This window comes from Dipteris shenzhenensis, chromosome 17 (genome assembly GCF_047967505.1).
Source record: "Dipteris shenzhenensis isolate YYH24624 ecotype China chromosome 17, Dip_SZ_1.0, whole genome shotgun sequence".
In the NCBI taxonomy this organism is placed as follows: Eukaryota; Viridiplantae; Streptophyta; class Polypodiopsida; order Gleicheniales; family Dipteridaceae; genus Dipteris; species Dipteris shenzhenensis.
The window spans coordinates 53,008,705-53,080,793 of record NC_141612.1 but is presented as its reverse complement, the minus strand read 5'-3'; the positions used below and the strand labels follow the sequence as shown (position 1 = coordinate 53,080,793).

Below are 72,089 nucleotides of genomic sequence, written 5' to 3'. Positions count from 1 at the left end.
TCTACTCCCACTATGTCACATGAATAGTTATTTCCAAGATGCACACAACTTGTCTTTCCACTATTACAAGTGGAGAACCATTCCCTATGGGGATTAACATGGAATGAAGCACCAAAATCCAAAATCCAATCCTGAGAATATGCATCATCTAAAGTGGTAAGAAAGTATGTAGGTAGACGAGAATGTCATTGTCACTATTATCAGTGATGACTGCATTGATCTCCTTGATCTTCATTTTTCCTTTTCCTCCCTGGGACTCTCTTCCTCCTTATTTGCACCCCAATTTGCATTATTTTTCTTATCCTTTTGCTCTCTTTTTAGCTTGTAGCAATCCTTTTTCATGTGGCTATTCTTGCCATAGTGGTAACACTCAATATTTCGTGCCCTGGATTTGCTACAAGACTTCCCACTTTCTTGGGAATTCCCCCTGAATTGTGATGCAACCCTTTGCACATTTAAGGTTGCATCCTGCTTGTTGCCATCCATAGACTTCCATCTAATCTTCTTGGCCAACAAGCTACCCATAACATCATCAGACTTCAATACTCCACCAGGTGCAAAGTTACTGACATCTATATAGAAGGTATCCCATGATGATGGCAATAAACACAAGAGAAATATTGACTTAGTCTCCGCATCAAAATTCATCTTTTGAGCTTGAAGCTGGCTAAAAATAATATTGAATTCATTCAAGTGAGAAGCAATGGAGACCCCTTCCTTCATCTGCCACTCAAACAACCTCTTCATGAGGTTAACTTTATTAGAGGCAGTTTCCTTTTCGTACGTGGCACATAATTTCTTCCACAAATCTTCCGTAGTCTGCTCATTTACTACTATGAAATAAACCGACTCTGCAAGATGAAGTCTAGCAGTAGACTTTGCTAATGCATCCAACTCATTCCAATCATCCTCAGACATATCTGCAAGCTTAGCTCCAATCCCTACCAAGGTTTACTCTGCTTCTTTTGAATAAGCACATCCCTTATCTGTTCTTTCCACAAAGAAAAGTTTGTCCCATCAAAATTTTTAATGCTGAAAAACTCCTTTTCAAACATGGAAGAGGATTCCATGATGCAAATGAAACAAAATCCCAAACGCTAGTACCTGCAAGAGAGAAATTATACCAAATAGCAAGTGCACCCAAATATGTCTGCCTTAGCGAAGGATAGTGTCACCAAAACTCAAGGCTCAAAGCATCAAAATGCATCTGACTCATGTGCATATACTATGCATCCATATAGGCAAATCTTGCCCAAAAGAAAATTCCAATTGCAATGGCAAAACAATGGCAATCCCAATGCCAATAAGTGCCAAAATGCCTCAAACATAAATGTTGTCCATGAGCATATGCATCAACAAAATCTCATCCAAGAGATCATAGCACAACCTGTGCATCCACTGCAATATGTCAAAGTTGTCCCTCAGCATAAAATAACATCTATATGCTAAACATCCATCAATAAAGCATCCCACAAGGTAATTTGGGCCTATAAGTGCATCCAACAAGGATCACAATGCATCCAAATGGCCTAGAAAGCATCCATTATAACCTAATGCAAACCACGAATGAGTACACATGGCTCAATTTGCAACCAAAGTGATTTGCATAAGGAGTATCCAAAATCATGGTCCCATGGCAATGATCACTAGTGAAAATAGAACCTGAGATGCCTCAAAACATGGGTGTCACTGCATAATCAGACTCAACAAGACAATCTACAAATATCTCTCTTCTGCTGGAGCTCTAAAATCCCAACTGATGAATGGGAAACGGGGAGTCAATCCTTGCAATTAACCTATAATCCAAAAACTCAAAGGTTTGAACCTTTGAATGGAATTTTGACAGAGAAACAAACGATTCGGTGCCTTAGAGAGATGGAACTTCTCCAAATCTCTACAAAATTGTGCAAGAGCTGATAGGTAGGGATTTTTGGGTCTCTGAATTGCAATGGAACAGACGGTTTTAAAAACCGTGGTCCCAATCATCGGGTCCAACACATGGACCATAAAACATTTTTGCAAACACACCTATTTGTAAACACCATCAGAGTGTGAATGATGAGCAATGCAGAAGTTTAGGACCTCCTAAGTCCACCAAAACTAACAGATCTGCGAATGGTTATTTCAAACTTGAGTTCCAACACACTGGTAGAAAAACGTTGAAGCAAAGACAGTGAGTTAGAAATCCAACAAAATGATGTCAAATTCAAGAATAAAGTTGTTTTCAAACTCTCAAAGTGCAATGGAAACCAAAACAGGCAATGGTTTCCTCTATAGTAGAGGTCATTCCAGGCTCTTAGTCGTCGAAAGCAATAGGGAATCATCAACAAAAAACGTCTTTTTTGCTCCAAAACCACTTAGAGAACTTTCCAAAGGTTTCTGCAAGGTCTCTACACACCACGATGTAGGTAAAGTCACCCAAAAGAGCCTCTCCTTCCTCCCATAGAGTTGCACCAACAGAATTTGGGTGCCAAGTTCACACTTGGGCTCAGCTAGAACACCCGCACTCTGATACTAGTTGAGAGATCTCAACAATGGAAGCAGAATGGAAGAAGGTGAGAGAGAGGGAGAGCTAGAAAACAGAGCCACACAAGTTTTATGTGGGTGCAGAACACCCTAATCTTCTATGTCATCCATATATATAGGTGTTTGCGTATTGTACATAACTGGGGTTAAGGTATAGTGGCCTTTAACCCCCACAAATTATACATAAATCCTAAAAAGAGTAGTTTCTTCCAAGATCAAATAGAGTATTTGGGTCATATAGTATCCGCCGATGGGGTTTGAGTAGATCCAAAGGAGATCGAATGTATAGTCACATGGCCTAAACCCTGATACATACACAAATTAAGATCATTCTTGGGATCGTGTAGCTTCTATAGGAATTTTGTCAAGAATTTTGCGTTCGTTGCACATCCATTGATGTACCTTCTTAGAAAAGCTAAGCATTTCTTATGGACCGAGCATCAAGATAAATCCTTTGTAGCTTTGAAAGAAGCTCTTATGCAAGCTCCTGTGTTGCACTACCAGATTTCTCTTAATGCTTCCTTGTAGTTGAAACCGATGCTAGTGGATATGGAATTGGAGTCATGCTTATGCAAGATGGACATCCTATAGCATATGAGAGTCGAAAATTAAAACCAGCGAATGCAATTATAGTACATATATGATAAAGAATTAATTACTATTGTGCATGCATTACGAATATGGAAACATTATTTGATGGAACCTAAGTTTATTATCACAACCGATCAACAAAGTATCGAGCATTTGTTAACTCAGCCACTAATATCCGATAGGCACATCAAGTGGAATACTATAGCGAATCAAAATGATATGATATGGACGATAGTAGATCGCTTTAGTAAGCGAGCCTATTTTATCCCACGCAAGAAAACTAACAACTCATCAAGTTGCACATATTTTTATCAAGCATATCTTTGTCCATCATGACTTGCCAAAGATCATAGTGTCTGATCGAGATTCAAAGTTTTGTAGTAAATTTTTGGACTACATTATTTCATAATCTAGGCACTAAGTTAGATTTCTCCTCAACTTTTCATCCAGTATCCAATGGATAGACTAAAGTCACAAATAGTACTATTTTGGACATGTTAAGAGCTTATGTGGGAACTCAACCAAAGACTTGGGACAAATATCAACACCTCTTATAGTTTGCTTACAATAATACTGCTCATTTTGCAATTGGAAGAGCACTCTTTAAGATCATCTATGGGAAGGTTTTACCTATACCTATCACATGATTGACCCATAGAGTTGAAACAACAGATGCATTTACCCCCATAACTATCAAAATATTCTCAAAGGAATTCAAGAAGCTATTGCAATCGCTCAAGAGAAGACACAAAACAAGCTGATAAGAAACAGAAACACGTGCTTTTTAAAGAATGTGATTATGTACTTCTACAGATTGAGAAAAGAAGATTGAAGAGAATTGAGAAATGGACAATAATAAAAAATGTCCCCATGATTTTATGGACCTTTAGTGATTCAAAAAATCAGTGATCTAGCATATAGGCTTGAATTACTAGATAACTGGAAAATACATAATGCTTTTCATATCAGTCTTTTAAAGCCCTTTAAAGGACCTCTACCTATACATCCTATTTATGAAGAGGTTCCATTGATTGTTGTTGAAGAAGAAAAATTAGATCTTGAATGCATTATTGATCATCAACAAATCTTGACCCGAAAAGGAAATGTCTATACCAAATATTTGCTCAAATTTAAGAATCATCCGAGAGATGATGCTCAATGGATACTTGAGCGGTTCTTTTTGAACTTTTCCAGACCTCATCAGTTCCTATAATCAAACATGCAACTAAGGTCAGTTGCCAAGTAAGAGGGATGTTACGAAAATTATATTTTTGATATATCTTGCGTTGGATATTATTTTAATCAAGTGTGACTATGGCAAAGTACTCCATAGGAGTGCACCGGATGCAGTGGGGGCCCTAGTGGATGCGTTGTGTGGTTAGTTGGGGATGCCTAACTAGCCTATGTTTTGCAATGCTACATGGTCGATACTATGGGTGATTCCATGTTAATACTGATGTTGGGGTTTCCTAACTAGCCTATGTTTTGCAATGCTACATAAGAGTCCACAAACATTTGTGTACTCTCATCTAGTAAGAGCTATTAAGTTCCAAATGCAACGACCTGTGCCACAATGAAAGAAGGGCAAGAGTGTCTCCAAATTGGATTTAGACACGTATGAGCACATCTTGGGGTGTCTTGGAGCGGTGGACAAGGGCGACTAAGATAGTACTAAGAAAATGTAGTCTCACTGCAAGAAAACAATATTTCACTTATCTTGGAAAAAGGAAAATGTATTTGAGACTACACTTCAATTAGTAAATCCCAAACTAACCATCACGCTTGTTTTTGTAATTGTTTTTATAAATCCCAAACGATAAATCCCACGCTTGTTTTTAGTATATCTCAAACAACCACCACATAGGTTTTATTAAATCCCATAACGAATCCACAAATCCTAAATGAATGAATTGTATGCCATTCATCTTGTAATAATAGAAGCAAACCACCGCATTGGTGACAATCAATATCCTAGTGTGCAATCAACCACTGCACTGGCAACCACTTATCTTGCACTACCGCTGTGCTATCCTAAAATTCGTTGCAAAGTGCTATACTAAGGCAATCCCCTTTCAGCTGGTTATCTTTAACTGTCATATTTCAACCACCAGGCTACTTAAGACATTAGAGTAGTCCTATTTCATCGCTTCATCCACCTTGTGTATTAAGCAATTGTGTATCAAATTGAGATCCATCCAAGTTTACTTTGGTCAACTAAAATAAGATCGGTTAGTAGTTTACTCGAGTAGACCTGAGATGATTCGTATATGCTCACAAAGTATTATGCTCACATATTATTGACATTAAGAATAAACTAACTGTCTTTCCAGAGACATTTAAGTATTAACATGGAAGCATGTCAACACAAAATCATGTATTATGAGCACCATATATCATGGATGATGGTAGTCCGAGAAATTCCAAAAGTCCGAGAAATGCCTGCAAGATTTTACTCTCTCAAAAATACGATGACATTTTGTGGCTCATGGAAATTCCAAACTCTCACTACAAGGCACATGCCGTTTTTCGATAAAAATACCGACATTTTTTACACTACAAAGTTTTTTTTTAATGGGCGCAAAGGTCATTATTTATGTTGCTATATAAGCGTCCCTATATAAGACTCTGGTAAAGGTCAGTATATAGCAACACTAGTAAAGCATCAGTATATATCGATCCTTAACAGAACTTTAAAAAAACATTAGTGGGACAAAACAGGGCCACAACAAGCCCTATTTTGCCCCATTAATGTTTTTTTTTTTTGCATTAAAAAAAAGAATGTTTACAAGCACATAGGCGAGATAAAACTCTCAAACTTTGTTTGTTATAACAAAATTTTCCTTGTGAAAGGGGTGATACAAAATGGCTCAAATGAGCTGAGAGGCAAAAGCATATACATGCCGAAGTATATACAACCTTGTTTGTTAAAAAAATTCCCTTTCAAAAAGGGTGATACAAAATCACTCAAATGAGACGACAGACAAAAGCATATACGTGATGAAGTATATACAAACTACTATTACTACTACTCATCCGAATCATCGAAGTCGTCATCATCATCGTTGTGGTTGCCCTGGCCTGATCCCTGGCCCTCATGAGCTTTGCTTGATCCCTAGCCCTCGTCAAAGCCATCTAAGCCAATCCTAATCCACCGCTCACCTCTCCTGATGGGTTCGAGTTTGCACCCTAAGAGTGAAACCATATTAATTGGAAATAAGATTGGAACTTAAAGAATAAGACAATTTAAAAAGTGAGATTACAAGTAGGAGTAGACTTATACTGAGCGAGCAGCCACCTCATCCCAATCGACTACCGCTCCCTACGCCTCCATCTCAATAAACCACAACTTCACTCCTATGCGGAATGCACGTCTCGTCTCTTCGTTTGTGGGAAGGTGACCCATCGTAGCTTGTTGTGGACCCAAATTACGAGAATTATATAAATTGCATGCAATATGTAATAAAATAAATAGAATAATAAATTAAATGAGAAGAAGTAGACTTACCACCCATGCCTCGAACATGGCCGTTCCACCACTATCGAGGTGCGAAGTATCTACGGTGTCCAACCATCTCCTCATAGCCCTTCTCTAACTGTCAAAATTTTGGGGGTGGTCCCTGTACTCCTTCTTCAAAAACTTCCAGTCATCTTTATCTGCCTAGCTAGGTTTAGCCTTCTTCTTTGCGATGGTAGTTCACAAGATTGACCTATGATGCTTCAAGATAGCACACATGCGCTCTCGCGTGTAATTGTCATTGAACTCCCAATTGGAGGTTAGGGTATTGTCTTTTTAACGCACAGCCCAAAACCACCAGAAAGACTTGCATTGGAAAGCATACATTGCAACCTTTCTTGAATGGTGTGGTTCATCTTGATTGCAACTAGATTCTGTTCTAGAGTATGAGGAGATGTGAGCTCCCTCTTGACCCCACGTGTATCACAGAAATGCTGAAAGTCATGAGAGATATACTCTCCACCATTATCAGTCCGTAGGCATTTAAGAATTCTACCTAACTGATTTTCAGCCAAAGCCAAACGTTTCTGAAATACATGGAACACATCACTCTTTTGAGCTATAGCATAAGTCCACACTTTCCTAGTTGCATCATCAATGAATATCACATTGTATTTAGCCCCACCTAATGACTGTGTAGGCATGGGACCACATATGTATGAATGCACCAAATTAAGCCTTTCAAGCTCTTTATTTCCCCTTCTTTTATGGGCCGATTTAGTTTGCTTCCCATAGAGACAATGCTCACAAAATTCAAAGTCAAAAACTCAAATGATGTACATAACCCAAATGGCATAAGAGTTTCATTCCATTTTGGCTCATGTGCCCCAACTTGCAATGCCACAAAGAAGTACTTGGCTACTCGGTTATTGCAACAACATGATCAGACACCCCTGATACCAATTGGCACCCCTTGCTAAAACCATAGAGCCCTTCTGAAGTTTCTAACTCTGAAAGCCAAAAGTGGTTTGAAAACCAGCATCATCTAGTTGACCTACTAAAATAAGACTCTTGATCAGCTTAGGCACAGGGTTCACATTTTTCAGAACAAATGTAGACCCATTTGCAAAAGAAAACTTTATCTCATCTACTCCCACTATGTCACATGAATAGTTATTTCCAAGATGCACACAACTTGTCTTTCCACTATCACAAGTGGAGAACCATTCCCTATGGGGATTAACATGGAATGAAGCACCAAAATCCAAAATCCAATCCTGAGAATATGCATCATCTAAAGTGGTAAGAAAGTATGTAGGTAGACGAGAATGTCATTGTCACTATTATCAGTGATGACTGCATTGATCTCCTTGATCTTCATTTTTCCTTTTTCCTCCCTGGGACTCTCTTCCTCCTTATTTGCACCCCAATTTGCATTATTTTTCTTATCCTTTTGCTCTCTTTTTAGCTTGTAGCAATCCTTTTTCATGTGGCTATTCTTGCCATAGTGGTAACACTCAATATTTCGTGCCCTGGATTTGCTACAAGACTTCCCACTTTCTTGGGAATTCCCCCTGAACTGTGATGCAACCCTTTGCACATTTAAGGTTGCATCCTGCTTGTTGCCATCCATAGACTTCCATCTAATCTTCTTGGCCAACAAGCTACCCATAACATCATCAGACTTCAATACTCCACCAGGTGCAAAGTTACTGACATCTATATAGAAGGTATCCCATGATGATGGCAATAAACACAAGAGAAATATTGACTTAGTCTCCGCATCAAAATTCATCTTTTGAGCTTGAAGCTGGCTAAAAATAATATTGAATTCATTCAAGTGAGAAGCAATGGAGACCCCTTCCTTCATCTGCCACTCAAACAACCTCTTCATGAGGTTAACTTTATTAGAGGCAGTTTCCTTTTCGTACGTGGCACATAATTTCTTCCACAAATCTTCCGTAGTCTGCTCATTTACTACTATGAAATAAACCGACTCTGCAAGATGAAGTCTAGCAGTAGACTTTGCTAATGCATCCAACTCATTCCAATCATCCTCAGACATATCTGCAAGCTTAGCTCCAATCCCTACCAAGGTTTACTCTGCTTCTTTTGAATAAGCACATCCCTTATCTGTTCTTTCCACAAAGAAAAGTTTGTCCCATCAAAATTTTTAATGCTGAAAACTCCTTTTCAAACATGGAAGAGGATTCCATGATGCAAATGAAACAAAATCCCAAACGCTAGTACCTGCAAGAGAGAAATTATACCAAATAGCAAGTGCACCCAAATATGTCTGCCTTAGCGAAGGATAGTGTCACCAAAACTCAAGGCTCAAAGCATCAAAATGCATCTGACTCATGTGCATATACTATGCATCCATATGAGCAAATCTTGCCCAAAAGAAAATTCCAACTGCAATGGCAAAACAATGGCAATCCCAATGCCAATAAGTGCCAAAATGCCTCAAACATAAATGTTGTCCATGAGCATATGCATCAACAAAATCTCATCCAAGAGATCATAGCACAACCTGTGCATCCACTGCAATATGTCAAAGTTGTCCCTCAGCATAAAATAACATCTATATGCTAAACATCCATCAATAAAGCATCCCACAAGGTAATTTGGGCCTATAAGTGCATCCAACAAGGATCACAATGCATCCAAATGGCCTAGAAAGCATCCATTATAACCTAATGCAAACCACGAATGAGTACACATGGCTCAATTTGCAACCAAAGTGATTTGCATAAGGAGTATCCAAAATCATGGTCCCATGGCAATGATCACTAGTGAAAATAGAACCTGAGATGCCTCAAAACATGGGTGTCACTGCATAATCAGACTCAACAAGACAATCTACAAATATCTCTCTTCTGCTGGAGCTCTAAAATCCCAACTGATGAATGGGAAACGGGGAGTCAATCCTTGCAATTAACCTATAATCCAAAAACTCAAAGGTTTGAACCTTTGAATGGAATTTTGACAAAGAAACAAACGATTCGGTGCCTTAGAGAGATGGAACTTCTCCAAATCTCTACAAAATTGTGCAAGAGCTGATAGGTAGGGATTTTTGGGTCTCTGAATTGCAATGGAACAGACGGTTTTAAAAACCGTGGTCCCAATCATCGGGTCCAACACATGGACCATAAAACATTTTTGCAAACACACCTATTTGTAAACACCATCAGAGTGTGAATGATGAGCAATGCAGAAGTTTAGGACCTCCTAAGTCCACCAAAACTAACAGATCTGCGAATGGTTATTTCAAACTTGAGTTCCAACACACTGGTAGAAAAACGTTGAAGAAAGACAGTGAGTTAGAAATCCAACAAAATGATGTCAAATTCAAGAATAAAGTTGTTTTCAAACTCTCAAAGTGCAATGGAAACCAAAACAGGCAATGGTTTCCTCTATAGTAGAGGTCATTCTAGGCTCTTAGTCGTCGAAAGCAATAGGGAATCATCAACAAAAAACGTCTTTTTTGCTCCAAAACCACTTAGAGAACTTTCCAAAGGTTTCTGCAAGGTCTCTACACACCACGATGTAGGTAAAGTCACCCAAAAGAGCCTCTCCTTCCTCCCATAGAGTTGCACCAACAGAATTTGGGTGCCAGGTTCACACTTGGGCTCAGCTAGAACACCCGCACTCTGATACTAGTTGAGAGATCTCAACAATGGAAGCAGAATGGAAGAAGGTGAGAGAGAGGGAGAGCTAGAAAACAGAGCCACACAAGTTTTATGTGGGTGCAGAACACCCTAATCTTCTATGTCATCCATATATATAGGTGTTTGCGTATTGTACATAACTGGGGTTAAGGTATAGTGGCCTTTAACCCCCACAAATTATACATAAATCCTAAAAAGAGTAGTTTCTTCCAAGATCAAATAGAGTATTTGGGTCATATAGTATCCGCCGATGGGGTTTGAGTAGATCCAAAGGAGATCGAATGTATAGTCACATGGCCTAAACCCTGATACATACACAAATTAAGATCATTCTTGGGATCGTGTAGCTTCTATAGGAATTTTGTCAAGAATTTTGCGTTCGTTGCACATCCATTGATGTACCTTCTTAGAAAAGCTAAGCATTTCTTATGGACCGAGCATCAAGATAAATCCTTTGTAGCTTTGAAAGAAGCTCTTATGCAAGCTCCTGTGTTGCACTACCAGATTTCTCTTAATGCTTCCTTGTAGTTGAAACCGATGCTAGTGGATATGGAATTGGAGTCATGCTTATGCAAGATGGACATCCTATAGCATATGAGAGTCGAAAATTAAAACCAGCGAATGCAATTATAGTACATATATGATAAAGAATTAATTACTATTGTGCATGCATTACGAATATGGAAACATTATTTGATGGAACCTAAGTTTATTATCACAACCGATCAACAAAGTATCGAGCATTTGTTAACTCAGCCACTAATATCCGATAGGCACATCAAGTGGAATACTATAGCGAATCAAAATGATATGATATGGACGATAGTAGATCGCTTTAGTAAGCGAGCCTATTTTATCCCACGCAAGAAAACTAACAACTCATCAAGTTGCACATATTTTTATCAAGCATATCTTTGTCCATCATGACTTGCCAAAGATCATAGTGTCTGATCGAGATTCAAAGTTTTGTAGTAAATTTTTGGACTACATTATTTCATAATCTAGGCACTAAGTTAGATTTCTCCTCAACTTTTCATCCAGTATCCAATGGATAGACTAAAGTCACAAATAGTACTATTTTGGACATGTTAAGAGCTTATGTGGGAACTCAACCAAAGACTTGGGACAAATATCAACACCTCTTATAGTTTGCTTACAATAATACTGCTCATTTTGCAATTGGAAGAGCACTCTTTAAGATCATCTATGGGAAGGTTTTACCTATACCTATCACATGATTGACCCATAGAGTTGAAACAACAGATGCATTTACCCCCATAACTATCAAAATATTCTCAAAGGAATTCAAGAAGCTATTGCAATCGCTCAAGAGAAGACACAAAACAAGCTGATAAGAAACAGAAACACGTGCTTTTTAAAGAATGTGATTATGTACTTCTACAGATTGAGAAAAGAAGATTGAAGAGAATTGAGAAATGGACAATAATAAAAAATGTCCCCATGATTTTATGGACCTTTAGTGATTCAAAAAATCAGTGATCTAGCATATAGGCTTGAATTACTAGATAACTGGAAAATACATAATGCTTTTCATATCAGTCTTTTAAAGCCCTTTAAAGGACCTCTACCTATACATCCTATTTATGAAGAGGTTCCATTGATTGTTGTTGAAGAAGAAAAATTAGATCTTGAATGCATTATTGATCATCAACAAATCTTGACCCGAAAAGGAAATGTCTATACCAAATATTTGCTCAAATTTAAGAATCATCCGAGAGATGATGCTCAATGGATACTTGAGCGGTTCTTTTTGAACTTTTCCAGACCTCATCAATTCCTATAATCAAACATGCAACTAAGGTCAGTTGCCAAGTAAGAGGGATGTTACGAAAATTATATTTTTGATATATCTTGCGTTGGATATTATTTTAATCAAGTGTGACTATGGCAAAGTACTCCATAGGAGTGCACTGGATGCAGTGGGGGCCCTAGTGGATGCGTTGTGTGGTTAGTTGGGGATGCCTAACTAGCCTATGTTTTGCAATGCTACATGGTCGATACTATGGGTGATTCCATGTTAATACTGATGTCGCTAGTGTTATTGGTATTTTGCTTGATGGATAGGTTGATTCGGTGATTTGTTCAATCATTTGTTAATAACTAATGTAATTGGTGGCTTGAGTACAGGTGATGGAACTCAAAGCAAGGATTAGAGTTAGTGCGAGGGTACTGATCGAGGTGTCACACGGAGCATCTTTTATGGCCATGGGCCAATTTTGTATTCCTTAAATATTGCAAAGTTTGAGTAATATATTTTGGAGAGGACACAAATCAATTTTTGGCCCAAAGAGGCTATGTAAAGCAAATCCCTTATTTTGGAAGAGAGGGATAATTTTGGCTGCTTGTGCTTTTATGAAATATTATAAATACTCTAGATGAGGAAGCATGAGCCACTCATCTAGGGGAGGGAGATTGTACCCAGTCTGCTTGTCGCTATCAATTTGTGATTGTGTTCTTCGTCTCCAATTAAGTTAAGTGGTGAATTTATGTGGAAGGTTTCCCTTTTGGTTTCAGCCTTGAAAGATATTTACATACACACATGCACATGCATGCACACACACACGCACACATGCACACACGCATGCACATAACCTTTTCTAGGTAATTATCCAGGTAGTTTTCATAAATACATTGCATAGTCTTTCAACTAGTTATCAAAGCTTTTAACATCCTATTTTCAAATCTAACCAAGGGGGTCTATTACATAGTATGTATCTATGCATAATCGTCAAGAAGCACAAATATTTTAATAGATGCTAACTTTTAACGTTTGTGTGACTTCCATCATAGAACCTTGCATGCTTCTTTGCCATTATGTAGTGTCTTCTACCCAAGTTTGATTTCATGTAGCTTGTAGCTTGAGAGGGTCCCCTCTCAATGTCCAATATGAGGTTTATATATGTTAAACCACAAGCTTCTCTTCAAACACAGGGTATTTCTTTCAAGTTGTTCATGGTTGATGTTTATACTAAATAGAATATCTCTTGCCTCCATTTTCTCAATTATAGTCATATTAGAGAGTTTGCTATGGTGTACCAGAGGTTGGAGCTACCATCATGTAGCCCGTAGCCAGTCCTTGTGCATCAAAATAATAGGTACATGCAGGGGAGATGCTGTTAGCTTACAGGATGGTTGTAGATAAAGGAGGAGGTCACTTGACTCGGATCCATGTATTGTATAGTCATGTTCCAAGTAGGTACTAATAGAGCATATTGGATAGCTTATGACGACTAAGTATTCTCGTAGCTAAAGTCAAGAGAAATTTGAGTGCTGAAGTCAAGAGAAATTTGAGTGTTATGACCAGAATAGGCTAGTGTAGTAAGCAATATCTCTTGGGTAGTAGTACAATAGAGAATCGTAGAGTGTAGAGAAGCTACATGATGTGACTATGATAGAGGGAGACTGCATATGGGAGTCCCTCATATCTCTGCCATACTCCTGAACAAAACGTTTCTGTGATTCATGCAAGTAATCAGCAGATGGCAGCTCCGTGGGAAACCAAGCATAGAGTATCTTAAGTTATTGGGTTTGTTGGAGAAGGAGACAAAGGAATAAGGGCTATTGGAGACTAAAGGAGATACCAAGGTTGTAGTAGTGTTGGGCCTTGGCAAAGCGAACGTGAGGAATGGGGTATAGAAAAAGTCATATAGGTTGCGATACAAGAAAATAGAACAGATGTAAACAAGTATTCATGTGAATAAAAGTATTCATACAATTAAAACAACTTATTCATATGAAAAAAACTATTATAGAAAAATCTCTACCTTTATTTTCAATCTGTATTTGGATGAATACTTCTCTATGTCTATTTGCTTCCTTACCTCACCTACCTACTAATGCACCTAGCATATCTCACAAGCCTACCCATAGGTAAAGTTATCTCCCTTGTTCGAGACTGGCACTCATCTCTCTTACGAGAGTTGTGTGTTGCAATCTCTACTTTAATATTAATGTTTGGATTTGGGACTAGCACTCATCTCTCTTGGGAGAGTTGTGTTCTATTACTGTAGTCTCCACTTTGATAGCAATGTTTGTTTTTAATCTAAGGTTGGCACTCATCTCTCTTGCAAGAGTTGTGGGCTTTCAATATTAATGTTTGTATTTGGGACTAGCACTAGACTCTCTTAGGAGAGTTGTGTCGTATAGTCTGTGCTTTGCTATTAATGTTTGTTTCTTATCTAAGACTAACACTCATCTCTCTTGCTCGAGTTGTGTGTTGCAATCTCAATTTTGATATTCATGTTTGTTAGACACTTAGACTGGCACTCATCTCTCTAATCAATCTTGATAGTTGTATGCAGTCTAATCAATCTTGAGAGTTGTATGCAGTCTAAGTTTAGAGATGTTTTTCATACATGCTTAGTGTGGTACTCATGTCTCTCTTAACAGTTGTGTGCTGCAGTCTAAGTTTAGAGATGTTTTTGTCTTCACTCATCTCTCTCTTGAGAGTTGTGTGATGCAACCTAAGCTTAATATCATGCAATGTGCTCATAGGCACTGTAGTCTAGCACTCAATTGTCCCTTGATAGTTGTGTGCTGCAGTCAAAGCCTAGAATTAGATGTACATAAATACTTACTCAACATTGCACATTCACAACGTCTCGTAATTAGATTTGTTGTGATTGCATTTTATTTTTAAATAAGTCAAAATGTAGTTTGGGCAATTGTAAAATTCCTTGCTTTGTTATTTGTCATTACTAGCACTGAATCGATTTTGAATTCTATGTTGCAACTTCATTGTTGCATGATGGCTCACGTGGGAGAGAAGAATAATCTTAAGCATCCTAATCTCCCTCAAGCCTAAAAGGTGCTAAAGAATGAGAACATGCACTTCTTGATGAATGTCTCAGGACATCATTGAGACTGCTTTCAACAATGGTGAAAGTGGCATGCAAAACTCACATAGACCATGGCTGAGGGTGGAGTGAGGACCTTGCATGAACGATTTCTAGATGTTTTTTTAACACATTCTAAAGATCAATTCATGCACCACTTTGGGATTTCCCTCTCCTTGACACTCGCCCACAACTGCACCCTTAGCTACCTCGCCTTCACTAGTAGCAAAGCCACCAGAACACCATGATGAGCCTGCTAAAACGAGAATGCCAAAGTGATCAGCACTCGCACTTCTCCAACGACAAGACGTTCAATTAAATCTTGGAGCAACAACAGCTGTGGACACTGACACATCTAGAAATGTTAAGCACTTGCGACATTTGCATCAGCTCAAGCATGTGGCTTCCACCAATACTTTTTCCTACAAATCCTTGGGTGTCTTGGAGTGCTTCAACACCTTGCAAGAGTAAATATTATAGGGCCCTTCCTCACAATGTGGCCTTTATTTTGTGGAGGATTGTTTGTTATTTCTTCTGACTTCTATTATGGCTACAATGTTAATGTCCTATTTTTCACAACTTGGCCGACTCTCCTATGATGAACTCTTTGGGATGATGGCTTGGTTTAATCAAGACTTGAGTGGATTCTACATTGTCACTTGAATAGGGGCTTTTACAATATGTAAGGAAGACGACGTCCTCGAGCAGGGCTTCCCCCATTTTCCACCCTCTTTTGCTTCAAATTAGTATTTCCTATTTTGTGGGTTGTGCCAAGGTTGTGCCCCCTGACTTATTGGTGGTGTTTCCCCTCGAACCATGAGATTAAGTTCAAGGTTTACCTTAGATTTCCCTCAAAGATGAATCCAATAACATTGGCCTAGGAGGAGTCATTCTTAAAGAGAATGCTAGAAAATTAGGTGCTCATTTGGCTTTGAAACAAAAAGCTAGGCAACCATGGTATTCAAAAACTTTTTTAAAACTCTATGGCGATCGCCAAAAGTAGCTAAACTTTGGCGGGCTATCTTTAGATTAGCAAGCCCAAATTAGGTCTTGTGTCATATCAAATTCAATGGCAAGACCTGATTTATATACTTATCATGTTTTGTGCACCATGAGACCAAAACAAAAAACATTGCTAAGGGTTGCCATCTTTTTGGAGTCACATCCTTTGATAGTGTGCCTTTGTCTAAAACATGAAAGTGATATTAGTGTCTTTGTTTTTAGTCTAGAATTCTCCTAAACTTGTGAGGTCTTTTGGTTTTCCTCCCTTACATGGATTCTTGTCAAATGGCTCCATGGAAGAAGGCTTCTTAAAGCTTCCTAATGAGCTTCTTTTAACCCTAAGCTTCATTGAGGCTCTTAAGCCATAAAGGTCATCTTATAGCTAGAGATGTGGTTATGTTGAGAGCTCCTATATTTCTAGAATCACACCCTTTGTTAGTATGTATTTGTTTAAGACAATGAAAGTGGTATAGACTTCTTTTATTTTTACCTAGAATTCTCCTCAACTTTTAGCTATTCTTAGGAGGCCTTTTGATGTTACCTCATGTTGGTGTATTCTTGTCAAATGGTTCTATTTAAGGAGGCTTTTAAAACTTTCACAATGAGCTTTCTTTTCAACACTCTTTTAAGGTAAGCTTTACCCTTGAGACAAGGTAAAGAGGGCACCTTATTACTAGATATGATTACCTCACCCTTCCAAATATTTGTTGATCAATGTGTCGTAAATTTGACTTCAATGCAAGTTTGATGGAAGTTCTTGCTATATTGGGAAATTAAGCCCCTTATTTTTATCTTAAGTGATGCTACTAATTTTCCATCTTCTCCTATTGTACCCTGGGTGAATCTGTTAGGTTTGCATCACTTACACTAGGCATTTTCATGTACTTCTAGAAGGATTAATCCCTCTTTGGATCCTACTTTGGTTGGAGACCCTCCAGTCAAAATATCTCTTGGTAAATTTGATAGCTGCACTCTATAAGCTCTCTCTATCAAAACTTGGATAAATTGAGAACACACACACACACACACACACATATCTATGCATACATACATACATATGATATGAAATTAAAGCGAATGATTTGATAAGGAGAAAAAATTGGGCAAAAAAGCGTTGACATGTCATGTTTTTCCATAAAATGACACGTCATCCATATTTATTCATATGAATACTTATCCATACAAAGAAAGTATTGATATGAATAACATGTATTAGTACAAATACCTTCTTATGTTCTATTTAAGCTCGTAGTATGCCATTTTATGTTTATCTCATGCTTGGTTCTCTAGCCAAGTAGAAGAGTTCAAAGAAGGAAGACCTTTAGGGTTGCAAAAAACAATCTAGAAGGTCTAAGCTAAGATGGATTTGTGTTTGTATATGTGAGTTTGAGGGTATCTTTGTTGAAAGCCTAAGATCTCTTGTGTGAATTGTGATTGTGGGTTTGTTTGTTTGTTGAGAGCCTTAGATCTCTTGTGTGAATTGTGATTATGGGATTGTTTATCTTATTGATCTGTTTGTTCCTTTGGATTTTTTAATTGCTAGATGCTTAGAGTTTCATCTTTTAAAATAAAACTCATAAGTTCTCTTATATGAATTAATTGGTTGTTTGTTTAAATTAATTGAAAATTTCAACATTCTTACAAAGAATACTTAATATTCTGTGAATGAATGTTTTAGAATTTATTTTCACTTTTGTTACACTTTCTTATGAATGAATATGTAATGTTCTTTGAATAGAATGTGAACGAATGAATATTTGATACTCTTTTGATAAAATGCAATGAATGATTTACAATTTACATTCACTCATTCTTACACTTTCTTTTGAATAAATACTTAGTATTCTATTGTAAGAATGTGAACAAATGATTTGCAAATTACATTCACTCATTCTTACACTTTATTTTAAAAGAATACTTTATATTCTTTTCGAGAATGTGAATCAATGATTTGCATTTACATTCACTCATTTTACACTTTCTTTTGAATGAATATTGAATATTCTTTCAATAGAATGTGAATTATTGATTTGTAATTCACATTCACTCATTCTTACACATTCTTTTCAAAGAATACTTTATATTCGTTTAGGAGAATCTGATGAATGATTTGCACTTAGATTCACTCATTCTTACACTTTCTTTTGAAAGTATACTTTATATTCTTTTAGAGAATATGAATGAATGATTTGCAACTACATTCGCTCATTCACACTTTCTTTTAAATGAATATTGAATATTCTTTAAATGATTGTCAACAAATGATTTATGATGTACATTCACTCATTCTTACACTTTCTTTTGAAAGAATACTTTACATTCTTTCAAGAGAATGTGAATGAATTATTGGCAGTTACATGCACTCATTCTTACACTTTGTTTTGAATGAATATTGTATATTCTTTCAATAGAATGGAATGGATGATTTAAAATTTGCATTCACTCATTCTTACACATTCTTTCAAATGGATACTTTATACTCTTTTAGGAGAATGTGAATGAATGAAATGCAGTTTGCATTTACTCATTCTTGTCCTTTCTTTTGAATGAATATTTTATATTCCTTCAAGAGGAGTTCAAGAGGATGTAGATGTGAATGAATGGATAAAAAATAAATATTTGCTAATTGTTTGGCATGGTCCCTTCAACTTTTATGAATCGCTGGAGCAAAATGTGTGTCAGAGCCTTGTGTTGTAGATCATATATCTTGGGCTATGAGCACTTATTTCTAGCATTTCTAGTTCAAAGAAACAAGGTGTTTCTTACGAACTCACCCTAGACAAAGCCTGGCCACTCGTCGAAGAGATAGTGGCTCGCCTTGCATGGTATCATCATCCATCGGACCTGTGGTGAGCACACCCAATCCCTCCCTTCCAAGCATCTCTCATTGCTCGTTCAAAATTTCTTAAGCCTTGGCATGATTCAATTGCTTAGCCAAATTGGCGTCTTGAGACCCTAACTGTGTGAAGGCACGTTCTCATATTAACCCTAAAATTAGCCCTTAAAAATGACAATTAATGCATCAAGAATGTGAAAAAGTGTTTAAAACCATGATAATTGCATTAAACCATATTCAATCATAGCAACATGATACTTATAACATTAAACCATATCAACATGACACTTGTTGCATTAAATTGTAGCAACATGACACTTATTTGCACAAAGTACTTAATTCTAAATTACACAAACAATACTTAAGTGCTCATCATGGACTACTGACTCAATGGTATACAAAAATGATCATGTTATGAGTAGGGTCTATCAGACATTTGCTGGCCTAAGCCCTTGGTTGGAACTGTGAGTTGCAAACCACATCTTGCCTGCAATATAAAAAATAGTACAAAACTCTATCATTGGTGGATGGGTTTTTGGTTTTGTGTGCTTTCCTTGGAGTGCAAGTCATTGTAGCTGCCAATCAAAGCTTGTGTAGGACTAGTATAAGTTGATGGTACACAAATGTCTATAATCTTAACAATGTGGTGGGATATTGCATCTTGTGTGGTACAAAAAGGTGGGGGGTTAGTGCAAAGGCACTCCAGAGCTGCATGGCAAAATCTTTGACAAAAATTCATAACAGTCATGGCACTATTACTCTTCAATGCGGGATAATGCTTGCTAGTTCTCATTGGTGTCATCATCCCCTAATCACAAATGCCGAGATACACATCTTTTGGATGAGTTAGAGAAATGTAGCATAATGTTTTGCGCATGCAAATCAACATGTAGGAAATTATAGCAATGCATGTAATGAATAATGCATATAATTGCACTTAGAAGATAAAAAACATGCTGATGACGAACACACTGAGCTCTAATAGGCATTTCTACATCATCTCTTTGTTCCATCGAAGAGGGTCTCTTCCGATCATGTTCGAGATGAGTCATCCATCTATCCAAATGATTTCCATTGCCAAATGGGAATATTATCAAAATGGATTACTATCAAAAAATACTAGACCTATAGCTTAGGGTGGCCGATGCGATTCAGAGGAGCAGTGAGGAGTTGCAAGCTCACGTCCTTAGGCGGAGGAGGACCCTTCAGGAGCATGAGTGGGCTTTAAGAAGAGACCTCGCCTCTATTGAGAGACTCAAGGAGTAGGATCTAGTTTCTTAGTGGCTTACTGACAAATTCAAGAGCGCTTGTCTCGAGCTTTAGGACACAGAGTTGCGACGGGCTGAGTTATCCTGTCACTCCTCCCGGGCTCGATGGGTACAACAAGGGGACAAGATGACGAAGCAGTTCTTTCAGACCATTGGACTCGCAGGGCATCATGCACATTGACCCGCAGGAGATTCTGGACATGGCCACTAGATTTTACAGCCAGCTCTTTTAGACGGAGAGGATGACCGCAGCTGGTCTTGTGGCCTGAGAGCTAGTTTGGGATCACGTTCCGATAGTAGTCTCACGGGACTTATGCAACAGGCTTGAGGAGCCTCTCATAGATGAGGAGCTCTGGGAAGCCCTTAAGGCTCTCCCAGGCACGTCTTACAGGGTTGAGGCTCCCAATCAGACAGGACGAGGAGCTACTTGACTCGAAGTTTGCAGATGACACAGCCTTGTATGTTGAGGGCACTACAGCGAGTTTGGAGAGAGTCAAAGGCGCCCTAGCTATTTACTGTGAGGCCTCGGGGGCACGGATCAATTGGATGAAATCCATAGGCTTCTTCATAGGCTTTGAGGAGACTTAGGAGATTCGTGAGTGGGGGAGTGACTTTGGCTTCAGATAGATACTGCGGGGCTAGACACAGCGAGATACCTCGGATGCCAAGTGGGTATTGACATCACAACAGAGCAACAGATTGCCCCGGTCTTGGAGAGTGTTCGGCGTAAGCTTCTCTATTAGAGCTTGGCCAAACTCTGCCTAGCAGGTCGTGCCTTAGTGGCAAACCAAGTCCTTACCACGGCCTAGTATATCGCCTCTTGCTGGTGCTTTCACAGAGGTTGCATTGGGCAACTCCGTCGGTTAGTATGGAACTTCCTTTGGGCAGGCTCAGATGGCACGAGGAACACTAGGGCCCGAGTAGCTTGGCAGACGCTGATCATGCTGCAAGTACTAGAAGGCTTGGGTGTCATTGATTCGGAGATGCAGAGCAGGGCCCTTCTGAGCAAGTTAGTGGTTCATGGCCTCACCCCAGGTGCAGAGCCTTGGAAGCTCCTCTTACAGCGAGGGCTTATGAGAAACACCCCACGAACTAGGGGACAGTGTTAGCCTTCACATAGATGGATCTTCTCAGAGGCCTCCCTTATGGGGAGGGCTCCCCCCTGATGAGGAGTCTTCACAGGGTATGGCAGAGATTGGCAGGGGGTCTCATGCTCCGCCCAGATGTAGAGAGGAGTTTGAGAGCTAGCCCCTTATGTGGAACCCAGAGATCACGGATCAGGAGGGACATATGCTCGGACAGCGGACTCACATTGGTTGGGCACAGTGGGACAATGGTCCAGCAGGGTCCTTTGGCCATTGGAGTAGACTACCTATGGAGATAGAGGCGAGGCTTCATGCCCTAGTGCATCTGTGAGGGGCAGGGCAGTGAATGGGCAAGATTGACTTAGCCATTCTGGAGTCTTGGTGGGAAGGACTTCACGTTTAGAGAGATAGGAGATGGTTGGGGCAGTTTTCCTGTACTCGCATTCCCTTGAGGATGTTGATGCAGCGTGGCAGCACCCACCTCGGCTTCTTCCGTGTAGGACCTGGAGGCCTACTTCAACCACTCACTGAGAGTGACCCCGAGATGGGTGGGAGTCTTGATGGGATACACTGGCAGATGATCAGAGTGGTATGTTTGGGGAAGGAGTGGCACATTGACCCTCCCAGTATCTCAAAGTAGGATGCCTCTAGATGGTGCCTTTGGCTTTGGGAGGGTAGCCCCTGAGGGAGGTCCAGTGGGATCTAGGAGAGTGGTTCTAACCCTCCAGGGGCGGCCTAACTGAGTAGGTGGATAAGGTGCCCTTCTTTTCCTACACCACACGGATTGGCAGGACGCTTCAGATGGACTCGTTGAGGTAGACTCCTTCGAGGGAGAGACATTGGGTGACCCAGAAAGTGCCCTAGGATGTGCACTCCAAGTTTTGGACGCGGTTGTGGTGCAGCTTGCGGCTGAGGAAGATCTCTTACTTCTTCTGGCTGGCCACCCACAGAGGCTTGCCCATCGGACCGTGGTTGGAGCAGATGCGAGTGGACGGGCAGTGCCATTGTTGCTCCGATGGTGTCCTGGAGACTATCTCGCATTGCCTGTGGAGCCATCGTAGCACAGCGAGGATCTGGATGAGAGCCCTAAGGATCATGACACGTATGTAGAGTCTTCATAGAGACTACACCTGGGAGATGGTGGCTTGGTTGACAGAGGGAGGACACACATTTCAAATTGATGAGATCTCCCAGCCTACCGGATACAAGGTCAAAGCATCCAAAGGATTGCACTCCACGAGGCAGTCCCCCTGACAGTCTAGCTCCTCCTTCTCCTAAGGAGGACAGTGTTTGGGAGGTGGTAGCCACAGCATCACGGCTTGGAATATTTAGGTGGCTCGCTGCAGTCTAGTGATGGGTGAGCACTCGGTTCCACCCGCGGCTACCCTAGTTTTGCCATATGGCAGGATATCATTTACACTCTACGGTCCACCTGGGAGCATGGGACTCCAGGCTCCAGGGTGACTATCGAGAGGCGTGCTTGTTTCTGCAAGGCTCGACCTGCAGGTGTTTTCTACATCTTCACTCCGCGAGGGATTCGCTGGCTGTATAGTCTCCCCACTTGGCTATTAGGCCCAATTCCAGAGATCCCCTAGGCAGTGAGCTGGGTTTCTCTGGAACAGGCCAGTACCTTCGAGGCTGTTGTCTTGTATGAAATCTTTCAAGCATTAATAGAAGGTTCCTTTCTTTGGAAAGAAAAAAAGAACATGGAGAATTATGATCATATAAAGTGTAGGGCCCTGGCCAAGGAATTTTTTTACTTGATGCTAACTACTGCAAGAGCTTGCAGTGGCTTGTTATTTGGCTCTAAAATGATTCATGTGGGCACCTTGCTTTAATTTGAAAAGATCATTTTTGGGACCGCTTATCAAGAGATAGGAAGAACTGGGGAGTTTGAGAGTGAGGGAGAGAGAGAGAGAGAGAGAGAGAGAGAGAGATTTGACGATGGGTTGCAGAATGTAATTAGAGGTTTTTCAAGCACAAATTTAGGTTTGTCTAATTTCTCTTTTGGAATTCAAATTTTCTTTTATAGCTCCTTTTTGGACAAGGAATTTTTCATAGCATCTTTCACTCCATTTTTTCTTTTGCTGGAGGAAGTGTACCGGGCGACTCTCTCTCTCCCTCTCTCTCTCTCTCTCTCTCTCTCTCCCCATTTTGGAAGCATTTCAATTTTCAATTCTGTAGTAGAAGTGATGTATACCATTATTTGTTTGACTTGAGAAACTCTTGGTGAAATTCTTTACAAGTTTGTGTGCTATGAGCATTTTATTTGTTCTTCTAAATGATATTTTGTGCTTAGAGTTATTTTTTCTAGGCGGGTTGGTTGGTATCTAGCTTTGAAACTAAGAAGTTGATTGGAATAATCCTTGCTCTCTCAAGCATCAACACGTGCTGGACAACAGAGCAAGCTGCACAAAGCCGTGTAAGCCCTCAAGGTGTGATCAAATCATTGTGTTTCATTGAGGAACTAATTGCTTCACAAGCTGGCCAGGGTTTCTTAGCTCGTGGTGGGATGAAGGCTGTCTATTCATCAGCACCACCCATAGCAACTGGTAATGATGGGATAAATAGGCAATCCAGCCTTATAGTGTAGAGATTAGTGCAAGAAATTTTGTGTACAGAAGTGTCAGCCCTGGAGTTAAACTTTTCTGAACATTTTAGTGAGGATTTCCTTAGTCCTTACAAAGATTGAGCAGCTTATCATTTTCTTGAACTTGATTTCATGCTCTACCATTTTTAGGTTGTACATCTGTAGTAATTAGGAATCAAAATAGTTTTTAAGTGTGTACGACTTTTTGACGTTGTACTTCGACAGCATTGGATTGACAAAGTGTAGTGTAGATGAGGGAATAAATTGTTGAGAAGCAAACCAATGGGGAAAAAAGGAATAAATGAAAGAATGAATGGATGATGCAATATAACATGGATTCTATTATGAGATGGAGACGCCTTTTTGGGGGGCAGGTGTCTCCTCGTTTCTCTCTCTCTCTTGGATCTCCTCCTCGTCGTCTTCCTTTGGAATGTGAATGGAATTGATTGAATTGGATTGGACGAGGGCGATGGTGAAGAAGCAAACTCATGAGAAAGGCTCTGCCTCGTGTTGGTGAAGAAGTGGAAAAGCAATGGAGGAGGGCCGCCTTTGAAGTGATATCGGGCAATGGCCGCAGCAACTTCTCCCAAATACGAGAACCTGGTGCTCAGCAACCTCAACAGCCCTCGCTTCGACATCTCCGACTTCCTCAACACTCCCACCGATGCCAGCCCCCGCGATGATCACCACCACCCCCTCCCCCCCTACACTTTGCCCACCACTCCCACCTTCAGCCTCCTCTCCTCCCTCCCGGATTTCGCTTCCTCCACCACCCGCGCAGTAGTCGATGATGATTGCGCCCTCGAGCCCGCTTTCGGTCCCTTGTTGTTTGATTCCAAGGGAGCTCAAGGCCAAGACTCCTGCCTCGACACTGCATTGCCTGGGGATTTGATCTCTTTCGACGATATCGACGCAGCCATTGCCAGGGATTCGCTCTCCTTCTTCAATGATTCTTTGGATTATGATGCAGTGCCCAATCCCCCTTCCACAATTGTCCCATACTTGCCTCCAGGAAATGGGTTGCCTCTGCTCACCATTCCTCCCTCTTGCCTCTACACTCAGCCGGGAACATATATGGGTTCCGAGCCAGGAGGACTTCTCGAAGTAGAAGAACGTGTGGCAGCCAGTTTAGAACACGGGGCCTCCACTTCCGGTGCACCCAATCCGCTGCCATACGCAAACAACCAAATAGATTGGGGCAAAGCCAACGAGTGGGCAGGAGCACAACCCAATCTGCTGCAACAGAGCGCTTTGCAATGCGATAACTGTCAACTCCTGCGCCGCATTATACATTCTAACGGTGCTTTACTCTTAGTCTTATGTCGCTTGATATGCTTCTAGTAGAGCCACTATCTTTGGTTGGAGCACGATATCGTGAATTGCGGTGCTCATCATTGTTCTGGATCGAACAGGTGTACAAGACACTAAGCTGGAGATTCATGGCTGCGATGGTCAAAGCTACCATGCCGTGTTGCAGACGCGGTTTTGCATAGATGATGGATTTCCATCAGCGCTCGATCAACAAATGGTCGAGTATGTTTCTGACGACCAAGTTTGTCGGTTTACGGATCACTGCACTTCGCATTGTTGAGGACATCCCTCGGTCTCACTGTTAGTAATCAGCGTGCAAGAGACTTCAAGCTTTAAAATATATAGGAGAAATTCCGAGAAATTCAGTGAAACAACATCACTCATCCGTTGAGCATGGTGACTGGTTCGAGCGATGTTTTTAAACTCTCGTAGCAGACAAATTAGTTACAATATTGATGTGCGTGCTTTAATCCTGGCTTTTATTGTTCTATCTTTTCCGTCTTTATTACTGATTTTAACAGCCTGTTTTTCCATATGATAGCTTTCCAGTGGGGAACACAGAATACGTCAAGCAATTCTTGTTGCAGTACAGCATGCTACGCAGCAAGGAGGGCTTTATACTTCGGCATGATTCTCTCCAGGTTCCCATGAATTTGGCAGCTTCGATGAGCATAGCACCTGAGCGAATGATTGGTGCAGCTACACACATTCACTCTGGTCAGGATCCACCTTCGAATTATGTCCTTACATGTTTTCTAAGTTTAAGCCTTGAACCCAAATATTCCTCCACTCAAAAGTAAGTGACTAGCAAGACCTCATCTTCTTTGTCAAGCTTTTGTCCCGCTGCCCATCTTGCTGCACTGCACTCCTTAAAATTCTATGGAACCCTCTTAATAATATTGCACTCTACCTGGAGCGAAGATTGATTTCACATCATCCACTTTGATTTATTTGCGCCAACATACTCAGATTAGAGGCCTTTAAGCTGAATAAATTTTCTTGCATTCTCAAGCTTCATGGCCATGCATGAACTAAGAGCTATGACTTTTGCAATGACTTTCCATCTGAATTCAATCAGGCAGAAGGAAGTCCCCGGACACATGAAGGAAGTTTCTATGTGCACCTCAGTTTTTTTTTCCTTGTGGCTTTTTTAAAAAGGGAGAGGGAAGGAGGGACAGCGAGGAATGCTAGATGTATTAAGCGTATATTGCATCATCACTATGGTCTTACAATTGTGCTTCTAGGTGCTATAACTGAAGAGAGTCCTGATACCTTCATGTGTCTTTACCCTTGATTATTGTATATATGGTTGTTCAGGTTCAGATTTCTCCAGTGGTGCTTTTTGTGGGAAACCTGGTCCAGGACAGTACAAGATGAACCTCAGCAACTGTGCTGATAGTACTGAAACACATGCTGATACGTCCGTTTTGCCAGTCAAGCCTCCTAAAAGCAATGCTGCAGCACAGGTTTTTACCAAAACTGTGTTTTGAGGTTACTCGAACTAGTAAATTTCCAATCATAAACTGATTAGCGCAAGACATCATATCTACCCATTCACACGTGTGTGATGATTATGGGCCCGTGAGTTCTATCCAGTGTTGAGAATTATTGTTTTGAGTGTGTTGGAAGTCCTACATTGCTTCTATATGGTCACTAATTATTGCGTGCATTGAACCTGGAAAGTCTGCATTCTATGCAGAGAGAGAGAACTGGAAAATTGAAAATGTCGGATCTGGCACAGTTCTTTCATCTACCTATAAATGCTGCAGCTAAGGAACTTGGAATTTGCCCTACTGTTCTGAAGAAAATATGTCGGAGGAATGGAATGCGTCGCTGGCCTCATCGCAAGGTTACACACATTGCCGTAGCAAAAAACCTTGTAGGAACTACGTCACAGCATAGGTGTCAAATGGCTTATGTGCCATCCTGCCTGCGTTGTTTTGTAATGTGATGAGAAATCCTACCCGCTTAGCTGTTTTAGTACAATGGGACCGACATTATGATGTGACCATCTTGTATCATGCTGTCAGTTACTTGTTGATAGCTCACCTTGTTTTTACAGATAAAGAGCATAGAGCGCATCATCGCAACATTGGAGCAAACCATTGCAGAAGGATCAGGTCAAGGAGATGAAAGTATCCGCATGGAAATTGCAATGCTTAGGAATGAGCGTGCACAGCTTTGTGCAGGCCTTCTCGGTGAGACATGATCAGCTCATTTTCATACAGCTCAGCTTGTATTCTACTGTGTACATTAGTAAGTACATAAAAATTTTCAAGTTCGCTTGTAGATTGAGATGTCTTCTACAAGTATATATTTTTTGGTGGAGAGGGGACCCATTCTTTGCTTCTTAAATTCAAAGGAAGCATGTATATGAACAGAGATTTAGAGAAGTCATTCTTTGTCCAGAAGGGTTTTCCCTTCTGGATTTGGGCAAGGGTCAAGGAAGCCTTTCACAAAAGAGAGCGGGAGTCTCTATTTTTAAACAAATATTGCACATAATACAGGAAAATTCTTTGTAGCTCTGTCTAAATTATCTGCTGTTAACAAGTTGGATATTGGCACCTTTGGAATATAAGCTGATGAATTCTCTCACTTATATCATATTGATTATTTTAGGTATGTATGTGTGTATTTTGAGGTGGAAACTGCTTTAAATATTGTTTTTAGAGGATGAGTTTGAACATGTTCGTGGATTTGCCTAGATATATGTTTATGTTGTATTATTGCACATGCAATAATCACTCTGCGAAGTTATCATCTGAGTTGCGGCCTCCTGATCTTGAGATCAAATCCTTTCTATTTGTAGCAAAATTTTGCATTATTGTTATGTCCATAATTGAACTAAGTAGGGCCTGACTATCCAGGGCTAAGCTAAGATCTAGGATTGGATCTGGATATAGGCCTCCGGCAGTCTAACCCAGGGTTTGAACTAACCTTGGGTTACTGGAGCTAGCACGGATGAGTTTTAGATCCCATAGACAAAGATTATCTAAGTAAAGTAAGCTATTCTTGGAAAAGCTAGGCTTTACTGGAAAAGTAGAGGCCCTTATGGAAAGTAAAGCCACTTTATGCATGATGCTTAAAGTTAGGGCTAGCTGCTAAAGATAGCTAGGCTAATGCTTATAAATACAAGCCTAGGGAGATGTAATAGTAGAATCGTGGAGTTGGATGTCTCACATAGATGTAGACCTATTGGCCTGGAAGTTGTAGCTAGGGAAAGGGTCACATGTCGTATGCGACACACGATCTTACCTCGATGCTGGCAAGCGGTCTAGACCACAGGCTTGCTGGTGGCTCGAAGTACTCAGCCTAAGGTTGGGAGGTAAGTTGCTAGCTCAATCCTAATGGTTTTCTATCCTGGGCTTTGCTTAGTGATAATTCTAGCTCAAGGCTATACTCTTCTGATATCAGAACTGACTTGACCGGTTCATTTGGTACCAGAGCCAAGGTTTTAAGCTTGAGAGAGAATCTGGTAAGCAAAATCTGCATGAGTAAAGCATGATGCTTCGCTGTGCTTGTTTGTCTTGATTTGACAGAACGAAAATCCTGATATTAGGAGGACTTGCCTTTGGGTAAGTTAGTGGATATATTGTAAAGAACAACAAAATCTGAATTTACATACATACATACATACATACATGCATACATATGTATGTATGTATGTATGTATGTGTGTGTGTGTGTGTGTGTGTGTGTGTGTGTGTGTGTGTAAAAGTTCGTGCTCATTGAAAGAGGAGCTTCCTCCCAAGTGTTGCATTTTGAAGCATGATAAGAAAATATAGAGTGTGTTGTGTATGTGCACGAACCCCTCTCTGCTTCAGGTCGTGGACTCTATGGAATTAGGAGTCCATCGTGGATTGCCATTTGGTAACTCAGTAGCCAATGCGATTTGTTCCTGTTGACTGTGAGCAGGCTGTACGCAGAAGTCTAGGCTCATTTGTCAGCCTGGATTGGTGGTAGTAGAAAACAATTTTGCAGACTACCACAAAGGGCTGGTTGAACCACCGAGAAGATCCTTGGTCCATAAAGCCAGCCATTTACTTGTAGGCTGTACGGCAGGTCTTGGCAGGCTGTTTGGCAGATTTGCATGTGGTTGTACAACCCATCTGGAAGATCGTATGGCAGTGCAATAGGCAGCCTTGTGGATTGTATGACAGTCCAGGATGCAATCAAATCGAATCTGTGTCAATTTGAAGGGCTTTAGTGCCCTGTTCAGGGCTGAATTGCCAGCTTGGATTGGCTGTGGAGATGTGAATTTGCAGAAATCTGCTTGTGGTCTGGTCGACCAGTCTTTGGAGTGTCTGTCAGGTAACATCATCAAAGGTGAGGCATAAGCAAGGAAGATTGCTGTTGTCCTGGTCTGTTTCGGCAGCGAGAAGCTTTTGGACAGAAGCTTGAGGAAGTACCTGGAATCGCATGCTCCTGCATGCCTAGCATGTGAACTCATGTCTGGGAAACTTCACCTGCAGGTGCATGCTATTGAGTTGTTGCATGCTGGTGCATCACGTGTTTTTGTCTTGTTTAGCAAGCATTTACACAAATTGGGCTTGATGTTATGCATGCATGCTTGCCTTTGGGTTGTGCGCTAAAGTTTATTTTAGTAACATGCATAAGTATTCTAAGTTTGCATGCCCCATTTGCATGGGCGTGCATGGGCTGGAAAGCCATGCATGTGGAAATGTTGGTGTGCATATAACTTTTCAGTCCATGTACTACCTTTCTCAAAGTACACATGAGCGCATGCGTGGTGCATGTACTAGTTACTTTGCTAAAAGTACTTAAAGTATACTTTAACTGAAAAGTATGCTTAACTTTACACTTAGTGGGCTTTGATTCCTAACCCTTTCACTTTGGTCCTTCGTGAAAAGCAAAGGTGGCCGATGCAGGGGTCGATTTGTGGCTTGCATGAGGTACTTTTGTGCATGCACACAAGTTCAAAGGATGGCCCGCATGTATGCTGAGTGCATGGACGACTGAAGGATCAAGCAGGATTCCTTCCCCAGCTCTTCGCCAGGAATCTTTGGTGCACTCTTGTGGATAGCTCCCTTGTGTCTTTGCTTGCTCCTTTCCTTGACACCACCTTTGCCTATCTCCACACCAGAGTGTCCTAGCTTGCCTAGTGAGGCAGCCAAACTCATTATAGATCCCTGCTGCAGTTCAGGCAGATTCACAAGACGTTTATAAGCAGTGAATAGCAGCATATGCTGCCAGGCAATCCATCCTTTAGACCGGTGCAAGTTGTTGCTATCAGCAGTTTTCTTCCCATTTCTAGCCCTGGAAGAGTGCTATAAGGGCATGTTCAACTCATTCATTTTGAGTAATGGAAGCTTGTGCAAGCAGTATTACTCGGACTTTGGATCGCACTCCTTGATTGAAATTGATGATGAGATCATCCAGAGAGGAAGCTTTGGGATCCTCATATTATTATAAGGGAGGTTGCTCATCTTCAAGAGGAGTTGAGAGCTTCGTTAGCTCATCTTCAAGAGGAGTTGAGAGCTTCGTTAGCTCATCTTCAAGAGGAGGTTGCTCATCTGGTACATTCTAAACCAACAGCAGGCAACAATTGGTTGGAGCGCAAGGATGGTTCTGAAAAGGAGTTAATTTTTTGGTTAAACAAGGAGAATCCTTTAGATGATGTAATTCTGGAAGGATGATCTACCACATCTAGAGCTGGATGGGCAGTTTTAGGAGCTTATGATAATGAGTATTTAATAAAGTTAACATGGACTCAAATTTGAATCCATGAGTGGGTAGATTTCATGAGTCCGTTTGAGGTTGTCATCATTTATTTATGGGGGGGTTGAAGGAGGATTTCCACCTATTTATGCATACTTGTGCATATTGTACTTGTTCATGAGATTGCTTCAATAAAAGCATTTTTTGATTTCATATTGTCCAAAAGCTTGTGCTATTGTTTAAATATGGGTAATCAATGTTTTATGATTCATGTTACTTCCTTGGAATCTCTTTTGAGAAATGATATTTATTTACTAGACGAACACGATACAGTTTAAGCTCATATATTGCTGAATTGGCAATAGTGCAAGAACTTTTCAAGTGGTTGGCTTTTGGTTCTAAGTGGGAAATACTTTAGCCATGGAAATTGGCGATCCTCTTCAGGATGATGAAGTTGGGTGAGCATTATGGGTTGGATCTCCTTACTCAGTAAATCTAGTTTGTGGAAACTAACCATCAGAAAACTTTGCGTTGGTCACCAAGGTGACTAAATCATATTAAGTTGTTACCCTCGAGTGATAGGATTACTAGGATCTCAACGAAAATCGAGAGATTCATGTGCGCTATGGGAATGAATAAAAAGAAGTGATTTGCATAGATTATGCCTGGCTTGGACTCACATGTCATGATTGACACGCTTGAGAATCTCTTCAGTATCGTGCAGATATACATAAAAGATTGAAGGTTGAACTTGTGAACAAGGATACTCATGTCAGAAATAGGCATACAGTGAGTCTCATATCCGGATGGACATTCAGCAGTCAAGTTGTAACCTTGACTGAGTTTTCATCACTTCCCTCTCTCTCTAAAGGCTATGGTATATGGTAATGTTAGAGGTCAGGGCAGTCCTATTAATATTTTTCTTTTCCAATGAATCTTCTATTAATATTTTAAAGGAGGGAGAGGAGAAAATCATGACTGATGATTTTTTGGAATCTAGTTGTAAACGGATTCTTAGATCCAGAATGGACATAGCTTGAATCTGCTATTTGTTTTTTCCAATGAATCTTCTTGTAATATTTTAAAGGAGGGAGAGAAGAGAAAATCAAGTCCGATGATTTTTTGGAATCTAGTTGTAAAAATAGATTCTGAGGTGCAGAATAGACATGGCTTGAATCATGCAATGAGTGTCAGGCAGCTTCCCAATATATTGGTGTGGGACACTACAGACATTGTTAGTGGATGCATCACAATTCTCAAGAGTCGAATTATGAATCTATACCAAGGGGCCAAATTTTGATTACGATGAGTATTCAAGTTGAATGTTACCTAGAGTTAGCTTTATGAATGATGTCTTACCAGTGTGTGGAGAATTTAGCTTAACCGAAGATGTTTAGTAAACCCAGATATCTTGAGTTTGTTTGACTAAAAACTATTTTGGTTCATTCTCTGAAAAAAATAATGATCTGTTATGGTTACAATATGCATGGGAATCAACATATTCAATAAAAATGTTGAATAATGACTATTTAGCCCTTAGATGAGAATTGAGTAAGGGGGCCATAATCAATTTTAGTTTACCTGAAGGACTCTATACTGATACATCTCAATATATCTTGAAGGAAATTTGAATAAGCTATTCTAGGATAATCTAAGCTTTATTGGAAAAGTAGGGGTCCTTGTGGAAAGTAAAGCTAGTTTATGCACGAAGCCTAAAGTTAGGGCTAGTTGCTAAAGACAGCTAGGCGAGGCTTATAAGATCTAATGGTGGTCTAGACCTTAGGCTCGAGGTATTGAGCCTACAGCTGGGAGATGAAATGCTAGTTGAACCCTAATGGGTTTTTATTCCATGATTTGCTTAATGATGATTCTAGACCTTGGGCTCGAGGTATTGAGCCTACAACTGGGAGATGAAATGCTAGTTGAACCCCCTAATGGGTAGAAGAGGTTAGAGAAATGCTCAGAACATTGGTTGAATGCTCAGAGAGAAATAATGCTAAAGAATATGTTGGTATTGATTGACAACGAGTCAACAAAGGTAAGATAAGTGAGAGTGTAAGGGTCTCACTTTTGAATGCGAATATGTTTTATGATATGTGACTTTTATGTTCTTGAAGTGTTGGATAAGTGAGTTTGTATTTTGAGCGATTTATGTGTTTTAGTTGAATTGAGTAACACCATTATGATATTGTATGTAAGATAAGGATAAGTGAGATCTTTCTTTATCGATCTCCTTCAAATTATTCTATCACTAGGCTCCTCCTAGGTTCTCATTTTCCCTAGCTATTACGCTATTGCCCTTAATTTTATTGTATTTTTCCTAAATATTAATGGGTGAAACTTTGATATCATGCTTTAAATTTTTTAATATTTCAACTAATAATCTATAGATCAATCTTGTCAATCTTTACATTAAGGTTTTGATTTTTTTTGTAAAAACACAAGAAATTCTCTCTAAGCTTATAGTCAACCAGTGAAAGACCATGTAGGCAACTCCTTACAAAAAAAGAGTAAGATTTATTTTTTACCTAAAATTGTGGGAATAAATTCATTGAAATTTGCATATCTTTATGTTCTTTTATTTACATAATGCATCTGAATTTTAGTATTTATATTTATCTCACAACTTTTAATGCTTGTATTCTTAAAAGTTTGTCAAGTGAAGACATGGCTAAACAGGGACAGAAGAAGAATGTTAGATAAAGTATTTACCTTCTTGACTCTCAATGTTGGAGGGCTAATGGACCCTGGCAGAAGTGAGGTGCTAGCTTTCTAGTTGAGAGCTAACTCTTTATCACCTCTTTTTCTAGCATTGCAAGAAATCAAGGCTTGTAGGGATACTCTAGAAAATAAACTTAAAGTGATAGAAAGAAGAAGAATTTGGTACTACACTTCACATGAGGAGGGTAAAGGGGGCACAACTATTGGAATTTTATCTCATTACAAGGGACAGCATCTCACAAGTCATAGTAGATGACCACAATAGATGGGTAATGCTGCAATGTTGTATGAAGGAGATTAATTTCTCAGTTATTTCTCTGTATGCTCCTAACTCAGCTTTGGAGAGGAAGGAATTATGGGAGTCTTTGCAGTGTGCAGATGGTAAGCATTGTAATAGGGGATTTTAACACGGTGGAGAGCAAGGCAGACAGATGGATGGGAAAGGGAACACGCATTAGAGGTTCTGAATTGCCTTCTTGGGAAGAGTGCAAGGCTCGCTAGCAGTTGGTTCATGTGGGAACAAGTAGGGATTTTACTTGGTGCAATAGTCAAGTTGGGGACAATAGAAGGGAGGCTAGGTTGGACAGGTTCTATGTCTCTCAGGGTTTACTGAACAATCAACTTTCTTTGAGAATAGAAACATACTCCTCTTTAAGTTTGTCAGATCACAAACCTGTCTCATTTAGATGTGATTTTGGCTTTGGTGAGAGAAGCTCTTCTTGGTTCAAAGCTGACCCTAAACTCTTCCAGTTAAAGAGTGTGCAAACTCTAATTGGAAAGGCTTGGCATAATGCTTTCTCTAAGCACACCATAGCTTCAAATGCTTGGGCACATGCTGTCAAGGATACCCAAATCATATTAAGAACAGCTAGAAAGAAAAGAGCACAGATTAGAGCTCAAAGAATGGAGAATAGCATCGGGACCTTAGAACAAAAAGCCAGAACTGGAGATGTGGAGGCTGAAGCAGAATTGATAAGTGCTAAAAAAGATATCAGAAAAAAAGAACATATTAGGTTAAATGATTCCAAAAATTATTTCAGGGATTCATGGGCAGGCAAGATTGATAGATCTACCAAGGAAACATTCAGAATAATTAGAAGAAAAAGATTGCAAGAGGAGATCCCCCTTCTGGCTCCCACTCTATAGACATAGAGGAAAATGTTGAATTCATCCAGCAACACTTTCAAGAAATACTGTCTAGTAACAAGTCCCCTTAATGAGGATACTCAGAGAGCTAGATAGTTATGTCAAATCATAAGGGAGAAGGCTATCAAACGTTTTGATCTACCCTACTTGGAGAAACCTTTCAGTTTGGAAGAGTTGAAGAAAGCTGGTGTCAGTCATGGCAGATGGTAAGATACCTAGGGAAGATGGGTTACCTATTGAGTTCTATAAGCCTTTCTGGGATCTAGTTGGCCCATATTTATTATTGTTATGGCAAGAAAGTTCAATCAAAGGTGCTCTTCCCCTTCACATTAATGGGGGCATCATCAAACTGACCCCTAAAGAGGGCCCCAAAGATGAGCTTAAGAATTGGAGACCCTTGACAATGTTAAACTGCAGTTATAAAATTTTTGCAAAAGCTTTAGCTCTTTGGATTCAAGGCAAAATGAAAGCGTGGATTCCCTCATAGCAAAATGGGTTTATTAAGGGACATCACCTTCTTGAAGCCATTATTAATATATGAGAAGGATGTGAATATGCTAAAGAAACTAAACAGGATATATGCTTTCATAAAGTTGACTTTGAGAAGGCTTATGACAGGCTGGAATGGGATTTTATAATTCAATCCTTATAAGATATGGGTCTGGGTCCTTCTTTTGTGTCAAGTGTCAAACTTCTTCTCACTAATGCTACAACCAAGGTTAATGTCAATGGGAAGATGAGTGACCTCTTTTTTCTTCAGAGATCAATTAGACAAGGGTGCCCATTAGCTCCTCTTTTGTTTGCTATAGCAGCCGATTCCCTTGGATGGCTTCTTAGAAGTCAAATCCAAGAGGGAAGTCTTAAAGGCATTGATTTGATTAATGGTAAACAACTGGTCTTCCAGCACTTTGCTGATGACAGCACTTTAACACCTAGAAACACTGATCAGGATGTTAGGTGTGTAATGGATTATCTTGAAGTTTTTTGTCAAGCCTTAGGATCCTCTATCAACCACTCCAAAACAAGGTATGACACTCTCAGTGGGGCAAGGATCAAGGGATTCTCCAACAGTTAGGATGCCTCAAAATACAAAAAGGGACAATTTTTAGACTTTTGGGCATTCCAGTGGGATTTGAGGTTACAATGAAGTAGAGGTGGGACTGGGTAATGGATAGATTTTAGAAGAAGTTGGAAAAATGAGAAGCTTCCAAGCAAATCTGGTTGGAAGAAAACTGGTTCTTAACCACTGCCTCTAGCCCATTGGTATTTATTATCTATCATGTTGGTCTCCTTCTAAAATAGGTCTTGACAAAAATTCAGCAGAATGTGCAGATCATTCTTATGGGGAGGGAACAATAAAATATCTAAAGTAAGATGGGACTACTGTATCAAGCCCAAAGAAGAAGGGGGACTAGGGGTGATAAACATCTCTTCTGCTGCCAAAAGCTTTTTGCTTCATGGATTATCAAAGCTTCACTTCATCCAGATGAGGATTGGGCTCAGCTACTTATGAGAAACATGAGACACAGTAGACCCTGTAGGGCTCCAAATTGGAAAATTTACCCTTTTATCTTTGCTCTCTTTAACCTTGAACCCTGTAAGTCCAAGGGGAGTCCCTTGTGGAAGTCTATTTGGGGTGCATTTGAAGAAATAAAAGCTTTCCTCCAATTCTTTGGTAAAGTAACATTTATGGACATTGACTCAATCTGGGTGTCCTCAATATTCAGAACTTGCACTTTGATAGATGAGCAGTTTTCAGTGGCACCCATCTTGTTCAAGAAGGGTATCCAATCTTGGGGTCAGTTGTGGAATAAAGAACTTTTCACGTGGAAATCTTGGCATGAAATTAGAAGGGAATTTTCCCTAACCAACCAACACTAGAGATTGGTCATGGAAAGATTGGACCTATGGAAGGGAGAGGTGAATTGGAAGGGAGGTTCAGTCCTTTGCATACACAAAAGAGTTCAGTTGGGTAGGGTGCTCCTCTTTACTGCCTATACCAACACCTACTGCAGATATGGAGGATCTATTTAGAACCCTCAACAACAGAGGAAAACTGAATGATGATAGATCAAAATGGTATACCAAATTTTACAGAATTTGGGCTAGCAATGTGCCTAAGAAAATGTCTTGTCTTGCTTGGCTTAATCTTCACAAAGCAGTGTGGTCTAACTCTATAGGACTCTGAATTGGTAAGGGAGATGGCAAATATATGAGATGCCTAAACTTTGTGGAGGATGTTTTTCACCCTCATGCCAGAAGAGTATGGAATTTTATTCAAATTGAGTGTGGTGAGCATGTAAATTGGAAAGCCATCTTACTAGGGGATGCATGCAAAATAAGGCATGAGCCTTGGTTTCTAATAAGGGCCCATGCTCTATGGTTCATATGTGTCTGCAGAAATAATTTTCAATTTAATCATAAAGTTATATGTACTGATGCTCTGTTTGCTTCATGGTGGGACAATAAAAGAAAAGACTTGACTTCTTTATTAGTGCATACAACCTTGAACATCAGAGATTAAATGTATACATTTCCAGACATAAACGTCATTGTTTTATCTCAGATGAACATGCCAAGCTACCCAACTTCTTACAGAGGAAAGCATCAGCAGCTTGTTCTCCCTTGCAGATACCCTCTTCTTCTCCAGGATAATCCTCCCAACCTTTTGATGGCCCCATCCAAGTTCCTTCTGATTTGGTTGGCCATTCAGCCGAAGTTCCTTCCACGATGTTGCTGGAGGTGCACAAAGCCGTCCTACTATTGATATCTATTCTTAGAGCTTATTTACCCCACATTAGCCTTTACTGAAGCTGCCCATGTTCAGTGCTGCCCAGATGCTGCTATCCCGTCTTTCTATCCTCCTGTGGTTAGCCTCTCCATCCAATCCCCCTCTATGGCTGTGGACACTTCAGATCAGCCACGTTTTGCCTCTCTTGGATCCTAGTTTCTCTACTCAGTTATGCCCTTTCTCATTAGATTCAGGGACTTGTTGTGGTTTTACCTGTTTCAGGGGATGTTGTGTCCATTGACCCTTCTCAGGGTGTTGCTGCTGGTCTTGGTCATTCTACTGATACTACTGTTGTTGCTGTTGCTTCAGACTCCCTTTATAATGACTCCAAAGAGGAAACCTCTAGCTTCTCCTTCCACCTCTCCTCTCAGTCTTTTTTTTGGATGTTATTTTCTATGTTTTTGTTTCTATGATTCTAGGATGTAAGTGAGCCTTTTGTGATCATCACTGCTAGTATAGTTGAAATCTTATGATGTACAAAATGTTATAAAGTAATAAAGTCACTTTCTTTTTCTACCCAAAATAAATAAATATTTTCAATTACTCGCCCATTCAAAATTTCTTGTTTTCAATCTGAATTCTTACAACATTCCTCTCGTTTAATACAGGTTATCGATGTGAGGGAGCAAGGAAATCCAAGATTGATGCAAGATTGAAGGATGACTATACCTTTATTCATATGTTTGTAGTCCATGTGATAATATTGTATAAACTGCAACGAAGATCAGTTATTGTATCACCTTATTCATGTATTTGTTGGACTTCAACTTCCAAAATATGGACATTACAAAATCAATAATAAATCACCACCCCTGATATTTGCAGGGCAGATCGGGTCCTAATGGGCCGTGTGTTGCATCTCATGTCCACTATTTTACTCATTCAATTTTTTTAAAAAAATTTTGATAAAATAGTAGGATTCGGCTTCAATTTTGAGTTAGTAGTTACGTGCTCCACGATGGAAAGGCTGCCTACCACAAATCTAGTTATTCAAGCTACTTTACATTTTCTCTAAATGGTGACTTTGTCATTGTGCTACCTTGTTAAAAGCAAGACCGTAGTGGTGACTTCAACATAGATATATTTCAAAGAACACAATCAACAAATTTATAAACCATGATGGACTACTTTCACTTCAACTTAGAATTCAGAGAACCAACAACTTACGACTCTCGTTTAGACCATACATGGAGCAAGCTTGACAACCCCAACAAAAAAATAGATATCTCATTCCCTTATTGGATAGACCATACTATTACATACATTTGCACATAATGCACACTAACACTTACACCTACGATAACATTTCAAAAGGCAAGGCCTTAGTGGGATCCCACCTTGTTCTTTTTACTTTTCTCACTTGGACCAACCGCTTTGTTGAATCATCCTCAAGGCTTGTAGCAACTACACTATGCTTTCAACCTCTCCTTAGAGGTATCTTGTTGCAAGTGCACTTAGGGACCTTCCTCTTTTGCTTGGAACAATCGTATCCCTACACTTTGCTATAAGGTAGAGGTCTGATACTTGGATCAATTCCACAGGAACCTTGGATCTGAGTGTAAATCTTATGTGCTCAGAGATGTATCACGTAAACTGAATTGACACACTTATTCAGCTGCTGCTATAAAAAGTTGAGGCACAATGATTGGATCGACCTATACTTTAGAATTTGCATGATACAGCTGGATAGGAGTGGCACGAATAGCAATCATAGGTCTAGGGTTGCATTCTAATAGAGAGCCAACGTTGGCTTTGCAACAAAAACATGTCTGAAACTCTTGAAGATATTGATCAAGGCAAATTGAGCTAATAGGAGCCTTCTACGTTTAGGAGAAGCTGTGGCTAATACATGAGCAATCTTTAAAAGGGATTCTCCTCCTAGCAGCAACTTTCTATTTTGAAAGGAGCAAGAAGTATGAGGTTGCCCATTTTACAAGGGAATCTTTCACGGTGGAATAGCCTACCCCTAGTGGGGTAGTGCTAACAAAGTGTTGCGAATCAATGTGAATATTTTTGGAGTGGAAGCGTCAAAGGAGTTTTTGTACTTCATGAGGGATCATCTGAAGAAGGATGCACCATGACAACTCTATGGGCTATCACTACACAACATATCTTCAACGCTATCTGCTTGTATGTTAAAAATCCAAGGCTTATATGTTGTTGCTCAAAATCCATCACAAATTGTTGTAAGATAAGAAGATCATCAAGTTGAAAATGGTTCAAAGTGCAAAGGACTCCGAATTCCACACATTCAAAGGGGAAGAACTCCACTTCAAGTCATTTCTCAAAGATCTGAATCTCAAGCCAGAGTACGTCGAGGGTGTGGGGGACTTGTCTATGTTTATCCCTGCACAATTTCCTCAACAAGGCTGTTATTTGTGAGAATGAGCAAAGTGACAATGGCAATCCATGGAGATTATCCACAGTCATGCGGGTGGAAGAATGGATTACTCTCATCAGGATTCTTCCCATAATTGCAACAACTGTGTTTCTTTGGATTGTCTATTTGCAGTTGGTTGCATTCTCTATCAAGCAGGGCACAACATTGAACTACAAACTCGACCCCCATTACATGCTTCTCTGCCTTGCTTTTCTGTGAATGACTCCCTCATCATTTTGCCATTGTACAGGAAAATAGTAATCCCATTTGTTTTGAAAATTTAACAAACTTTTAAGCTAGTAGTGCAGGTAAAAATATGCTTTTACTCATGGATTCATATATAATAGAGCCATATTCGAATGATGATGGGATTGAGCTTTTATGGTTAGCTTCCCCATCCCTCCTGGGAAGAGACCCACTGGTGACTTGATTGACAGCACGTAAAAAACAAATGGAGGTTAGTCTTCTTGTTATCTTTGTATATATCTACAAGTGATAATGGTAAGGCACTATTCATGGTTAAAAACGGGCCCTGCATTGTTGTGTCAATTGGTTGTAATGTTCATGGCTATGATTTATGTAGTCTGGAAACATGATCTTTGACTAGAGCAAAGGTGCATGAGGGCTTGCTTACTCTTACATGTAACCATCCTTTTTATCATCTTCAAGTATCTTGAAAAAAGGATACTGCTCTTGGCACCCTGTTCCTCTTGTTTTGTTTTCAATTTTGCATGTGAAATGTCACGAGGTGAAAGGTCCATTGGAGCTTGGGATATGCCACGGTTTATATTAGGGCATAAGTCATTTTGGCTCCTTGTTTGAGTGGTCCCTGAAATATTTATCATAGTCTTGAAATATTCATTTGCATTTGCAAAACAAGCTCTAGTAGGCCGTAGCAGTCGCACATTCAGCCCACAACTCAAAATCCACTTGGCCTGCAAACAAAGAAATCGCTTAGGTAGAAGAGCTACTGGCACCCACAAATAAGATAAATACAAAAGAGAGGGAAGAAGAGCTTCTAATACCCGCCTCAACAAAGTGTAACTAAATGTTCACTTGAGGAAGAGAACTTCTTAAGACGGCCAACCACCAGAGTTCAATTGAAAACTCCATACCAAGCTAATTAAATCTTCCTTTATCCACTAATAGTGGCAACAGCTTCCCATTTTGAGGGGCATAACAAGAGCAAGCTCACATCACACTCTTTAATTGCTGTGATCACAAAGTCTCATCATTTTGTAGCATTTTGAACAGCCAAATGGAAGACCATAATCCAAAGAGCAACTAAATCAACATGAAGAATATGCACGCATTGTGCTTTGCACGATCTTGCCATTTACACTTTTTGTTTCCCAAAAGTCTGAATGAGGGCACAAGCCCTCATCACTAGACATGTCTTGTGAGAATGAAAGGCTAAGTTTCTATTGCAAAGCCTTGCAAGGCTACAATGATGAACAACAACAAAAATTAGGGACCAAATTGAATATTCATAGGGTGTTCTGCAAAAACTATGATATAAAAAAAAAGGGGTTTTTACATATATGATAGAATACCAATTCTTTCCTAATTCTTCAAACCCTTTTTTATTTCATCTCATTGCAGGGCCGATGTGAGAAGGGGTGTCATGGGTTTTATGGCACCATTAAACCCATGAGCTCTTACCCTTGTTCTAGAGTGGCATGTAACAGATCAACCCTTGACACAAGGGCGAGCTTGCATCGCCACTATGTTACAAGCATTCTCATTTTTTGATGTTTCACATTATTGAACAAAGAACAAAATGCATGTCATGGGGACGTGCAAAGTGATGTAAAGTATCTTCATAACTTAACCTATGCTTAACTCGGGGTTAACGATGGTTAAGTGTTGTAATGGTTTGGCCGTGAGGGACTAGCTAGAGGAAGTGCATACTTCTTAGAAGTTCCTAGGGGTAAAGTCTAAGTGCACCACTGGGTCCTAGGGGCAATGCAAAGGCTCTAAAAGAGGGGTCTAAAAGTTGGGCCCAAGGACAACCAACATTGTCCTTGGTATGGGGGTTAGGACTTTAATGAAGGGGCAAATGGCAAGAAGAAGGTGACAATTGTCAAATGCATGCTCTTCCCCCATCTTCCATCTCTCTCCCCTCACTCTCCCAAAGGTGCTGGACGTTTTCAATTGTTCTTCTGCAGTTTTTGAGCTATTTCCGCTGTTTCAAGCCTGTTTTCAACCATTTTAAGCCTATTTTAGGTGTTCCGAGGCTAGTATGCACTTTTATGAAGTGCCAGAAGTCATTTTTCAACTTTATGAAAATTTTTGTATGGATTGTATGGACGTTCATACAGTTATACAAAATCCGTATAGACGTGTATGCCTCCAACAAGTGCCTGGGGTTGTCTTTTGATGTGCTGGACCTTTCTCCACGTGTGACTCCAAGTCCCAATATATGTCATAATCCGGTCTTGCATCTTTTGATTTCCTCATTCATAGCTTGAGTCGTAATCTAAAGAGCCAGACTGATTTAAGAAGCACGTAGTGACGTACATGCACAGTGCGGGTGCTACTAACTCATCCGAATGTTTGTAGAAACAATTGTAACTCAACAAGCTAGATAACGATCTCAGAATGGCAAAGCTTGCATTCCCTTGTAAAGTGAACTTCATCCTTTGGGACAACTGAAAATGAACAAGATAGGTATGGATTTGAGTAGGATATGCATCCCTGATGTCCAATTATGCCTTATTGATTACTTTTATAAAGTTTGTTCTTCAAGATCCATACTCCATTCTCTCACAAGCATGACTAAATTCTCTTTCTCCTTGTTGCTTTTATTTAAAAAATTACCTTGCCTCACTTGGACATACGGTCTTTCTGGTCCTCATAAAAAAGATCATAAAGTTTAAATTTGAAAATTTAGTTTGTGACAAGTCATTTTACTTCAAATCTTGAGGAAAGTCCTTTTTTTTGGGGGTTCTAACCATCACTCATCCCTCACCTAGTCCTATCTAGGGGCAGATTGCCATGGACCAGTAGGGACATGGGGTGGCTAGTGATCAAAGATACACACACCCCACACTCACGCACATGTTCAAGTACCATGCCATGCCACCTGGTTTTATTTTGAGAAAATTCTTGAGACCTTTTTCTTTCATTCATGGAGATTCTTGAAGAGTTTCCTCATTTAAAGATCCAACTCCACTTTTTAATTAAAATTTCAGGATCTTTTTGGCCTTGCATAGTTGTTTGTAAACATGCAAGTTAACCTTTTCCAAAATTTGCAAAGCTTTTGTATTGCCCTCCCTCCCCACCATATCTCACAATCTTACATAAAATAGAAATCTAGTATGGGTAGGCAATTGATAAAGTTTTTTGCAAATCTTGATGGAGAGTCTAGATAGGCTTTGTGCACCAACTAGCTCTGGTGTAAATTATTGTTGTATTATGTATACACAACTTGAACCCTACATTTAAAACATTTTTTTTCACTTAACAAAGGAACAAATAGATTCACTCCATAGAAAACCAACTCTCCTTCCTGGTAGTGCTTGCAAAATCAAGTTAGTAATAAGGACCCAATACTCATGCTATTTGGGATCTGAAATCCAATAAATACATGAATAGGGTAATATCGTCCACATTAACAAGTAGATTTTCCCTTTAAACTTTGATATGTTATTGTAGTTTCTAAGATATGTGACTTGGAATACAATAATAGGTGTGTTGGTATTGTCCTTTGATCTTGCCTCTATCATGGCTATATCCCTCATAATTAAGAATGAGCCAAATAACTTTCAATCTCTATAGGTATGTTTAGTCTTACACATTTTGTTTTCGCAAAATCCCATAATGTAAACAATATGACCAACCACAAAGTCTAGGCAACATGGTAGGATTCCTATCAATGCCCAATGTAAAGAGCTCAAGGAGTGAGCCCTCCCTTGGAAGTCAATATTGGGTTATGGGTATTGAATTCTAGGTATAACGGTCATTGTAATGGTCAATAGGGTCATCTTAATGGGTAGTAGTATGATTGCAATAAGTGATGATGCTTTATCTTGTTGCTACGGTGCTGAACGATGCTAACCTAAACAATAGTCTCTTATGCCTTGCCTAGTCTTCAAGAGCAAAAGCACTAACTTTGAGAAAAGTGCTCAACCATTAGAGATCTCTAGCTGCTTAAAATAATAAATTCTTGAAAAGGTAGAATGGGATATGAGTTCAATTGAGCATAATGTACAAGCACACACAATTTAACAATCCATACAAAACATTCAGAAACTACGTGAACCATGAAGAATGAGCCGATGGATTTGCAGTGAGATGAAAAGCCTCAATACCTCCTGTTGATCCAGTAGCCTTAAGCCATGGGAGGGACATGATACATAGGCTAAAAGCCTTTAGGTCCTTTTTTATTGGAGCATAGGACCGATTAATCAGACTTGTGGACCTATGGTCCTTAGGACCCTCTTTGGCCCCATTTATTGGACATATGGACCTTTGGCCCTTCTAATTAGACCCTAAGATTTGTATATCTTTGTCCATGGGGTCCCTTTTCAACACCTTTGTGCTGTAATTACCTTTTTGCCACTTGGGGGATTTTAAAACTAAAATCCTATTAATTATTTTTCATTATGTTTTTGGCAATACATGGGTTGCTTAGAAAAATAGTTTTTGAAAAAGAAAACCCTTTCCACCTATGGCTGGAAAAATTAAAATTACAGCTCTATACTTTTCTATTAGGCTTGGCCATTTCTTTATAAAGCTATTATCCTGTATAATGAGAAAAATATTTTTTCTGCATGTGTGGTGAAAATTTATGTGTGCATGGGATTAAGGAGTTTTCCAACCCAGTTATTTTTCATAGATCAATCTTTTACTTTACTTTGGACATCGATAACAAGCCTAGTAACACTATGACACCTATCTTTCCTTTTGGTTAAAGCTATTATGACTTAAGCATGTTGGATGGTGGCAGGTATCAGCATTGCTGGTTGAAGTATAGTACAAAGGTTCTGTTATGGAAAATTTCTTTATAATCCTAGATATATTCTCTTTTTAGGATTCAAGCATATTTTTGTCTCTAGTAATACCTTCTTCATATATCATTTGATGTAAAAATGTTGTTCATATATTCTTGGACCTTCTTGAGGGGTTCTAATCTAAATCTTAAACACACACACACTTCCTACACCATCCTCTCTTTTTGACCCTGGCTCCCTTCTCTCTCTCTCTCTCTCTCTCTCTCTCTCTCTCTCACACACACACACACACACACACATACACACACACGATCCTCCTATTCCCTTTTGACCACACACACACTTCCTACCCCTTCCTTCTTTTTAGAAAAAAACCTCTTTTTTTTTAATCTTTTTGCCTTATCTCCCCCCCCCATCTTGTTCCCCATCCCCCCTTATTTTCCTTAAACTTTTTCTAATTTATTTTTTACTTATACTTTCCTTTATTAAATTTCTCTTTCCCCCCCCTTTATTTCCATAGTTCTCCTTTATTGTTCTACTTTTTAATTAACTTTTAAGTCCTATTAAAACCTTTTTATGAAAACTTCCCCTCTTTTTTCTATTCCCCCCTTCTTTCTTTCCTACTATCTTCACTTCTTAATTAATATTCTTTCCTTCTAATTTTTTTTTTAACTTTCAGACTTTATTATTATTTTTAACCCTCCTTTCCTTCACTACTTTTTGTCTTTAATATCTCCTTAATTTTTTCTTAGTAATTTCTTCTTTTTTCTATTTTGTTTATTAATTCTAATTAATTTTCTTCTATGTACCCCCCTTACTTCCTTTTCAATAAATTCTTTTTCCTTGCCTCTTATTTGCTTTGTCATGTTACTATTCAAGTGTATTTAATATTTCTAGTTTCCTTTATTTTCTTATTCTTTCCAAGTTGACCCTTTATTTTTTTTATTTTTTTTATTTTTAATTCCCCCCTTTTTTTTCTACTGCCTTTTTTACTATCCTACTGTCTTTCCCCTTAATGTTTTCCTTTTGTCCTTAATTTCTTCCTTTTTATTTCTTACTCTTTCCTAATTTCCCTTACTAATTTATTTTTTCTTGTTTAAAATTTCCTTCATTTAGATATGTTGTTAAATATACATATATATGACAAAGTGCAGATCGTACTAGCCTAATCTATCACTTAATGAGCATAAAGATCACGGAGGATCAAACCAAATACGGAAAGCCATGGGGAGAGAGACAGGAAGTATGAAACACTCAATCTATTCCAATGTGCTATGTGTGTTCTCAACAATACATGATAGACCTCTTATATAGAGAGTGCCCTTTGAATAGTCAACACATGTGGGATCCTCTAATCCACATCTCTCCTTGTGGATATCCTTCATCCACATCTCCACATCATGTAGTCCACATCCTAGGGTGGCTACTTTAATTCTTTCCTATACCATACCTTAGTCTTTAATCTATGTGCTCATGGCACCATATCTCAACACCTCCCCTTGGTGCCATGACCCTTTGGCTACTACAAGGTGGTCAGATGTGAGTTACAAATCCATCACCTCCCCTTAGTGCATGCATTGCTACTTAAGGTGATCAAGTGTGGTTTTTACATGTCAATACCTCCCCTGGGTACTTTCATAGCTACTCTCAGGTGGTCAGGCTTGATTTACAAAATATAGGCAAGGTTGGCAAGGTTTTTGTTTCTCAATGCATTCCATTGATGTCACCTTTTAACTCATGGCTTGATGACAATGGCATTTGCTTCTTTGCTTGGTGTAGCTTCATGCATGATGCTTTGTTCTTCCATGTGCCTTGATGCTTTATATGTGGATGCCATGCTTCATGCTATGGTCATCTCATGCACTTGTGCTTTTGGCATGCTTATGATAGTGATGTGTCCATTGATGCTTTGCTCTTTCATTTGTTGCAAAGGTCTTACCAATTGATTTCTTTCAATATTGGCAGTGTCTAATTGCATACAATGATTCTGACTTGACAGGCGCGTAGATCTCAAAAAGATGACCACTTTTTCTTTTCGGAGCGTGTGCAAATTCCTCTTGGATTGCAAGTTACGCCTTGTTAAAGGGTTTGTGAAGAAGAGGGGCCTTGATGATGTGGCACAAGGATTCACATGTAGAATTCAAACTGTGCTTAACAAGAGGCTATGTGCTTAGAAGGCACTTTTAACTAACCCCATGGGCCATAACTTAACCATGGCTATGTTTGACCTTACTAGAGTTAGGTCTTATCTGCCACTTGTCCTAAGGTCTAACCCTTGAGTGTGGCTAACCAAGCATATACTAACCACGGTTGTATTAGCCACGTGGAGTTTTCTTCCTCAGATAATCCAGAATGAGATGGCGATGGGGTGAAGAAGGCAATGCGGTGGCCGGCTAGAGCATCTCGGATGGTGCAAGAAAGCTGTTTTTCAGAGCGTCTCTCCTCAGTACGCCTTTTACATCTTGCTTGAGAGCCTCCCCTCAGCTTGCCTGCTGAGTGATGCGCAGCAACATCAGCTAATTTAATTGAAGTAGTAGTGATCTTTTTTTCTTTTTAATCAGAATTTTGAAGTTATGCGAACTATATGAGGTAATGCAAATCACGTCTCCATTTCTTTACGCACAAAAAATTTCTTTGAATTGCCCAAGATCTATGCTGGACAAAAGGCACAAGTAGCGACTTCCGTGAAGGATGTGGCGATGTAGAGATGTGCCTGTTGTTGGAGTCATTGGCTGCAAGTAGGAGGCAACCGTCTGCTTGAGGCTTGGAGAGGAGCCTGGGAGCTACAGGGTCATTGCAGAGGTGACTAAGCTTATTGGAGGTGACTTGGAGAGTAAGGCGACACTGCTATCTTGAGCATTTGTAGAAGCCATTGATGAAGCTTAGGCCATGTGAGTTGTTCGGGGATGAACAGCCAGGAGTTGGCATTGCATGCGGATCTGCTATATTGAAGCCGAGGCTACAAAGTTCGTTGATGGGCATGCTTCTTGTGAGCCGGGAGCTGTTATAAGCCCGTGTGCTCAGTCGGAGATGCTTTGAAGTTACACACCGTGACTGAAGCTTTGATTGCTGGGCGTTGAAGATGGAGGTGGCCTTTGTTGCAGAGTTGATGGCATAGATTCGGGGCTGCTATTGTAGGAGCAGAGGACCAAACAAAACCAGAAAATAGAATGAGTAACTCTCTCTCTCTCTCTCAGAAGATTATGAAGGAATCGCTCTCTTTCAGAATGGGGAGATGGAAATTTCATAAGAACTCTCCTTTACAAAAACATTAAGAGACCAAGAAGGAACTCTCCATCTAAAAACTAAAACTAACCTAGGAGAACTCATGAACTCCTAAGGCATGCCTATAATTGATCTAGGAGACTAGACCTAAGCTCTGATGCCATGACAAAGTGCATATCATACTAGCCTAATCTATCACTTAATGAGCATAAAGATCACGGAGGATCAAACCAAATACGGAAAGCCATGGGGAGAGAGACAGGAAGTATGAAAATTTCAATCTATTCCAATGTGCTATGTGTGTTCTCAATAATACATGATAGGCCTCTTATATAGAGAGTGCCCTTTGAATTTTTACATTGTTTGGCTCTTTATATTTTTTGATCGTCACCATTTTCTTTTTTATTCTCTTATGTATGCACTATTAATTACACTTGTATGCTACACACACACACACACACACACATGTACATGTACATACATACATACATACACACACACGCACACACACACGCACGTGCACACACACACACACATATCTATCCAAGCGACATAAAAGTTTATGAGAAAATGGATATTAATCACATTAAGACTTCTACAAATTATCATATTCACCGAGCACACACATATGGTAGAATCCCACCAATGTATATATTTAAACACATGGTTGTTGCATGGTAAAAACCAAGGAAATATGCATACCCAACCATGAAAATGATATCCAACCAGAAGCCCATGATGCATATTTTTGTAACACTTAATTCATGATCCATCGTGAAAGACAAGGAAATATGCATGCCCAACAGTGCAATTATTTCCAAACCACATCACATTGCTAACATGGATCTTATATTAAATCCTCCACAAATCATCATATCCATTACACACATAGTGTTCATATTGATAGAAGCCCTTCAATGCATATATTTTAATGGTTGTGCATTATTTATGGTAAAAAACAAGAAAATATGCATGCCCAACCATGCAAATGGTATCCAAAACACATAAAACTTTGTGACTACATGGAGATTACTCACATTAATTCCTCTACAAAGTATCATACCCATCGGATATAATGGTGGAGGCCATCTTTTTTTGCCTTGCTCTCAAATACACACTCTCATAAATACACTTGAAAGATATGTGCACATGTGCATGCACGCCCTGTGCATGCATACATATATAAATGCATGAATGCACACGTGCATACACACACACACAAACATGTGGATATTATGTATATATGTATATACACACACTCCTAAGATCTTCAAGTGAGCCCTAGCTGAGTTCAAAATCTCAACCCATAATCAAACACCCTTGCGTTGCATGCTACGAGCCTACTACAATAGGTCTCGCTTAGCCAATGGCTTCCCATCCACTGTAAGTGATTGACTCCACCAAAGATTCTTGTGTAGACTCGCACTGCTATATACTTGAGATCTTCAAGTGATTACCAGTTAACCCTTGCCTAGTGCAAAATCGGAGCCCATGCTCGAACACCCTTGCACTGCATATTATGAGCCCACGATAGATCTACCTTAGCCAATGCCTTCGCATCTAGTAAACTGATTGAATCTACCAGAGATTCTTATGTACATTGGCATCACCCTTGAGACTACTCCTTCCTTTCCAAGTCAACAACCCAATGCAACACTTCTAGGCATTAACAAGCCCAGCCACTAGTGCTAACCCGCTAATTTTAAAAGGAAATTCATAGCATGACTGATCATGAACCAATAGCTTTAGATTTTCCACTCTCAATAAACCATTCTAGATCTCAACCCATGGGGCCTTGCACTCGAATAGTGGAGGAAGCCACTTACTCAGAAAGAGCTATGTTGCAAAGAACAATGTCTAACATATCAAGGCCACATTCAAATTAGGGTCTTCAATGCATCCTACAAAATGTAGTGTAGCTTGCACTTTCCACCATCCTATACACACAAGAATGCATGGGAAAGATTCTCAACCTCTGCCCAATGACACCTTTTCAAGTTCCATATAGTAGCCACATAAGTTGTCACAGTTGCCAAGATATGTTGGATGACAAGTAGTCGAGCATTCCAGCCAAGCACCATCCCATGCCATTGTTTCATTTTTTGCTTCACCTTCTCTTTTTACCAATCATGAACCTCTGCCTTTGGTAGAGGTTAAGTTCTATAGGATCTGCAAGGTAACAAATAATCTCCCCCTAGAAAACCCAGTGGATAGGCAATACCTTTGTCCAATTAGGGAGGGGGAATCGGTCCACCCTAAGAGCAAAAGTCTTCACCCGACTATGTAAGGATCTGGAGGCCCCATAGAGCTTACGTAAGCCCGCAACATGTTGTCCACATTGGCCTAATTTTCCTCACAGAAGATGACCATATCATCAACAAAAGGCTAAGAGAAAAGTTGCTTGTTCGAGGGAAGAACAATCCCCCTTGATCCGACTAGATTCCACAACTTTTTTTTGCAAGACCATTAATGGAACAGATGATACTGCAAATAGTCATGGGGCAATAGGACACCCCTATCTTCTAGACCTTCTCAACTCAAATCTCCCAACCACACCCCCATTTAGACAAAGAACGGCAGAGGCATTACTAAAAAGCTAGGCAACCATTCTCACAAATGCATACCTAGACCCAAGTCGAGATCCAGGACTACCAAGATGTAGTCCCACTTAAACCTATCATAGGCTTTGTTCAAGTCAAACCCAAACATGAGACCCTTCTACTCAATTAAGAAAGAAAAATCTAGAGCTGTAGAGATGTTCAAGGCATTCTCAAAGATATCGCTGATGAAACCATTATGTTACCAATCTAGAGCTGTAGAGATGTTCAAGGCATTCTCAAAGATATCGCTAGACTTGATGAAGCCGTTATGTTACCTATCACTACCCACATACAAAGTTCCTGAATCCTAAGGGCCATGGCTTTAGTAATTACCTTGAAGGAAGCGTTGAGCATGGAGACCAAATGCCAAATCACCTGCCCTGAGCCTATTTTGACCATTGGGAAACAACTTGATCAGATCTGTGTCACATCTTCGGAGAGAGCACCCTTGAGCATGGCATCATTGACCATGGGATACTAGATCCTTACCCCATAACATCCCAAAATGCCATGTAGAATGTTGTTGCCATCCTGCCAATACCCAATGAATTATCCTTGTCCGTTGAAGACAATGCCTCCCAGAATTCCTTCTTTGTGATTGGTCTAGCAACATCACATCTTTAAAAATCCAACACTCTGCAGCCGATCTCAGCAAGGACCTCCACAAAATTGTTATGCCCTCATCGATGACCTACACCCTCGAGACACCAACAATGCCACACAACTCAGACATGAAAACTTCGGCCATCTGCCAAAGTTCTGTGACAAGATCCCCCTGACTATTGTCAAAAACTTCACGGGCTTACTTCTGTCTAAAAGAAGACTTTGGATGAACAATCTCCTACCAAGAGCTAGAGCTATCTGCTCAAAATTTTGGCATGCTCTTCCTCCTCCATTTCAATGGACTGCATCTTCCCTTCCAATTCCACCAGCAATGTGGCCAGGAAGGGATCAACTGCTTCAACTAGGGCCAACTTGAGGGCTTCTTGAGTTTTGAGTTAGAAGACCAGTTGCTTTAGTTTTCGAACACTTAGCCTTCATATGTACTCCACGTATTGCAATATCCTATGTGGCAATGGGATCATCTAGCCCTTTCATGGAATCCTTCCACATAGACCTAATCAATTTGCAGAAGTCTTTACATTGGAGGTGCTGCTTATTAAATTTGAATGGCACATCAAGAGATCTCCCACTGTACATAGGCAATGAAAACTTCCACGACACTAAACCCTGATCAGACAAACATGTCAACAATAGGTACATACCCCCATAGGGGCTGACATCCGCCACCCTTCATGAGAAACATATGACCTATCAAGCCTACCCGTCTTGAAATCTTCACCCTTCCATTTGTTGGACCACGAAAAGCCTCACCGTCCCTCTGCATTAATCTCAGCACAATCCACCAATCCCCAATATGAGGACATCTCCTCCCATGACTCTCACTCAAGCCCCGAGAGGGAAATCTTAGAATGAGACCTATCCTCTCCTCTCTTGGGGATTGTTAGGAGCATAAATGTTCACTACATTGAAGTTAAAACCATACACAATAAGGGCAATTGTGTAACAAACCAACCCTCAGGATGTCGAAACACTTCACGGGTGCCCCAAGAATTGCAGACCAAAATTATACCCCCCCCCCCCCCCTTCCCTAACTAGGGCAATTTACAAAAACTTCAAACCCAAAAAAGAGAACCATAGACTATCCCCAATTCCAGATTTTAGCTCTTGAAGCAAAACCTTTCCTACATAACTGAACCACATCATTTCTATTAAATACCTTTATTACAACGAAGTATGTTCCACAAGATTGTTGATCCTTCCCTCTGAAGCAAAACCTTTCCTACATAACTGAACCACAATATTTTAGCTCTTGAAGCAAAACCTTTCCTACATAACTGAACCACATCATTTCTATTAAATACCTTTATTACAACGAAGTATGTTCCACAAGATTGTTGATCCTTCCCTCTGAACCTAGCAGCCTGTCTATCTTTATTAGGTGAGCACCGTGTATGCATCACAAAGAACATGGAACTTGTTTTCCTTGCCCAAATAGCATTCATGACCACATTTTTGATACATTTCAACAGACCCTGATTGGGTTGGTCATTCCCTTTAGATCTTGCATCGTGCAATCGTATCTTACCCTTGACCTTGTCCTGGTGTAGCCGCTTCTTGCTTGTGGCATGTCTTCTTCTTGGCCCTCAAAGGGGTTTTCCTCCTGCCTCTCTCCATGTATAAGACAATCTTCTTCAGCCCACGCACCTACACCACCTTCTCCACTCTCTTTTCCAGCAAACCAGAGGGATCCTTAAATGAGATTAGGACTCATCTTTGCCCTTCTTCCCCCCTAACCTCCTTGGAATCATCTTGGAGAGACAATCAGTCTTCTCAGAATCCATGGCATGATCAGGTTATGGCTTGACCGCCTCGACCTTTCCCTTATTCCCTAGGGTTTTCCATGACATGTCATTTGCCCCTTCGTTTGTCTTCTCTGAATCCATGATAAGTTCATGCTGCTCTCAAGCCACTTGAGAAGTTGGAGGGGCTTGCATGTTGCATGAAGGCTCAAGTGGATCCTCCTACGTGCTTGGCCAAAGTCTTGTCACCTCTTGCCAATGAAATGTTACGGCTATTTATTTGGACTACAACACACAAAATGTGCCGTTTCCTTGCAAATAAAGCACAAATTACAAAGAAAAGAACTGGTTGAACAAGCACCATGCCATTAGGGAACATGATTCTTATGAAATTCGAGACATCCAAACCTCAATACCAAAGAATCCAAGCTTTCCTACAACCCAACCCATTTCTTGCAGGCTGAGGGATGAAGAGGACTCGCAAGTCTACCAATCCCATCTCCTAGTCAAGAAGGCAAGTTAGGAAACTCAACTGACATTGGGCAATCATGGAAATGAACTCATCAACACTACAACAAGGCTCCAAGGAACAACCAACACCACATCACCAACAAAGAAGAAGAACTTGCCCAATAGCTTTGGAGGCACACCAGAGCATGAAAAATCTTTACCAAGAAACCTAGCAGCATACCCAATCGAAGGAATGTCGCACTTTTGTAAGACGAGAATTGCTAAAGCTCCAATATTGATATAACTCGTGTGACGAAAAACAAATAACACCACCTTTCACTAGTTCTTGAAGCTTTGGCTAATTAATTTCCAGTGGGATCTCACAAACCACCAGATGTTTCTTCCTACCCTCAAACATGCCTTTTCAGTGTCCACCTCCTTTGCACACCAAGCAACTTTTGCCTTAAGCATCGACTTTGCTTCTTCATCTGCCAAGGCGGACCCCCTCCTTGCAGTTTGCTAGCCATCGCGTCTACATAAGGCGGAGGATCTAAGGCCTTCTCCTCCTTCTTGTTTGTCGTCTCTTTCGCACTCGTCTCTAGTCTCTTCCCAACAAGTTCCACTCATGAGCATAGCCTCGAAATCCTCATCGCTCAACAAGTGATTCCTACGATGCTTGACACATCCTCCAACAGCCTAGAGCTTATCATCATTAGTAGTTGTGAGGCGTCAACCATGCACAACTCCCAAGGAGAACCTCACTCTCTACTCCAATGCGAAGACAAGGTTGATATTCTACTCACATTGTAAATTCATATCTACTCAAAAACACAGTGAATCGAGCCCGAGCCAATTACAATTGGCTCCTAATTTTCTGTACAAAATTCCTATCACTAAGCCTTTGCCCCCCTCCCTACACTTCACCTCTCCTATTTAATTAATTAACCTCTCTGAATCACCCCTATTACCCAAATTAACCTAATCGCTCACCCCCTCCCCTCTCTCCGTTCGCTCAACCTCCCTGCGCTCACCCTCTCTACGTCCCTTGCTCCCTCCCTAAACTCACCCTCGCTACGTCTCTCGCTCCCTCTCCTCTCCCACCTACCCCCCGTTCCCCCCCCCTTTACTCTTAGCACCTCCCTTCCTAGCTCTCTCCCCCCCCCCTCCCTCTCCCGACTCAACCCCTGCTTACCTCTCCCTCAACTCGGGAATCACGAATCCTCAAATATTCTTGAAGCCCCGATTAATCCGTCAAATCGCACTTATGTTAATCTTGCCCTTGTCACCCCTCATTAAAACTTGGGGGGGGGGGGCTATTGGGATTTATTGGTAGTGCATTGTCGTATCCTTCATTGATCTAGTCTTAGGATCTTGTTTTGCCTATGTATTCTTTTCAATTATTGTTTGGAGGCAATGCACGCCCCAATGAAGCATGGCTGTTTGAGAAAGTTACATCATTTCTTACTTCATTTTGGGAATTTCTTGGAATTCCTAAAAAAGAATCGGATGAAAACAACAAAAAAACACAGAGGAAGGAGATGATTCTTGGTTGAGAAATGGTGTTGTATTTTTCTCGAATTCGTCTTAGTGGCCGATCACGAGTGCACTCTAAGTTTGCCCCCGGCGTCTCTCTCAGGCCCCTTAAGTGTCGCTTCCCGCATTCCTGGGCGCTGATGGATCTGCCTGCCGTCCTCCCTCTCCCCTCCTCCTCCTTAAAGCCTCAGCCTTGCTGCCTTTCTCTTTCCTCTTCTCTGCCTCTGCCGTTTTCATCTCTTCGGTAATTGCCTTTGTGCTCTTGAGTGGGAGATGCCACTCCCTCTCGAGAGCCCGTCTGTGAGATCATTGGGTGAATGGAGCAGTGCGGCACCTCGGCCAAGAGGTAGAGAGATGCGGTAGGCGGCGGATATTTGTCCAAAGACACCCAAAATCAGAAATGGGCTGCTTCGCTTGCTTCGATGCTAGAAAGCCGGATAAAAAACCATTGACGAAGGATGATAGTGCTTACCCGCCTACAACTGGAGCTTCGCTCTCCATGGTCCCCTCAGGTGAGTTTGGATTTTACGTGATTGCGCTCCTCAGGAACGGAACGGCGATTCTGTCTGCGTTTTATGCTTTCTTCGCTTTAGATCTAGCTAACTCCTGCAGGCGATGTGGTGTCGTTTTGCTTGGTGGTCTCTAGGACGCCTGACTCTAGATGGTAGAGAATAGAATGTTCGATTGCCAAAAATTTTACGTCTAAGAGTTTGGTTGGCCGTGATTTGGGTACTAGATGGTAAGATGTCGCGAGGTGTAACACTTCTATCGGTATCCTTTTTGCCTTCGCGTAGAAGCTCACAAAGAGTCTATGGTTTGTGTCGCGCTAAAGAAATACCGCTTTTCAGTATCTGTTCTGCCATCCTGTACAGTGGTCTTTGATGACACAGTAGAAGTTCCGGCACAAAGAAATATCGCTTTCCAATATCTGTTCTGCCATCCCTGTACTGTGAGTGGTCTTTGATCTTGACACCGTAGAAGTTCGTGACGATAACTTCTTTAGGTTGTGGAAGTTTCAATAGCTATAAGATGCTTTTGTATGTTTCAGATAAAGTTAAGTCAAGGGCTGAGGTGACGGACCCTTCTAAAGATGGGAGCCAACATATAGCTGCACAAACTTTCACCTTCCGTGAGCTTGCTACCGCTACAAAAAATTTCAGGTCAGATTGTCTAATCGGTGAAGGTGGTTTTGGGCGGGTTTACAAAGGGCGCCTCGAGAGTACTGGACAGGCAAGTGCTTCAAGGATGCATATGTTTAAAGAGTACTCTAGGAAAGACTTCTAGTATGGGCTTATTTGGAATTAGCTTTATTCACTATCTTATGCCTTACCTGTTGCTGCAGGTTGTGGCTGTCAAGCAACTCGACAGAAATGGTCTTCAAGGAAACAGAGAGTTTTTGGTAGAAGTTCTAATGCTGAGTCTTCTGCACCACCCAAATTTGGTAAACCTGATTGGTTATTGTGCAGATGGTGACCAAAGGCTCCTGGTCTATGAGTACATGGCTTTGGGGTGTCTAGAGGATCATCTGCATGGTACCTCTTGGTTGCAGCTTCTCAACTTCTGACTTCCAGAGAAATTTAATATGTTCAATCTCTCATTTGTTTTGCTATACAATTTCATGCTTGTGACAGTCTTGATTCTTTTGTTGGGGAGGGTGCAGATATTCCACCTGATAAGGAGCCATTGGATTGGAATACAAGAATGAAGATAGCAGCTGGGGCAGCAAGAGGATTGGAGTATCTCCATGATAAAGCTAATCCTCCTGTAATATACCGGGATTTTAAATCTTCTAATATTCTGTTGGATGAAGGTTTCCATCCCAAGCTGAGCGATTTTGGGCTTGCAAAGCTTGGTCCAGTTGGAGACAAGACTCATGTTTCCACTCGAGTTATGGGAACGTATGGATATTGTGCTCCAGAATATGCCATGACTGGGCAGTTGACAGTGAAGTCAGATGTGTACAGTTTTGGGGTTGTCTTGTTGGAGTTGATCACTGGCAGAAAGGCTATTGACAATTCTCGGGCTTCAGGAGAGCATAATTTAGTGTCCTGGGTAACTGCAACCTTCCCTCCCCTTCTTCCCATGGCCCTTCGCTGCCTCTTTTAAAATTTGTGAAGTGCATCCCCCTTTTATCCTCCTGTGTAATCTCTCTTCAAAATGTATTTCATGTTTGAAGACACAAATTGTAGAAGCTTTCTTGTTGCCTCGTGTATTTTGATGTGGACTAAGGGGGGGTATTGTCAAGAGCTAGATGTTCCTGAATTGAGGAGCTAGTCTTTTGTGATTAGTGCAAGGCTTCTGGAATGGGCTACAGTATTTGACTTCTCGGTTTATTCCTTCCAAGCTGACTGCTTTTATTTACAAGGTTCAGAACCCTGAGTGCATTGCATCACATTGCAGTATTAGCAGAGTTATCGTGTTGGGTGTCCTAAGTTTTTGTGCTGGTCCTATGGTGAGTCTATCTGATTTTCACGGTTTCATGCATGTACGTGTATGCATTGTAGAAAGAGAACAGAAGACTGGATAGACTGGAGAATCACAACTAATGTCTTCTATCTTTTTTTAGTTTTCTTGAAATGCAACTGACCTTTCATTAAACAGCTACGCAGAGATGCTTCATATATTGATATAGATGCAATGCATGCCCAGTAGATCCTGTTGGGTCTCTTGGAGAACATCTAATTTCTTATTCTCCCACTCTCTCCGTGCCTGTTACAGAAAACGGATTTCATTTCATTGTTGTTTATGGACAACAAATTAGCTTTACGATGTATTACCATTTCACTAATCTCAGGAGGATGAGAGTCAGCTCTTACGACCTAGAGTTGGAAGCAAGCAGGTTGTAGAACATTTACAGTGAAGAATGGACGTGTTTTCCATAGAGGCAATGGTTAAAGATGAGGCTGATGGGCTGCTCCACTGCAGCAGATACAGGCACATTAAGGCCAAGCTCAATATCAATTTTCTACTATCTTCAACCCTCTACAATCGTTTTGGTCTGCCCCCAAAACTGATTTGTTACGTTTCTGGTAGAGTTATTGGGGCCAGGTTATAGAGATGGGTATCTTTCTTTTGATGGTATAGCAAAGAGAAATTAGTAATGTGGCTAAATGGTGCTGCGATGTGATTGTATGTACTGTGTCTTGTACTGGTTAATATTATTATTATTATCACTGATTAGTAAGTTAATAGTACACATCATAAAGTGTGCTGTGTGCACATGCAGACATGCTCTCTCTCTCTCTCTCTCTCTCTCTCTCTCTCTCTCAGAAACACTTACACTCACTAAATCAACTAAATGATTCCCTCTGCCTCTCACCGACTCACACTCACACTCATACTCTCTCTGCATTACATACACACACATATACTTTCACGCGTGCGTGCACCACGGATGTACTCACAGGTGCACGCGTGCCCGCACGCACGCACACACTCGCATGCACACAGAGACAGAGAGAGAGAGAGAGAGAGAGGGAGAGGGAGGGGGGGGGGGGGTACAAGATCACAAAAATAAAGTTTGCAAACACATGAGAGAGAGGGGGGGGGGGTACAAGTTCACAAAATAAAGTTTGCAAACACATGAGAGAGAGAGCGCACGAGAGAGAGAGAGAGAGAGAGAGAGAGAGAGAGAGAGAGAGCACGTATAAAGGCACTTGTCTGTGCATGTGCATGCATGAACAACTGTGGATATCTGTGTCTAGATTAATTCATGTAGGTTATTTTTCTTTTTTTAATGCTTAAGACTCACTCAATTACCCTTTTGTAAATTAGACAGGGGCTTGCTGACAAATTTTTTAAAGCTTATTTCACGTAACTTTCTTCTGTCATATTTTTACTTGAGGAATTCCCCAGGGAGATGAAGTTGCAATTGCTAACATGTATGATATGCCTGTCTGTTCAATTTGTCAGGCTCGGCCATTGTTTAAGGACAGGAAGAAGTTCCATCAAATGGCAGACCCGTTGCTTCAGGGACGCTATCCTGTGAGGGGGCTTAATCAAGCCATTGCAGTTGCTGCTATGTGCCTGCAAGAAGATGCTGCCACTCGTCCACTTGTTGGTGATGTGGTGACTGCCCTGAATTATCTAGCTGCTCAGAACTATGACCCTGGTACCCATCCTGTTAACAAAGTTTTACCTTCACCTTCTAGGGATAAGAAAGAAAGGGAAAGGAAGCTGAGTAATGGAGATCGACAGGGTGCAGATGAGCGAGGCTTCATGGAACGGATGTTCAGGCAAGGTGGAGCCCGCTCTCCTGCCTCGAATTCCCCTGATAATGGGTACAGAGATAATGATCGAGCATTGCGACAGACGGGTACCAGATCTCCAGCCTCCAATTCTCCAGACAATCATTGTAAAGACAATGAGTGGGTCCTTCGACAAGTTGGAATGCAATCCCCAGCTTCAAACTCTCCAGATAGTCGTCTTATAGACAACAGGAAATCTCGAATGAATGGATCACATGATGGACATGGTCAAGACGGTTTTTCCAGCAGGAAGCGTGATCCTGAGGAATGGGATAGATACGATGGGCAGAAAGACAGCCCTCGGCAGAGCGGTAGGACTTCCAGAACCACTAGTGATCGTGAAAGAGCTGTGGCTGAGGCCAGAGTCTCGGGTGAAAATTGGCGGGAGAGGAAGAGAGGAAATGTACAATGTAGTCAGAACAGTTTTGATGCTGCGTTTGTATGATCAGCAGCAAGGTTCTCCCCCACTACTTTAGGCATTCACAAGCTTTAAATGTACTTCATTACTGGGCTTGGCATCATAGTACCGCTTTCATAGAGATCCTGTATATTCCAAATTATCTATCGAAATTGCAAAGCTGCCTACTGTGTTGAGCAGAGCATGTAATGTAGTGGAGGTCTTTGAGGCAGCATTATGCTGAATGGAAAGAACAATCTAACAATCTCTGCCACAAGGAACTGAAAATGTTTGTCTTGGAAGTGGTCATGTATGTCCAAATGTGTACTATTAAATAAATGTACGATGCACTATTCTTTTTTACGTATAATACAAAGTAAGTGCAGTTAAGGTGCCTTAACATTAAGCTTTGAGTGTGCATTGTGAATAGGGGAGGGCGGTGGGATACTGCAAGGGATCCCTGAGATTGAGGTTGACAGATGAGTGCCTTGTATGAGTTTTTCTTTGTGCCGTTAAGTGTATTGGGCTGACCTATGGAGAAGTTGATGCTTACATACAATCGAATTGTATTTAATTGAAATGATGTCGTCTATGTAAAAGTTGATACTAAGTACGGATGCCAAGATTATTTGAGGAATGGTAATGGTAGTTAATAATGCATAGCTTTATTTGACCTCCATTTAATTGATTTGAGATTAACTTGGTACCTAATTAAAGATATACATCCTTTTAGGATTTTGTGTCTGTCTACTATCTAGACAGATTGCATGAAACCGTCCTTTGATAAACAAAAGGGTAGTGATCTTCTTCTACTAAGTCATAAACTTCATGAATGGCCACAATGCAAGCTTTAGTTACTTAATCACACGCTAGAATGCCCCTGCTCAATGAAAATAGTACATAGTGCACCCATTGGCCCCAAATGCCTTGGCACCCCTTATGGTATTTATTTAATGCTTCTAAATGGAAATGCTTTACAATAGGGCTTCAACCTTGCAACGTTCTTCTCTGTTAATCCTCTACTTGTCTTGAAGGCATCTAACCCAAGTGCACCACTAGAATTCCCACTCGCAAGGCATACTCAGACATCCACTTTTGATATGACCCAAATGAGAGGCATTCAGGCATCCATATCTCTGACAAATTGAGCTCAAGGCTATCACATGCATCCACACTGTCCTTAGGCCTTTCACAGGAGCACCCTTGCCTTTGAGTGCTTGCTAGAACCTGTAGGAGTCTTGAAAGGACTGCAAACAACACGCATGCACTACAAAAAGCTACAAAACAAGAAAGAACAAGGAAAAACAGAACCTGGAACAAATTCTCATTGTCTGTGGTAGAGGGGCGAGCTCCTTGCACCTATCCTCTGTCCAGGCTCCCCGTAGGGTGCAGGTGTCTTCCAGCAATCAGGATAAGAGAGAAATGAAGGTAGAGGGCGGAGGGTGAACAAGAAAGAGCTATAGAGGAAAGATGGTCCACAGATCTGCCCCGAAATGACTGCCTCGGGATCTATGCCTGAGTCCTCCTAAGAGAGCATGCCAAAAGCAGCAGGGAAAGTTCCTTGTGCAACCTGCACTGGTCCAGAACAGGTCCAGAAGAAATGTAGCCAAAAACACGTGCAGAAAGGTCCAGCGCAACAAAAGACAACCCCTGGCACCTGCTGGAGGCAGGGCTGTACACATCCGTACTGATTCTGTACATCCCTATGGACATTTGTACAGGCTGTGCGAAAATTTTCAGAAAGTTGAAAAATGAAGGCTTGAAACAGCTGAAACGGCTCAAAAACTGCACAAGACCAACTGAAAATTGGACCATCACCTCTGGGAGAGTGAGGGGAGAGAGATGGAAGGTGGGGAAAGGGCATCCATACACATGCATGACAAATGGCACCTCCTTCTTGCCATTTGCCCCTTCATTAAAGTCATAACAAGGACAACATTGGTTGTCCTTGGACCCAACTTTTAGACCCCTCTTTTAGAGCCTTTGCCTTGCCCCTAGGACCTAGTGGTGCACCTAGACTTTGCTCCTAGGAACTTCTAGGAAGTGTGCACTTCCTCTAGCTGGTCCCTCACTGCCAAACCATTACAACACTTTACCATGTTAACCCTAGGTTAAGCGTAGGTTGAGTTACTTTACATCAGTTTTCACGTCCTTGTGACATACCCTCCTCTTAAAACAACAAACTACCTAGGTCGCTGCGAAAAAAGTACAATGAAAGTAAAGTAATGCAAATAGGCAAAATAGCCCATACCAGAATATACCGCATCTGTAAGATACAACCTGCAATGATAATTTGGGCTAGGAAAGCTCGAGAGTCCATCCATACATCAATGCATCCTCTACGTCGAGTGTTGCGAACACCCAGACCTCAACGACAAAAATGTTGCCAGCAAGCAGCATCTCGGGTGAGACAATCGGTGCCACCAAGTGATCTCCAGATATATGAGCAGTCTAAATCAAGGGGAGGTGCTACCCTCCTCTCGAGCACCGAGCAATGCTCCAGATCTCTGCTCTGTTGAACTTGTAGGAGCCTGTACCGCAGTGGGGCAAGCTAAAACACGTCCAGATAGAGCTGCAAAATCTGAGGTGACTCTGCCAGGTCACTCTCCTCCATCCACCTCACATCCAGTGCAGGAGAATTCTTGAACTTCACCAAGTAGCGACAGGAAACTCCACCTTTCACTTTTCTTTTCGTATGTGCCAAAATCTGTTCTGAAACCAAGATTTCATCCAACTCTTCCACCTCGGGCTGATCCTCATGAAGCAGGTCAGCAAGCACATCACCCTGGAAAGGCTTCAATAAACTCACATGAAAGGCATTGTGTATGGTCCAAGTGGCAGGTAGCTTCAACCTGTGAGATACATCATTAATGCGTTCAAAAACCTGAAAAGGACCATAATACCTCATCTTCAGCTTTGTGTACATTTTGGTCTTGCCTTTCATCTTCCTGAGTCGTGCTTTCAGAAAACACAGTAGCACCCAATCGCCCTCTTTCAAGAGTAACTCACGACGATGGATCTGCTGCCCATTTGTGCTTCTCTTGGCTTTTCTAGAGGGCTGTTTTGACCTTCTGGTAAGCAGCATTTAAACTTTCCACAAATCTATCTGCTTCAAAAATATTCTCTTTCGTATGCAGAATGGAAGGTACCTTCCGTTCTCCTGCCACAATTTCAAAGGGGGCTTTCCTTGTGGACAAGTGTATAATGTTATTGTAGGCAAATTCAACTAGTGGCAGAAATTGCTCCCATTTCGATTGTTGATCCGAAACATAGCACTTGAGAAGATCAAGGGCAATGGAGTTGGCTTCTTCGGATTGCCCATCAGATTCAAGATGAAAAGAGGATGAGAAATTCAGCGTGGTACCCATATTCTCAAAGATATCTCTCTAGAAAAGAAATGTCATTTGCGGGTCTCTATCACTGATAATCGACCCTTGTAGAGCATTGCCATGGATTTTATCTTTGATCTTCCTTGTACACCATCAGGACATGATGGGATATGGACCATTATTTGCAGATTCACCAAGCAGGACCACTTCATTCCCGTAAGGAAGAAAATTACACCAGATCAAATGCTCTATCACCTGCCAGCTTCTGCCTGTTATATTTCACCTTGTGGCAGGTGATGCATGTCCTTCCTTAATGATGGCCAAAAGAAATAGTGCTCCACAACTTTGAGGCATTAATGCCTCTATGTCCTACATAGGCTGGAGCATGACTCTCTGTCAACACTTTGGGTCTCAACTGTTTCGTGACACATAGTCTGGCATGCATCATCCGAAATCCATCTTTGAGAGTATAGTGCTCATGCCTCTGACCATCAACCAACTAAGCATAAGTACGTGAAAAATCAAGATCATGGGCATATTGATCCTTCATGGCATCAAGCTCATCATGACATGCAATGGTCACTGCTAAAACTAGTGGCTTAACAGACACTGTATCTAGAGTGGGCTTTCGTGAGAGTGTATCTGCAACAATGTCTTCTTCCTAGGCACATGAACAATCTGAAAATGAAACATAGAAAGAAAATTTGCCCACCTCATATGCTTCTTAGACAACTTTCTCTAAGTGAGAAAGTACCCTGTGATTGAATATCAGTCTGAACATGAAAATCAGCACCCAAAAGGTAATGCTTCTAGGTCGAAAGAGCATGTATGACAACCAACATCTCTTTCTCGTAGATGCCAAAATTCATTTTAGCATCCTAGAGCACTCCACTCTCGTATGCCACAACTCTTCCATCCTGCATAAGTATCCCTCCTACGTTGTTCCCACATGCATCTGCTTGGATAGCGAAGAGTTTGCGAAGATCTGGCAAAATAATCATAGAATCTGAGTAGAGTCTCTCCTTCAGTAGGTCAGGGGACGAGCATTTTCTGAGCGAAATCTTCCGAGCGTCCGAGCGAAGGAAAAAAAAAGCTTCCAACTATGCATAAATATGGCAAAAATCGATCAGAAGAAAACATAGTTTCACTTAGAAATATGCAAAGTATTATAGCAATGCCTATTTTATACAAAAATCTTTAGGTTAATCTGTAGGAATGGTCAGAGCATAATGGGATGGCTTTTGAAGAAACCCACATGTAGAGTAGACTTCTCTATGAAAATTCCCTTATGATCCTTCTTACAACTTTTACTTAATAGGGGGTGACATTGAAAACCCTCTCTCAACCTATCTTCATGAAAGAGTTTCTTCAAAGAAAACTCATTGAAGCAAGCCATCCAGGTAGTTTCGCCAGCGAAACCCCTTTGAAGCAAGTCTCCCAAGGTAGTTTCGCTGGCGAAACTACCTTGGACAGCACTTTTAAAAGTGACATAACTTTCATATCCAATGTCCAAATATAGTCATTCAACCACTCAAATTGATCGGAACACCCCATTTGAGCACATCTAAGGAGTTATATTTTGGAAAATCTTTCATATATAGTATTAAATATTACATGTATTTTATGAGAGTGATATATAAGCCCAAGTTAATACTTATTTATAGTAATTTAAACTTCTTTAGAAACATGTCCATAAATATGCTATAAAAACACTAAAAAGATATTGCCATATGATATAAATGTGTTAATAAGTAATTATATATGCATAGTATTATTACATTGAGAGTGATTATGAGATATGTTTCTTAAAGGAATCAACACTTTTTTAAGGTAATAACAGGGGTACAAAGGGATGTCTCTAAATAAGAAAATTATGTTGTGTAAAAATGAATGAGTGACTAGTCTGTGTATTTTTATGATAAAGGGATCTAGTTCTAGTGAAAACAAAAGTGTAAAAACCATGTTTCCTAAAGAAAAACATTTTTCAAAATCTCTTGAAAAACACACTCGGATAAATCTGCTCATAGGTTTTTGCTCGTAAAATTGACGCATCCAGTAGGTCAAAAGCTGCAATTTCTTTGGGACCCCATCTGAAAGTGACCCCTTTCTTCTGTAAGGCATGTAAAGGAGATGCAATCTCTACAAAATACCGAATGAACCCCCTGTAGTATGAACACAAGCCCAAAAAGTTGCGTACTTCATGGATGTTCTTCAGGTGTGGCTAATTCTTGATGGCCTCTACCTTGGCGGGGTCCATCCTAACTCCATCCTTGGAAATAATGTGCCCAAGAAAATGGATCTCATGCATGAAGAATTCAGTTTTCTAGGCATTGACAAGCAGCTTATGCTTCTGTAGCTCCTCATAAATATCATCCATTGTGATGGCTTCGGCATCAGAGAATGCATTGTTTAACATTGAGAAGTTGCCAAGTGCTTCCTATGTTCACCCTCATCCTGAGAGAACACAATGATGTCATCAAAGAAAGTCCCAACAAAGGCTCAGTGTTCTCTAAAAATCATGTCCATCATTCTGTTGAAGGTGGCAGGTGCATTGGTTAAACCAAATGGCATGACAAGAAACTCGTACAGACCAAATGTGGTACGAAATGCTATTTTGTGAACATCCTCTGGCTGAATTCTGATCTGGTGATAACCACTCTTCAAATCAATGCAGCTTAACATTCCAGACCCTTGTAACCTATCCAAAATATCATCTATCCAGGGTATAGGGACTTTGTTCTTAATGGTAATCTTATTGAGGGCTCTGTAGTCAATGCACATTCGCAAGTATCCATCCTTCTTCTGGACCAAGAGCACAGGTGAGCAGTAAGGTGAAGAGCTGGGCTAAATCAGCCATCAGACAAGCAAAGTGGCATAATGGATGTTTGAGGTACTTATATCATATCTTCCTATCACACGAGCAGAGAGGGAGAAGGGTGGAGAGGGAGCACAAGTGTTGGGAGAGGGGCTAGGTAGGGGTGAGGAGTGTGGGGAAGAGGTGGGAGGAAAGTGAGGTCACTGAATATAATGAAGGAGGAGAGTTTTTTGCTTTTCCCGCAATAGAGTTGTGAGGGGCGTCGACACACAAGTTTTGGGTTTTAGCTCCCAGCATCGCTATATAGCGACGCTGCTCCTGTGGGGGTTAAAGGTCACTATGCCTTAACCCCGGTTATGTACAATACTCAAACACATATATAAATGAATGAAAAAGAAGATTAGGGTGGTTCTGCACCCACCAAACTTGTGTGGCTCTCTGTCTCTCTCTCTCCTTCTTCCGTTCTTGCTTCCGTTGAGAGCACTCTCAACTGGTATCAGAGCCCGGGTGATCTAGCTGAGCGTGCGTGAATGCTTGAAGCTCAGCAGCTCTGTGGGAGGAAGGAGAAGCTTTGTGGGAAGCTTTGTGGGTGACTTTACTTGCATCCGAGTGTGCAGAATCCTTGGAGGAACCTTTGGAAAAGTCACTTTGGCTTTGCGAAGTGGTTTTGAGAGCCTGTTAAGAGCTTTCAAAGAAAAAGTCGTTTTTTGAGCTTTTCCCTGTTCCGTTCGATGACAGAGACTCCATATTGACTTGTAGAGGCAACTATTGCTTGCTTTTGGTGTCCACTTCACTTCAGGAGCTTGGAAACACCTTCATTCTTGAATCTGGGATCATTTCATTGGATTTCTGACTCACTATGTCAGTTCCTGTGTTTTTTGCCCGGGTGTTGGAACTCAAGTTTGGAGCAACCATTTGCAGATCTGTCAGTTCCGGTGGACTCAGGAGGTCCTAAAACTTCTATGTTGCTCATCACTTGCACTCCGGTGGAGTTTACAAACAACTCTGTTTCCAAAAACGTTTTTCAGTCCGTGTGTTGGACCCAGTGATTGAGACCACGGTTTCCAAAACCGTCTGTCCCATTACGTTCCGGACGCCCAAAAACCCCTACCTATCAGTTCTTGCGATTTGGTGGAGGATTTTCAGAGTTATAGATCTCTGTGTATTCGATTTCGTCTCTCTATTATGCATTTTTCATTCTAAGGTTTTGAAACCTTAGATTTATGCCACATGGCAGTGGATAAGTGTTGACTCCCATTTCTCACTCATCGGTTGGGATTTTGGAGTTCTGGCAGAAGAGAGATATTTACAGATTTTCTTGCTGATTCCGATTATGCAATGGCGCCCATGTTTTGAGGCATCTCAGGTTCTATTTTCATTAGCGCTCATTACCGTGGGACGTGCAAAAAAGAATCAAAGGTATACTCACTCTATGATACGATCAATGTAGAGATTGACCATATCCAAGGACATTATCAACTACAACTTCACAAGATATCTTGAAGAATCCAAGGCCTATAGACTCTATGATCCAAAAAAGTAGAAGCTGATCTAGTATAGGGATGTTATCATGTGGACGAGGCATTGTTGTGTTTTGATAACCGTACTATAGTATCCGTACCAACTCACCATGTATTCGAATGATGCAATGGATCTCTTTGCCTACACCATCAATTTATGCATGTACTACATTAACACTCATACTAGAGGCAAAGAGAAGGTCTTTGACACAGTGGAAAGAGCCATACCATAGTCATCATCAACATGCCAGCCAGTGAGTCCCATCTCCAACCTCAAACTCATGGTGGGAAGGACCCAAGAGGTGGACCTATAAAAGCAACTTTGAATTCATGGCCAAAGTGATGAAATTTGAAGAATTGGACTCCTTTCAAGAAGCAACGCAAGTACCCGGGTGGCACATGCAATGGATGAAGAGTATATTCCTCTTCTCAAGAACCAAACTTGGACTTTGATAGATCTTCTTGTGGAGAGAAGAAGGTTATACAATGCAAATGGGTCTACAAAGTGAAGCTCAGCTCAAAAGTTGAAAATGAAGAATACAAAGCCAAGTTGTTAGTGAAGGGATATGCCCAAGAGTATGGCATAGATTATAAAGAGACCTTTTCACAAATTTCAAAATATGACCACTCTTACATCATACTCTTATTTGCCTATTTTGGATGAGGATATTTTAATTAGCCTTCAAGGTATGATATTATTGGGATGGAGCACAAAGCTTGCAATTGCAAAAGTATATTTATGTTTTGAAACAAGCACCCTATGCATGGAATTCAAGGATATACCATCATTTCTAGCATTTGGTTTTTAGCCATTAGATTCAGATGCATCTCTTTACATCAAGATGCCTACAAAATACATCCTTCTAGTAGTTCTTTATGTTGATGACTTCAACATCTTTGGCTCCAATGGACATCTCATCTCACAAGCTAAGAGTTAGCTCACCTTAGAGTTTGACATGGAGGATGTGGGACAAATCCATGATTTTCTTATGATAAATGTATGGAGGGAAGACATAAGGATCATATTTACCTAATCCTTTAAGATGTGTGTGCTCCTTGTAGTGCACTCTCTCCTCATGTTCATTCTCTCCTCTCCTCCCTCCTACATTGTCAAGCATTTAGAGGGATGAAGTTAGGCACCCTATGTATAGCATAAAAAAGCACAACTCAAGGGGATTCATATGAGCCTATTCACACATGAATCTTCTATCCACAAGGAATACTTTACCTCACACTTTAAAGTATGTGGATAATCACAACATCAGATAATTCAGATACCTACACTAGCAAACATCAATGCTCCCATGTCCTTATACATGGGCAACATTAATGAAATATTAAAGTTTCAGTCAATTTTTAAAGCTCTTCCTAGGTGGATCTCTAGTGAACAAGTCTATTGGTTGGTCCTTAAGAAGCAATGGACTAACTAATTGAATTAAGTGATAATATACGTTGCCATCTTTGACCTCTCCAAGACTTTTGGATTATTTGCTAATGCACTCTAGTTTCTCAAACAATATCATTTTTGCTCCCCTTGGACTACAGCAAGATAGTTTAGGATTCACCTCAATAAAATGGTCGGGTAAGAACACTTGACAAGTGAGATATACTAAACTACTATTGTAGAAGTGCTAATATGGGATAATATTGCAAAACCATTATATAGAAAATGAGGATTGAACATAGAATTTGTACCCAATTTGTATCCCAAATCTGATGTCCTCTTGTGCCTTCTCCCAATTTGCATCACACCTCTAGTACATTGAAGCTTACTCGTTAAACTCAAAATGAGATATAATTACTTGGTATTGAAAAAATAGCAAAATGGCTTGAGCCACTCCCCCATTCTACATATAACTCATGCTTGATGTTGATGGAGACTTCCATAATTTACATTGTCTTGATGTAGAATTCTACATTATCTTGGTATTTTCTCTGTATTACATCTCTAAGAGCATTCTCAAGCAATTGCCCTATTTGTCACATTCTTGATTAAAGCCATGGGTGCAAATTTATTGGTTAGATGGAGAATACTTGAAATAATCACCTCAAATCTCTCTCTCTCTCTCTCTCTCTTGAGAGAATGTGGTGAGGTCACTATAGATTACACACATAATAGCTCCCAATGTCTCTTAGATCTTAAAGAAATAATAACTCAGCAATTACCTATCTAATTGAAGTGACAGATGTCTTAACATCACAAAGGTAAAAGTAATTTGTGACATTGTTTTCATTCAAGCACTTTGTGACTTCTCTCAACTCATCAACAAGGTTCAATTTGGGCTCTTTAAGACAATTGGTGAGGAACTTAGCTATGATGTAACATAACTAAATAAACTATGTACCTTGTTATTTTACCTTAGTTCCCATTCTTTAAGTGATTTCAATGGCAAGCTAGGATCTATTTTATTCTTCAAGTTATGACAACTCCAACCCCCAAGGCATCTAGTGTATTGATGTTGTAGGCATGACTTCAACACTGGTAGGCAAAGTATCTTTCCATCCATGATATGGTCATACGTTTGATGGACCTTGTTAGACGTGGAATTTTGAAGCATCCTATCCTATTTTGCACACATACTGGCTTGCATTTTTTTCCGAAAAAAACAGTGCTAATTATATTACTTCGAGAACAAGATACAAAAGGTCAGCTTGTAGCTGACGGGCTGCGTTCACAAATCGGACACAGCCCTAAAAGGTAATACAATAAATCACTCTCTCACGTCGGGATAAGGCGAGTGTGAATGAACAGCCATCGGGGTGGTGAGTAGCACCACCGAAGGCCCTACGAGGTCTGCTCAAAGAAGAGGCCCTGAGTGTCCCAAGTCCGAAGGAAGCATCTCCGCTTCTCTTGACCGGACCGGGAATCTCCCTGAATCTGGTCCCACTGGCCTCTGAGGGTATGAATAATCTCGCACCAAATATCAGTCATGACCTAGGCAGTCGATAAGGAGGTGCCACCGAGGATCTGCGTGCAACGCGAGGTCCAAATGTGCCACCCTGCTATGCTGCTGATAATCTCCCAGACTGGCTGCCTCTCCTGAACTCCTGTATCTGCCTCTGCTAGGTGCTGCGGGATACCCTCGAGCAGCCCCCATGTGCCCTGCGTGATAAGGAAAGTGGGGTCCTGCTGGCATGCCTCGAATAAGTGATGTAGACCAAGTGCGGTGCTGCACCAACAGAACGCGCCCCACGTGATCAAGCCTAGCTCTGGTGCTGCGCGAGTGAGAATCCCGAAAGTCCACCTCCACACTTCCTGGGCGCGAGTGCAGCTCCACAGGCAGTGCTTTGGTGACTCCTCAACCACATGGCAAATCTGACAGCGTCCCCGTCCTCGCCTATCTGTCTCAACCAGCTCCCCACCGGAAGACCTTTGTGGGCGAGAAGCCACAGGAAGTAGGAGATCTTCCGCGGCCGCCAGCTCTCCCACAAGGCCTTCCAGAAGGCCTGCAAAAAGAATCTGGAAATACCCTGTGCATACCAGCTGGGCCGCTGGGTGGGGGGGCGGCTCTGCATCCTCCCAAGAACTCGCCTGCCCAAAGTCGTGCTGTAGGCGAAGAAGGAGGTCGGCCCCTGTCCTGTCACAAACCTCTGGCCAGCTCCACTCTCCTGGGTCCCACTCAAGCTCTGACAAGGCCCGCCCCTCCCAGAGCCAGAGACGCCAAAGCTGCAGCTGATCTTGCTCAATGCTAGGGTCGGTATGCCAGGCCTTCCCCAAAAGGCCTACGATCCGAACCCTCTGCCATGGGAGTAGGGGGTCGATGAGTGCATCCTTTCTCCTGAGTCGTCCATCCCCCATAACCGCGAAGAAAGAAATAGAGGAGTCGACCATACGTCCTGCGACCACCAGTGGGATGCCACGGGGGGTGAACTGTCCCAGCCAACGGTCGTCACCAGGCATGAGGATCTGAGGCTCCGGTGGCACCAACCAATCAACTGGGATCGTCGTCGATCTCCGTGCATCTCACCTGGGCTCCACGAACACCTCCAGCGACGTCTATGAGATCAGCCGTCTCCAAATATCTGTACGTGTCCCTCCAAACTCGAAGGGACCGGGCTGGCCCCCTCATCCAACCATCCCACCTGATGTGTGATCTCTCCCCCAATTGAAGGCCCTCGGCATCTCTGACCTGATCGTTCCAGATAAGCGGCTGGCGATCAATCTCCTCCTGACAGCGGGGAGGGGACTGAATGAGACTGAGGCGGAGCCGCCTCCAAACCATGAGGAGGCTACGAACGAGTGGGGAACGGGGCTGAGTAAGTGGGGCGGAAGTGAAGATCCACCTGAGGGACGGGAGCCACTCTCCACCTCGTCGCGGGACACAAGAACCGACCCCCTGCTGAAGTAGCATCTTGAGTACCCTGAATCCAACCTGCTGGGAAACCTAGCCGCTCCAGAGTCCCCTCCAGAAAGGACCAGTCCACCCGATCGTAGGCCTTCTCAAAGTCGAGAAGTAGGATGGCAAGGTGTGATCCGCTGTGCTGAGCCCACTCCGCCGCCTCTGAAAAGGTGAAGACATTGTCCAGGATACTGCGATCCTGAACAAAGCTTGTCTGAGTGTCGTGAATGAGGTCTGGAAGTAGAGGCCGAACTCTGGCGCTGATCATCTTGGCTAGGATTTTGTAGGCAGTGGTAAGGAGAGTGATCGGGCGCCACTGACGGATCTCCTGTCTATCTCCTCCCTTCGGGATGAGGCAAATCAGTCCCGAGGAGAGGCTCTCTGGCATATAACCGCTGCTGAAAATCC

The 72,089-nt window shown here is 41.0% G+C and overlaps 2 protein-coding genes across 3 annotated transcripts; both read left to right on the top strand.

Moving 5' to 3' along the window:
* Window positions 1–24,325: 24,325 nt before the first annotated feature.
* LOC147892290 (uncharacterized) lies at window positions 24,326–27,682 on the top strand. Of its 2 annotated transcripts, XM_087388931.1 has the most exons (6): window positions 24,326–25,179; window positions 25,292–25,412; window positions 25,732–25,907; window positions 26,508–26,656; window positions 26,890–27,039; window positions 27,253–27,682. In XM_087388931.1, exons 1-6 carry the CDS (start codon window positions 24,447–24,449, stop codon window positions 27,397–27,399), a joined length of 1,476 nt encoding a protein of 491 aa, XP_087245057.1. In that variant the 5' UTR covers window positions 24,326–24,446; the 3' UTR covers window positions 27,400–27,682. The 2 variants fall into 2 exon arrangements, with proteins under 2 accessions (XP_087245057.1, XP_087245055.1); XM_087388929.1 differs by lacking the exon at window positions 26,890–27,039.
* Window positions 27,683–55,021: 27,339 nt separating this feature from the next.
* LOC147892289 (putative serine/threonine-protein kinase PBL7) lies at window positions 55,022–60,038 on the top strand. Its single transcript, XM_087388402.1, has 5 exons — window positions 55,022–55,545; window positions 56,082–56,263; window positions 56,376–56,565; window positions 56,694–57,085; window positions 58,946–60,038. The coding sequence occupies exons 1-5, from the start codon at window positions 55,434–55,436 to the stop codon at window positions 59,723–59,725; spliced, it is 1,656 nt and encodes a 551-aa protein (XP_087244528.1). The 5' UTR covers window positions 55,022–55,433; the 3' UTR covers window positions 59,726–60,038.
* Window positions 60,039–72,089: the final 12,051 nt, after the last annotated feature.

Excerpts from the sequence above, each read along its gene's own strand:
- LOC147892290 (XM_087388931.1), top strand. The coding sequence starts at position 24,447 with ATGGCCGCAGCAACTTCTCCCAAATACGAGAACCTGGTGCTCAGCAAC. Across the intron at positions 25,180-25,291 it reads CCGCATTATACATTCTAACG|GTGTACAAGACACTAAGCTG; the intron begins GTGCTTTACTCT and ends TGGATCGAACAG. Across the intron at positions 26,657-26,889 it reads AAAGCAATGCTGCAGCACAG|AGAGAGAGAACTGGAAAATT; the intron begins GTTTTTACCAAA and ends CATTCTATGCAG.
- LOC147892289 (XM_087388402.1), top strand. The coding sequence starts at position 55,434 with ATGGGCTGCTTCGCTTGCTTCGATGCTAGAAAGCCGGATAAAAAACCA. Across the intron at positions 55,546-56,081 it reads GCTCTCCATGGTCCCCTCAG|ATAAAGTTAAGTCAAGGGCT; the intron begins GTGAGTTTGGAT and ends TGTATGTTTCAG. Across the intron at positions 56,566-56,693 it reads TCTAGAGGATCATCTGCATG|ATATTCCACCTGATAAGGAG; the intron begins GTACCTCTTGGT and ends GGGAGGGTGCAG.